Source organism: Hemiscyllium ocellatum, chromosome 29 (genome assembly GCF_020745735.1).
Source record: "Hemiscyllium ocellatum isolate sHemOce1 chromosome 29, sHemOce1.pat.X.cur, whole genome shotgun sequence".
Taxonomy (NCBI): domain Eukaryota; kingdom Metazoa; phylum Chordata; class Chondrichthyes; order Orectolobiformes; family Hemiscylliidae; genus Hemiscyllium; species Hemiscyllium ocellatum.
The window spans coordinates 31,171,786-31,243,874 of record NC_083429.1 but is presented as its reverse complement, the minus strand read 5'-3'; the positions used below and the strand labels follow the sequence as shown (position 1 = coordinate 31,243,874).

The following is a 72,089-nucleotide window of genomic DNA, read 5'->3' as shown; positions in this document are numbered from 1 at the left end:
CTGTGTCTGGACGCATGAGTCATTTTTGGGAACCAGGGCATAAACGCATCCCCATCCCTGCCCTGTGAAATAGCGTCGGTAATTACCAGGAATTAAATGGGTTTTCTTTTCCCTAGCTAGGGGACCTGGCCCCATGCCCAGCTGCACACACGTGCCATGGAGTCCCCATTTGTATTTTCCTATCTGCCCCTTACACGGTGCTCCCGAGGCGCCTACTGTCTACAGGTCACAAGAGGTCCAGACTGTGGTGGCCACAAATCGGGATTCCACTGATCGTGCCAGTGGGTAGCAGACAGTTCGGTTCCCATGCAAACTTAGGTGGATTTTATAGAAGAGGTTATCTTCAAATCCTGACATGCTCCTGACAATCGTAACACTTTAACACAGTAAGGTACATACAGTTATGTACATTTTGCGGTTAAAATAGTTATCGGTCAAAGTCTTTCGTCAGGAGGTGCAGTCACGCTTCTGTACGGTTTGTTCTGTTGGGTTTTCGGTACTCCCCCCAGGATGACCGCCATGTCCACCATCCCTGTCTGCACCTGAGGAATGGCCAATGACATTAGTTTGGTCACAGGAGTCTCTAAACGGTTTTAGTTGGGCCCAGTGCTTCCATGTGCCTTTTTCTTTAATATCTATGCAGGTCCAGGTGTCCCCACTTATTACCATGTCGTATGGCCCATTCCATGTTGGGGCAAAGCCTGGTTTGTCGGGCAGTGCTCGCACCAGGACGCGGCTTCCTGCTGCTGGGACCTCGGGGACGATTTCAAGTTTCCCTGCCTTGTCCTTTTTGTTCTGTTTATCAATTACAGATTTCTGCATCCCTTTCAATTGGGCACTTAGTTCTGTCATGTACAACCAAATTTTGTCTTTTAGTGGACCCACATCTGTGCCACCTGTGATTATTGACTCTGGCAATTGCATTGTTCACCTGGTCATTAATTCATATGGTGTTAGCCCAGTTGCCCGATTCGTGTTGGCTCTTAATTTCATTAGTATGGCTGGCAGCACTTCAGCCCATTTTCTGCCCGAGGTTTGCATAGTCGTTGCTAAAGTATTTTTGAGCATTCTGTTCATTCTGTGTACCATCCCTGAGCTCGGGGGGGGTGATAGAGAATGTGACATTTTTGTCTAATGCCGAGTAATTGGCAGACAGTCTTCTTGAACTTGCCTGTAAGATGTGTCCCTTTGTCGGAATCGATCTGGAGGGCTACTCCCCACCTCGGGATTACCTCCTCCGCTAACATTCTGACCATAGTAATAGTTGAGTAGCACCCAATGGGCCTTCTCCTGATACGGTGATCTTGGGTGATCACTGCGGAGTAAAATCCTCCCTTATTATTACAGTGGATGTGAAAATCCTTGCTGGGATCTGGCAGTCTTAGCCTGGGGGCCGATATGAGTCAAGTTTTAAGATTTAAGCTGATTGTATCCCTCCTCCTGTTCCGGCCCTCCGGTTGCAGGTTCCAAGGTGGGCTTGCTTCCTTTAATTAATCTCTGGATCGGTTCAGCTAATTTTGTGAACTTGGGTATAAAGCTCCGACTGTAGTTGAATAGCCCCATGTCCTTTCTGACTCCACTGACAGTGGCATCTGTTGGATTGCCTTCTTGCAGTCATTGGGCATTTCTTTGAGTCCCTGGGATACAAGGTGTCCCAGGGATAAGACTTGTGTTTAGCCAATTTGTGCCTTTGTGGGGCGAACATTTAACTCTGCTGTTGCCAATTCCTGTACTATTAGACATAAAGCTTAGTGGTGCCCTGACTCAGAGTCTGAAGCAAATAGGATACCATGTACAGATTGGAGGGCAGTGCTACCCTCTGGTAAATCTATTCTCTTCAGAGTGTTGCTCATCAACCTGTGAAAAATAGTGGGGCTGTTGTAGAACTCTTGTGGCAGGCTGGTCCACGTTACTGCCTGTCGCTTACTGTAAAAGCGAATTTATTCCGGGACAGAGGGTGTAATGGGATAGACCAGAACCCATTGGCTATGTCTAAAAAAGTGAAAATCTTCTGCAGGGTCCAAACCATTTAAAATGGTGAGGGGTCTGCTACAATGGGGGTGCAACTTGGGGGTGACCTTATTTAGTCCTGTATAATCAATAGTGAGCCTGTGGCTCCCATCAGGCTTTATTACTGGCCACGTCGGGGAACTAGTTGTACTTATGGTTGCTATCAGGATTCCCTGTTTTACTAGTCCTTTCTCTATGTCCACAACTGCTTTCTCTACTTCTGGTTTTATTGGGTATGGCGGCAGGGTTTATGCTCCGGTCCAGGAACCCTTTTCGGATCTATGTTAACTAGACCTGTATCTAACTTTGTTTCTGCCCATGCTCCAGGGATGGAGGCACAGATGGCTCTGAATCCCCATTTCGAGGTTCCAGTCCCTACTGGGGCTGTAGCCACTTTAATAGTTTCAAGGTGACTTGTAGGTTTCCCAATCTGTCTTTCGACCGTCCTGTCTGAGCCAATTCAATTGGAACATTACATTCTCTCATGAGACCATTGCACATTATGGTTATGATGGCATACACAGAATTTCATGGGGATATATATATATACATATATTTGTTTATTTCTATGAGGGTAGTTTTGCTAAGGTAAATTGTTTTTTTTATCCCCACCTCCCCAGTTAAGTGAATAGTTTTATTTGTGTGGGCTAAGGGTAAGTTTGTGATGGATACAGCTGCTCCTGTGTCTAATATAATTTCACATTTCCTCCGTCCTATTACTGCGGGCACGTAAATTCTCCCATCTCCCTTACCCTCATGAATGGGGGCAGTCGATTGTCAGCTCTGCTGACCTCGGGATTCCCGCGGTGTTCCGGGTGGTGTTTGGGGGTGTCCCATGCTTTTCCCAGCACACTGCTTCTATGTATCTATTCTGTCACAGTGGCTGCAGTATTTTACATTGTTCCCTGCCCTATTCCCTGTCGTGGGGCCCTACATTCTCTAGAAAGTCAGCCACAGTTGTGGCAGGATCGTTTTATTCCACCGTCACCTCTATTCCGGTAGGCTGCTTTGTCTTGCCTTTATCACAGGAGCTTCTGCCTTCTGCACCCTGCTAGCCCACTCAACAAGATCATCATAATCCTGGGACATTATTACTCCCATTTTCAGGATGCCTTGGTGTGCACTAGAGGGCCCATCTTTAAAAGTTTGGATGAATGCCCAGTTCCCCTGATCTGGGTTCGCTTGCCCTGAGCCTTCCTGATAGAACCTAAACAATGATTCAGAGGCTCCTTCCCCTTTAAGTTGCTTAGTAGTCATGATCTTGCTCCCATTCGTGGGAGCATTTCTGAGCGCCCACTGGATATTCACTTTAAATTGGCAAAGAGGGCCTGCGGGGCATCTATCTCAGCTGTAAGGCATATGTCCACCATCCTCCCCTAAAGTCTCGGGCTGCTGTGGCATCGGGCCCGCCAGTTACCTGTCTCTGCTTGTCCTGTCTGTTTAAAATGGTGAAGGGGTCTGCTACAATGGGGGTGCAATTTGGGGGTGGCCTTATTTAGTCCTGTATAATCAGTGGTGAGCCTGTAGCTCCCATCAGGCTTTATTACTGACCACGTCAGGGAATTAGTTGTACTTATGGTTGCTTTCAGGAGTCCCTGTTTTACTAGTTCTTTCACTATCTCCACAACTGCTTTTTCTGCTTCTGGTTTTATTGTGTATGGCGGCAGGACTAATGTTCTGGCTCAGGAACCCTTATCGGATCTATGTTAACTAGACCTGCATCTAACTTTGTTTCTGCCCATGCTTCAGGGCTGGAGGCGCAGATGGCTCTGAATCCCCCTTTTCATTTCAGGGTGACTTGTAGGTTTCTCAATCTCCGTCTTTCGACCATCCTGTCAGAGTCAAATCAATTAGAATATTATATTCTGTCATGAGATCATTGCCCAGTATGGTGCCCTCGTTATTATGGCATACATAGAATTTCATGGGGATATATATACATATATATTGTTTATTTCTATGAGGGTAGTTTTGCTAAGGTAAATTGTTTTTTTATCCCCACCTCCCCCAGTTAAGTGAATAGTTTTATTTGTGTGGGCTAAGGGTAAGTTTGTGATGGATACAGCTGCTCCTGTGTCTAATATAATTTCACATTTCCTCCTTCCTATTACTATGGGCACGTAAATTCTCCAATCTCCCTTACCCTTATGGATGGGGGCAGCCAGTTGTCAGCTCTGCTGACCTCGGGATTCCTGCGGTTCCACGGTGTTCTGGGTGGTGTTTGGGAGTGCCCCATGCTTTTCCCAGCACACTGCTTCTATGTGTCTATTCTGTCACAGTGGCTGCAGTATTTTACATTGTTCCCTGCCCTATTCCCTGCTCGTGGGGCCCTACATTCTCTAGAAAGTCCCTGTCAGCCACAGTTGTGGCAGGATCGTTTTATTCCACCGTCACCTCTATTCCGGTAGGCTGCTTTGTCGGATCTTGCCTTTATCGCGGGAGCTTCTGCCTTCTGCACCCTGCTCGCCCACTCAACTAGATCATCATAATCCTGGGACATTATAACTCCTATTTTCAGGATGGCTTGGTGTGCACTAGAGAGCCCATCTTTAAAAGTTTGGATGAATGCCCAGTCCCCCCGATCTGGGTTCGCCTGCCCTGAGCCTTCCTGATAGACCCTAAACAATGATTCCCCATGCTCAGAGGCTCCTTCCCCTTTATGTTGCTCAGTGGTTGTGATCTTGCTCCAGTTCGTGGGAGCATTTCCGAGCACCCTCTGGATATCCACTTTAAAATTGGTGAAGGGGGCGTGCTGGGCATCTATCTCAGCTGTAAGGGCAATGGCATATTCCACCATCCTCCCCATATGTCTCGGGCTGCTGTGACATCAGGTCTGTCAGTTACCTATCTCCACTTGTCCGCTGAGCAAACTGCCTGGACCAGTTGGTGTAATTGGTGCCTACGCATACACTGTCCAGCTCTTCCCAGAACCTGGTGTTTGCGCTCTGGGGCTGTAATTTGCCCAGGGAAGCCATAATTTGCTGTCTCTCCCCTGGGGTGGAGGGTTTATAATTTGCTTCGGGCTGTGAGTCTGTTCCTTCTCTTGTAATGGGCGCTAAATTATGCTCTTGCACGGTTCATCCAACAGAGGGAGCAATTGGTCCCTGCTGGATGATTTCGTAGGAGGGGAGAGAGTCAGTCTCCCTTTCCTTCTGCACTTTTTCTAATCTTTGTTCTCACTCCTTTGTCCTGTCCTCCAGCTCCTCAATTTGTTCTTCGCCTTTTCTCCACCTGCTAGTGGAGGCACCTACTTGTTCAATTAGACCTGCTAATTGGTGCACTAACATTACCCCTATCTTTTTAGGTTTATTTCGCTTTTGTTTATCTATCCACTCTCTCTGTTGTGCTAATGTCTGGGATGGATCCCAACCACTTTCCTTCCTTTGCTCTGTCTGCCTTGTATTTCTCAATAAGGAAAGCTGCAGTATTCTCTCTTAAAACTTTGATCTGCTATTTAGCAGATTGTGTACCCCCAGTAAAATATTCCTAACCAGTGGTGACTTCTCTACCGCCTGGCCAATAATACTGTTCCAGCACTATATGTACGCTGTCTACTGGTGGGACTTCTCTACCCTCCTGGCTACCATTACTAGTCGGTACCTACCAGTCGGCTGGGAATGCTGGCTCAATAGGGTGTGCTCTCGACCGGGATTCCTGTATCCTCCCGGCCACCTCTACTGACCCAACACCTCCTGGTAGGTCCAGAAACCTACCTCTAGCCCAGTGTGGTCTCCGCCGGTGGGACCCTTTCCCCTCCCACCGCCACCGCCACTATTTAAGCTCTGTCGTTTTCCTATGGACTGACAGGGTATCACAGTTACTCACAGTGTACACGCTCCTCACCTTGGTAATGTGCCCTCCACTGAGATTTGGCTCTTGGTCAGAGTGATCAGCTCCTCTTCCTCACCACATTGGAAATTACAAATGCAAACAGCACCCAACCTTTAACTTAAACTCTAACTGGACTCTGCGTTGTTCGCCCCTACAGAGTCCAATGTTACCTGACTTTGCCACTTGTGCTTCACAACTCCTATTGCCCTTGGCGCCTCAATTCCCACTTCAAATCCCACTTTCACATGGTGGGGCTACCCTTCTTAACAACCGGTTTAGGGCAGGGTTTTTGAGACAGGCACGACCTTGTCCTCTGGCTGTTTCAGCACGATCAGCTGGTTCTTATAACAGTTAATACAGTTAACACTTATTCTCCAGAGACATCCATTTACATTTTTTTAACTCAGTATTGTAGCAAGTTAGACATTACAATCGATATACCTTTTAAACTGTGTCTTTGGCCCAGTCTGACTCTTCCCATTTGCAGGTACAAATTGGTTCTTACCCTGGCCCCCAAATTGTGACCTTCGACCAGGGCACCAGTAATAAGAACCCTGCCCGCAGCGCCAGTTGTTGTGGGGAAAATCACCAGGCTCGAAGTCTGAGTCGAGGTTCAACGATTGAGTTTGTTGTACAAGGAAATACCGGAGCTCCGGGAAGAGAGAGACACCCACAGCACAATGGTCAGCTGCAATTATTCTCTCAGCCCTGAGCATATGTCAAGATACTTTTATACATTTTGTGATATAATAGGTCAGTGATGAAGTTATTGTCTCTGCAACATAGTTTGTTTGTTGTAAACATTGCAGAATCGTTGATAGTTTCGATGCAGTCATTGTCAGTTCCAGTGCAGCCTTTGTTAATTTCAGCAAGGTCATGTCAGTTTCAGTGCAGACATTGTCAGGTTTGACGTCTGCACGGAATTCAATGGCCGCTAATCACTCTTCCTGAGAAGGATGATTACTGCAGCCTGGCTATTAGCGCTTTGTATTGAGTCCTTATCAAACTGTTAGCATTTCTATCAAAGGTGTTGGGCAGTACATGCTACTCATGAGTCTTCCCTCCCCCACCCAAGTTAAATTAATCAACTCGGTTGTGAGTGCATTGTGCTGGTATTCTGGTGGGCCCAGGCAATATCTGTGTTTGCTGTGCTCTCTCTCTCTCTCTCTCTCTCTCTCTCTCTCCCCATATTGTGCTCCGATGGCCATCTTGTGTGTCAAGTGGCCAACTTATGTTTCAGCGGCCATGTGATGTATCCGTATGCCTAGTGTCACCCTGCCCCGTGCCATCTCCCACTTCAAACCACACCTCTAAAAATGCAGAATACTGATATCGATGCAGTGCTGTTCCAAGCTGGATTTTCATGTTGAAATCCTGAACTGGAAATTGAACACAGGATGTGAGTGTTTTGGTGGAGGGAAAGATTGGGAAGGCTGTCCAATAGTCCCTGTCCACGGGGTTCGCTGAAGGCGTTTCTTTCAGTTTTTTCAGTGTATGCTGCTCCTTGATTTCTCCTTCTCCAGTTACTTTCACTTACTTGTAAAAGGTACAGGGTGGACATTTCATCTTTAAGTATCGTTGGGTAATCAATTAAAAGCCACAGCTTGCAGTAACTGGAAAAGACAAAATAAGCTGGCTAGCTTCAAGCATGAGAAGCTTTTTACCACAGAGCAAAATTAGCTCTTTCTCCTCCAGAGGTCCAATGGTTTCTGCTAAAACATTCACAAAAACCTCCAAAAAAGATGAAAGAAGAATCTTCAGCAAATCATGTGAACAGGGACCATTGGACTACTTTCCTAATCTTTCCCTCCATCAAAACACTCATATCCTGTGTTCACCTCAGGCTGGTCACCTACATAGGAGCCAATCATATTGTTATTGGCAGGCAGAAGGCCTGTATCATCAAAAACTAAACTTGCACTACTGCTTGAACAAGCAGCTATGTAAACAGCACTTACAATGAGTGTCAGATCAGACGCTTTTAAAAAGTACAGCAATCTTTCATCAGTTTTGGTTTTGAAAACAGTTTTCTTTCCCCCATTTCAGTCCACAATCAAAAATAAAGTAAAAAGAATAGCTTTACAGAATGTAAATTTCATAAAGGAGCCTTCTCTTCTGGGAGTATATGATAGACATAATGGATATTCTCCTCATGATTCTCCATGCATTAAACAAAATACAGAAAGCATTGTGCCACATTGCTTTAACTAATCTCTACAAATACAAAGAGTTTAGTTCATTTTCAAATCATGTTCTTTAACACAACCTGGTACATTAATATATGTTTGCCTATTTTCCATGTGTCCTTTCTAGAACATAGAACACAGAACAATACAGTGCAGAACAGGCCCTTCGGCTCTCGATGTTGCGCCAACCTTGAACTGTTCTCTGCTCTTCCCCCTACACTATCCCCAAATCACCCATGTGCTTATCTAAGGATTGTTTAAATCTCCCTAATGTGACTGAGTTGACTGCATTAGCAGGCAGGGCATTCCATGCCCTTACCACTTTCTGCATAAAGAACCTCCCTCTGACATCTGTCTTAAATCTATCACCCCTCAATTTGTAGTTATGCCCCCTCATACACGTTGACATCATCATCCTAGGAAAAAGACTTTCACTGTCTACCCTATCTAATCCTCTGATCATCTTGTATGTCTCTATCAAATCCCCTCTTAGCCGCCTTCTTGCCAATGAGAACAGGTTCAAGTCTCTCAGCCTTTCCTCATAAGACAGGCTGGCAATATCCTGGTAAATCTCCTCTGTACCTTTTCCAATGCTTCCATATCCTTTGTGAAATATGGGGACCAGAACTGTACACAATATTCCAAGCGTGGCAGCCCCAGCGTTTTGTACAGTTGCAGCATGATATTGCAGCTCCAGAACTCAATCCCTCTACGATTGAAACCTAACACACCGTAAGCCTTCTTAACAGCACCATCCACCTGGGTGGCAACTTTCAGGGATCTATGTACATGGACTCCAAGATCCCTCTGCAGATCCACACTACCAAGAATCTTTCCATTGACCCAGTACTCTGCCTTCCTGTTATTCTTCCCAAAGTGCATCACCTCACATTTAGCTGCATTAAACTCCATTTGCCACCTCTCAGCTCAATTCTGCAGTTTATCTGTACCTGTAACATTCTTCCTCACTGTCCACTCCTCCATCAATGTTATTGTCATCTGCAAATTTACCAATCTATTCACCTATACCTGTGTCTAAGTCATTTATAAAAATGACAAACAGCAGTGGTCCCAAAACAGATCCTTGTGGCACACCACTAGTAACCGGACTCCAGGCTGAATATTTCCGATCAATCACCACTCGCTGCCTTCTTTCAGAAAGCCAGTTTCTAATCCAAACTGCTAAGTCACCCTCAATTCCATGCCTCTGCATTTTCTCCAACAGCCTACTATATGGAATCTTATCAAAGGCTTTACTGAAGTCCATGTATACCACGTCAACTGCTCTACCTTCATCTACATGCTTGGTCACCTTCTCAAAAAACTCAACGAGGTTTGTGAGACATGACCTGCCTTGACAAAACCATGTTGACTATCTGAAATCAAATTGTTGCTTGCTAGATGATTATAAATCTTATCTCTTATAATCCTTTCCAAAACCTTTCCTGAAGGGCTTATGCTCGAAACGTCGAATTCTCTATTCCTGAGATGCTGCCTAACCTGCTGTGCTTTGACCAGCAACACATTTGCAGCTGTGATCTCCAGCATCTGCAGACCTCATTTTTTACTACAATGGAAGTAAGGCTTACTGATCTATGATTACCTGGGTCATCTCTACTGCCCTTCTTGAACAAGGGCACAACATTTGCAATCCTCCAGTCCTCTGGTACCAAACCTGTAGACAATATCCAAGCCTGTAGACCTTTCTGTTGGATTAAAATTGTCCATCAGCGCTCAATCGGGGCAGTTTATGTTCTCGGACCTGCACCCTTGGATAGCCAGAATTAAATTTCTCAAAAAAGATATAATTCCATAGCTCACCATCAGATAAAACTCACATCTATTTGGAAAGGATTTGAACTCATTCCCTGGTCTGGGTATCAAAGCCACATTATGACTTTGAATATGAATTACCTTTTTAAACAATGTAAGTGCAAAAGCTGTGAATATTTTTCATTTTACTTTAGGATTTAAAATTATGTCATGTAAAATATGCAGCTTAAATAATTTAAGCAAATCTGTTCTTCCATAAATGCTTTGTATTGTCTCCAGTATTTATCTCATGAGGATGCCACAATACAGTTCAATACAATTAATGCCATCATAGTAAAAGGTTTGAACAAACACTTTTTGATAGAGCATTTTAAATCTTCTTAGAACAAACTTCATTATTAGAAATGTCTTACTATTTAAATCATTCTGTTCCAGCTGAAACAACATTTTAAAAATCATGTTAAAAATCTTTTGGAGTTTCTATTATGATAGTCCAACATGTTCCCAGTTATTGTACCATCTGCTTCTGATGTATTTTAAAAACATTGCAACTTATTCGAAAGTGTGTGGCTTAGTGTCCATATTGTTGCTAGGGAAATTGCATTATTAACTCGTGGTGTTAGGGGAACATAGAAAGATCAGAGCAAGGAGTTGAGCATTCATCCCAAGCCTGGGCTGACTATAATGATTATTGATGTGCACCTCAACTCCACTTGTCCGTGCTATCTCCATGTCATGTAATACACTTACCAAACAAAACTCTTTCCATCTCGGTCTTAACCGTTCCAACTCCACCCAGTACCTATTGCTTCACATGGCAGAGAATTGTGTGGAAAATGTTTACACTTAACGCTCTGTCATTAAGTGTAACATTATATCCCTTCATTATTTTGTACTCCCACCATAAGATTCTCTGTATCTATCATCTCACATCTCTTCTAACTCTTTAAATTATGAGGAAAGTAATGTGGGTATCTGTGAGTTTGTGTGAGACAGAGGCAGAATGTGTACTGTGCTTGGCTAATGCACCAGTTGTGAAAATGATTAATATAATCCACTTTCTTGACATCAATGGATGACCTTAATGCAATTCTTGGATTTGGACGAATGGCTTTGGAGGCAGGTATTCAATCCTAAGATAGCATTTTTACACTGGAAAGTAAACAGCAGCATTATAAAATGACTAATGTGATGATTGAATATGAATTGTTATTTTGTGAAGAATGTACAATATTTATGACTGTAACAGCCTATGTACTCTTAGAATTATATTCCACATCAAAACAATGTGTAGGTTAATTTGTAGATTTTGACTAAAACATATGATGCGCTATGAAGACAAGTGCAAAGTTATGAAGTCTGTTCCATGCTTAATGCATTTTCTGTAACTTTTTAAAGTTTGTACCACTGTCAAGTTTATTGCAATGAGAGTTGATGAAAATGTATTGTTAATCTGCTGTGGAGATCTAGTGAACCACTTACTGCCCTGTCATTCTGTAGGACTGATAGCTGAAGTACAGTTGTTGCACAATCAGAAATTGCTGCAAAAACTCAGCAGGTCTGATATCATCCATGGAGAGAGAACGGAGTTAATGTTTTGGGTTCAGTGAGTCCTTTTGAGAACCTGATGAAAGGCCTGAAAAAGGATCACTGGACCTAAAACATTAATGTGCTTTCTCTCCACAGATGCTGCAAGACCTGCTAAGTTTTTGCAGCAATTTCTGAATTTGTTTCTGATTTCCAGCATCTGTAGTTCATTTAAAAAAAAATTGTAAAATATCTATATGTTTTCTAAAACTATGCTTTGGTTAGTAGGATTTAACTGGAGATCACTTTAGTGTACAAAAGGGTGAACTTGCTCACAGTACTATTTTTTTCTTCTGAGTGCAAATCCTAATGTGAAAGTAGAGTGCAGTTGAGGAACTGAGTTAGGACTTTGGGAAGAGGTTTTGGATGGAGGTGGCCAATGCAGACCCTCTAAGTTCTGTTCAATTAAGGATGGTGGGCTAGGTCCTGAATTATAGGGTCAACAGTGGAGTGGTGGTGGTGGGGGGGGTGCGGGGGGTGGGGGGGGGGGGGAGGGTTTTGGGTTTGCATAACAGTCATGCCACTGAAGTAGTATTTTAAAGACCCAGGCTAATGAGCTGGAGACACAGTCTCACATTCTAACAAGGAAGTTAAGTCCAGTTAATGTGGACAGTGTACAGGAACATGGAGGTTTTCACTGGCCTGCAGTCTTACCTGGATAGCCTTATCCACCACAAATATTTGGATTAATCTTATTTTATGTTCAACACTTTGCCTCCTTCAGAATCCATGGAGACCAGAACATGTCCTGGAGTTTTTATGGCCCTTGAAAATTGGGCTATCTGTGTTCGCTAAAAGTATATTTTCAGCATTACCTTTTCACAAAAAACAAAGTTCTGGAAATACCTGTGTCTGAATCTGTCTGAATGATTGACAGTTTATTCTGAAAACTGAATCTTACCAAACAGGTCAAGCAGAAATGTCAGATATTTTGGAAGGTGGTGTAGTATGATCAGCTTCATAAATTTCTTATTGTAATTGAAGCTCATGCATACGTTACTAAAGGAAATTGTCATGGACCAAACTGACCCCCCTCAAAATGCAATAGACCCTAACATTTTCGTATTTGAAAGGTAAGTGTAAGACAATGCATTCCAGATGCAACTCATTTGGTCAAACTACCTGCTCTGAAGCAAAACACACTTTATTTTAGCTGTAGCGTAAAAATACAGACAAATTAAAAATAGTTGGTTTAACTATAATTCTATCAAAAAGCTTAAGAAAATAGCATATTAACTACTACTAATTAACTGTTCCAGGCCATAACATCCTATAAACACACCCCTGACTGAAACAAATTCTGTAAAATAAATTGATTCGCATGCAATTCTAGCTTTTAGAATCCCAGCTTTTAGCTGTAACAGAGAGAGGAATAAGAGCTTCCACACCCAGCTTCAAAACACCAGCAACTGCTGAAAGCAAAAACTAATAATCCTGGTTCTGTGGGAGATTGATTCCAACCGTTCAGGCTGCTTTTCTTTAGAAAAAAAAACACACCAAGGCTTCACAAGCTGTTTACTGGTTTAGGAGCACTCTGCTCTCTATCTCAAGCTTACTTCATTCAATAAGGGGACAAAATATTACTTAAAACCATAGTATCATCACAAAATTACGAATTATGTTCTGCACATGCCTCACCTTTCATCTTCAGAAGTTTTCTAATGCGGGGGGATTCAGCCGAAGAATGACCTTAACCTATTAAAGGCTAACGCTGTGCTGAGTTGGAAACAGAAGGATTTAAAGGGCGAGAAATTTGGTTTCAACTCCTGTGCGATATTGCTTTTGTTCTAATGACACAATCCTGTGTTCTTCCGTGGAATATTGACAACTAACACATCAGTGTATATGGAGTGGGGCACGATGTCTGCTTTATGGAGAATATTTCAGAGTATATATTATCCACGGTAAAACACATAGATTATCTTCAGGGTAGCATATGACTGCATATACTGTATATTGTATGAGAAATGCCCTGTGTGTTTATATATATTTGTGTGCGCGCGCACACATTACTTAAATTATATGCTATATTGTATAAGAAATGTCATCTGGTTTTAATTTTTTATCGAAGTATTAAAAATGTTCTGTTGCACAATTGTTAATGCAAATATACTGGAAATAACGTGCAGTGAAGTGTAAACTAGGTTGTATTGTTAAGAAGAAAAACTGTAGCGAAATACAAATTTGATAAACGCGCAATTCTGAAACCGCGTTCCTTCGGTGTAGATTCTGACTCGAATCCGCATCAACCGGTTGGTTTTACGTTTTCGGATCTTACTTGCAGATGTATATTTTGTTTTGAATCGGCGGGCAAAATCGGTTGAACACTTTGTAACAAAAACCAGCAAATCCAAATATTCAGGCTGTTGATGAATTGTCTGAAGCTTGCCATTGAAGTTGACAGCTAGATTTTGTCTTTTTTTTGCAAATGAATGTTTTATTGACACGAATATAATTTGAAATCATTGACAAAATGCAGACATTCTACAGTACAAGTGCTATAAAATGATCAAAAAAGACCTAACAGCTGTTAATATAGACAACATCAGGCATCATTGCAGCCGAATTTATTTGCAACAATAAACTGGAAATAAATATTAGATTTGCGTAAATTAACTATTTACAGAGAAGAACATCAGAATTGTAGACTACTTGAAGTGCATGTTTCAAGGCTTGCCATTTAGTTCAGTGTTATAACACCGCGTCCCCTCTCAAACCCAACAGTTTTAACACATTTCCTGGGAGACATAAAGTTCTTTGCCGTGTAGCATTTATTTCGGTGATCGTATATGTTTTAATTTTATTTTACATTATGTGATCGGCAGAACAAATATCATCATCTTCTATTATATCCACATCATCTTCACGGTCCTCCAACACAAAGGCGTTCTGGCTGCTTAAGGGCTTTATGTCTGAGGAAGTTTTCTGGTTTAACGCCGCCTCGTTGACGCTGGACTCCAGGCAACGCTCCCCGGCGGGAGAGCTTTTCTGACCATGATCATCCCGAGTCTTTCTTAGTTGTTTTTTATGTTTCATCCGTCGGTTCTGAAACCATGTTTTGACCTGGAAAATGCACCGAGAAAAAAAGCTCAGGGAATTTCTTTGGGAAAAGTGAAAACCGTTATCGATCCAGTGAGTTTACTTTATCTTCAGGTATGTCTGCGTGAGGCGGCATGTCTGCACGGATTGGATTGATTGATGGGCAGAAGCCTTTAACGAACGAGCTTGAGGAAAATTTCGAATGCAAGAGACATTGGGCGGATAGTTCGTACTGAAATGCCACTGGTAAAATTTGCACAATAAATCCAGTACTTTTAGAAATAGACTTATTTCTGCTAAAAGTATATAAAGATGAACACGCCGTTGTGTAGTCAATCTTTCAGCCTATATGTTGAGGAACGCATGGTGTGATCAATCACTGAAGGAGTTATCTAAGCTATTGATAAATTCAGGTAAAGGTTAAGGCAACACTTAACAGCATTTACTTTCGGTCTGGATTTGTGGAAATAAATGTATTATTAACTCATGGTCGGTTCAAAGAAGCAGCTGACCACTACCTTCTCAAGGGCAACTTGAGATGGGGCAATAAATGCTGGTTCAGCCAGCGATTCCCACATCCCGTAAATGAAACAAAACAATGCACTCCTCTATCTCAAAACCCGACCCTCCCGGCGTCAGAAATTACTCGAAGGATAGGAGTGTACGTTTGTCTAGTATTTAATTTCAAAAGTGGCAGTTTTAATTCCAAATGCAATTCTCCTTGAACTAACTTTGAACATTTGCAGCGTATTCCGATTAAGACAATCTCAAATATGAGCAATTGTCAGTCAGCGTTCACTGCAGCTTCTTTTATTTATCCACGTGAAACACTTCCTTTCTGTTTCTCTGTTGACGAGTTTGTATAGTTATAGATTCTAAGTTCACTATCATCTGGGAGGTCGTTTCAGACGCTACCGATGACATTTTTAAATGTTTGCATTCTAAGCACTGGATTGAGTTCCTTGTTCCGACACATTGTTGACGAGTGTAAAAGTGTGTGTGTTACTCTGCTATTTCGAATCAGGTTTCTTTCCGGGGGACAGGGAGTTTTTTTTCATATATACTCTGGTATCAGTCTGTACAGTGGGTGAAAGATGTGGAGCTGAATCAAACTGGGGAGGTGTTTGTGTTTTTCTCTGCCCCCAGCCTTGTGAAGGGGAAGAAGTTAATTGCGAGTTGTCAGAACTAAGTTCAGTCCTAAATCACGTCTTTCCTGGGCTCAGGACCGCGTGATCGATAGGGAGCCGCTATTCGATTTGGTTGAAACATCCAACCCCAAACTTGACCTGAAAATCGCTTTAAGCACACAGAAATATCCAAGCACTCAATCAATAACCAAGTGCTGACTTGTGAATGATCTAATTGCACAAAGAGCAAGACATCTTTACAACAATTTGTTCCCACTTTTATATCTCAGTTGATTTTCGTTTGAAAATCTCATTTCTCAATTTATCAATGGAGTAGTGTATTGCATGATTGTGTTTCAATGTATTAAGTCCGCTTATGCCAGACGAAGTATAATGCCCCTCCATGGATCACTGCTCTATTTCCTTTTATTCCGCCCCCATCCCAATCCCATCTCCCTCTCACTGCTTGCTTCCCGGCTATTCCCCGGCTATACCTGGGTCTCCGAGAGACTGAGTGCCGACGCCAGTTCCACCCTCTCTGGGGTTGACAGGTAACGCTGAATCTCGAACCGTTTCTCCAGGCCTGAGAGCTGTGAATCCGAGAAGACGGTCCTCGCTTTCCTCCGCCTGCAGTGTTTGCCTGGGAGCTCCGGGGGGTGTTGGAATAGAGCCGGCATATGCATACCTACTGATTACGAACGAGACAATACTCCCAACATGAATAACCTTCCCAAGCCACTAGTTTAAAAAAAATTGTGCAACTCTTTAACCCTGGTAAAATGAATTCACAATGCCGAAAATATTTGTTTGGAGGTTTTTGATAAGCTCTGTTCTGAAATTGGGCAGAACAAGTTAAAACACATATTCTGAAGATGTCCTATCGTATTCTTCAGTGCTTGAGCACAAATTCTGCACCTAACTTCTAATGGTGGGCAACAAAATAACGAAGCAGGTTTTTAAATCAAAGCAAACAATTGACTTGCCGCCGATAACGTGCACGGGGCAATTTTGATCCTCCTTTTAAAAATCGGCGTGAATACCTGATTATCACAATCGATTATAAACGTATCAGGTAGCATTCTACAACTTCATTTTTATTATTGCAAGTTATTCTATTAGAATCACTGCCACCGTTTTGTTTAAAGGATTGTCCGCCCAATTTCTGTAAAATCTTACAGACTCATTTTCGACAAATGCCGATTCATCGAACCAATTGGCCTTGAAGTGTCTGGTCTGGATACATTTAATGCAATCAAACATCTCGCTGTATCTGTAAGGCCTTTAGTATTAGAGCTGCAGAATAGGATTTTCCAGATATATTTGCATCTAGTTGGAATTATTTCGATGTATTTATTGAGTTTCATTCAAACCTTGAAACCAGGTGTGGTACAATGCATTGACCTTTGTGAGCAGTCACCCAGACAGCTTTCCACCTCGCCCACCCCACCCCTTCATCTGTAACACTTCAAGTTGAGAATAGTTTCCATAGACTGGTTTCGTGTCCATATAATAGCAGATCAGTTCATGTGTGACCAGATTCACATGAAACAGTGGCTACATTTCCATCACTAGTTATTTTCTGCCGTGTCACCCTTAGAATCGACCCGTTTGTTTGTAATTTAAAACAACTTTCATCTTAAAATAGGATGCGATTGGGAGCTGATTGCGATTAAACCCCTTGAAACATAACCTCGATTCTCGAGTATTCTAAACTCTGATTCCAGTCTTTTTAAGTCAAATAACGTTTGGTAGCCAATTGCCAATGTTCTTCTCGGTTATCCTCGCTCCCCGATTGGTTCCCGTGAGTTAGGGCGAAAATCTATTTGATTGCTAACTTTCTGAAAATTCCGCAAAAATCTGGGCTTTATTGCACTTCAGTTTGTTTTAACATACATCTATCAGTGTTTGCTCAGGATAAGCACACTCTCACGGACTGAGCTAGAGTTACGGCACAGTCTCCTCAATCTCCCTTTCAGTGTTTTGTTTCTTGATTTGACAGTTTAGGTTCAAAACATTCAGGAGCGATGAAAAAAAACTTATTAATTTTGTATGTGATATTTTAAGTAAAACGCTAACAGCACCATCTATGGCAGCTAAATCCATTTATTGTAGATTTTAAATTGATTTCCCCCATTTTCGACTGGTAATAATTTAACTATGATACCATTCAGTTGTGCTTCACATAGGTTTTATTTTCCATAAACACTTTACACAAAACCGAATAAGTTTCGTTTTGAGCCAAAAAGTTTTGGAAATTTATTTTATTTTAGTTTTATTTATTTTATTTTATTCACTTTTGGAAATTTATTTTATTTTCGTTTTATTTAGTTTTATTTATTTTATTTGATTTAGTTTTGGAAATTTATTTTATTTTAGTTTTATTTATTTTATTTAGTTTTGGAAAGTTATTTTGGATTTCACCTTGGCTGCCAAAGAATGCATTGTACTTTATCCAATGTCCATCTTACCCGAGTGTAACACGGTTGGAGTAACCGAAGGTTTAGCGAGCTCACGGTAGAAGTGAGGAGAACAGCGTTCCCTTAACTCTAAAACGAGACATCATTTTATATATCCCAGATGTTTAAAGTTGCCAAGGTATATAGGGACAGGGAGAAAACGAAACATGGCGTTAGGGTAGATGATCATTCATGATCGAATTGAATGGGAGATCTGTCCTGAGAGGTCCAATGGCCATTGCCTCCTCCTAATTCACATACTTCTAAAAGAGCCCATTTTGACCCAATGTTGGAATCCCAGTTTTACTGGAGTTTCAAGTGACAGAACTGTTTGAGAACAGCTTTAGAAACATCAATTTACAATCTAATTTTCCCTTCATTTGGGTTGAAATACATAATTAAAATAATTGTCGTAAATACTACAGAAACTAATATGTTCAGATTTCCTCACGAAAGAAGGGGGGAGGATTTCAAAAGATGCTAAAAATCTTGAAAACTTTTTAAAATATTCAACGTGAAGGATTGTTTCAATCGTCAATCGTTGGCTATCCCTTGGGTGTTGTATTGGTCGAGAATCGGATTACTTTCAAATTATAAAACAGTAACAAGCCATTGCAACAAATTCACTTCGAATTCGATGCCCTCTTCAAAAGAAAGATATTTTGTCACATAGCTTGAAAGAGAAAAAAAAGTCTAAATTACAATTTCCTGTTTTCTTACATCTTTTTCTGCACGCGTTTCCGCAGAAAGGAAGCGCAGCCTCAGTCAGTATAACACTGAGCCAGCAACTGCTCACTACCCCCGATTCTGAAACTCAGTATTGGAATCAATGGAATTCTTTTTGGTTTGTTTTTGGTACATGTTATTGAATGTTGCCTAAATTCCCTACCGTGGGGAAACAGGCCCTTCGGCCCAACAAGTCCACACCGACTCTCCGAAGAGTAACCCGCCCAGACCCATTCCCCTTTGACTAACGCACCTAACACTACGGGCAATTTAGCATGGCCAATTCACCTAAACTGTACATCTTTGGACTGTGTGAGGAAACCCATGCACACACGGGGAGAATGTGCAAACTCCACATAACAGACAGTTGCCCGAGGTTGGAATCGAACCTGGGACCCTGGTGCTGAGAGGCAGTAGTGTTAACCACTAGAGTCACCGTGATGAAATGGCGTTATCACCCAGATTCGTAAATGCTTCCCTAAATTGCGCGACTGTGTCGTTCGTTGTGTGCAAATGTTAACAGCGTCATGCATTCCATTAAACTTCGGATAACAAATTAGTTTCGAAGAAAAAAACTCTTTGGAAGTATGCGTGTCCCCGCTTAATGTGGCCTCCTCCTTCTACTCTGTGCCCAACCAGAGGAATGCTGTTGTGCTCACACAGAGTACCCTTATAGGAGTTAAACCTGTTTCAGCGCTCCGAACTATGTTCTATCACTCAGTTAGCAATGAGTGGCGAACAAGCAAGACTTACCAGGCGAAGTGAGAAAGTATGGGTGATGATGCTCCGGCTTGTGGAGTGGGTGGTGTGGATGAGGTGCCAGTATGGTCGGGGTTGGCACGATAGGGTATCCATACTCTAGCAAAGGGACGCGGGATGCCAAGGAACTGGCGAAGGAGACGGGAGGGGCTTCCCTCAATGGCTTGGGTTTGTGCAGTAAAATGTCTTCGATGAAGAAAGACGTTGGCCGTTGGACAGAAACTTGTTGAATCGGGGATGTGAAATTCAGATTCATTTCTCCACTAAGTTGGTTGCTGTCAGTCCAAGGGGGTAATCTTTCGGGTTTTTTTTAAGTGTGTGACTTCCGTTTGTTTTGTAGCGGGTCAACTCCTCTGACAAGCTCAGCTCCTGTTTTTATTGCCGAGACTCGGGCGAAATGCCTTGCTTGACATGCAACAGGTTTGCAGGAGGTTTGGAGCTTATTGACTGAAGTCGGACCTGCTCTTCACCGGGAGATAGGACTGCCCTCAGCCAATGGCGAAGCTGCAGGGCGGAGGATGGCAATTGGTCGTCATCCTTGCTGGGGACCTGAGCGCAGGGAGTGCTCATTCACAAGGAGCTAGCCTTGGTGCTGAAAGGGCCCGGCTCAGTCAAATCATCGTTTTAAGTATTTGAACGCTTTTACTGTATTCTGACAATTGTTTTCCCGAAGGAAAACGCGCCCGTCTTTAATTTGCCGAAATGATTCCAGTCCTCTATGTAAAATAGCTTCCCTTCTCTCTATTAAATTACCTCTGCGCCGCTAATAGGCTTCACATAAAACTTAACAGTGGTTGTGGATTGTATGAATCTTCTCGGCTGCTCGCCTCTCTATGATATATATATTCCATAAGAAATCATTTAATAAAACCTATTAAATTCAGTGATCACTTGAAATGCTGCAAAACTACAGGCGAAGTGCTGAAACTTTGGCTAGAATACTTATTTGCTTGATGAAGGATTGCCCGGAGCGCCTCTTTCTTTGACCGCAACCTTCCAAGGTAAAGAAGGCAATTGATTCACAGTATGAAAGCATTTAGCCCCCTCTCAGTCCAAGCTAATCGACCATCACCCCTTGTCCCACACACTCTCCCATGGTCCCTGTTCCACAGCGAGTGGAGGTTAGGCCAGAACACAAAGTCCTGGATCTACTCAGTGGATCATTCAGTATCTGTGGAGAGTGTGGACTGTCCTGGAGAAAGATATCTACTCAAAGCATTAACTGTCCATTTTTCGCTTAAGAACTTTGTGGAGTGGCGTCTGGATCTGAGTTAGGTTTTCCAGCATCAGCAATTATTTGCTTTTTGTCCGGTTCGGAGAGGTATTGGTCTTCATTTAAATACCTTTCAATTACATGCCTAGACTTTTAAAAATATTTTGCAACCCCAGTTGATATTTGGATGCATTTTATTAAACGATATATGGCCATAGCAGAATTTAATCCCTGACTGAACATCAGAATGTAGCAACAGTCACAAAATCATTATTTAAATTTACGGATTTAGCTGTTACTATTTGAACGCCAATTGCCTTCTGCATTTTTCAGAGAAAGGTATTGCTACTATTTGCAGGAATAACAGCAAACTTTTAAAAGCTGAATGGCGTTTTCCAAATGCTGTTCAATAATGTATTCAACTATTTACTTGTTAAATATCATGGTGCGGCAACTCTCTGAGAAAATGCTAAGTCAAACCTTGCCTCGTGATGAGTGGTTGGGATATGGAATACACCATCCGAGCGTGTGGCTGAGGCAGGTTCTATCAAGGCTATTTGTCAGTTATTTGAAAAAGAAGACTGGGGTAAGGCAGGAAAATGACACTAGCTAATTTGCTCTTTCCGAGAGCCAGCACAGACACGATCGGCCGAATAGTCTCCTCCTACCCTGCAAGAGTCCCGTGATTCTGTAATAAATAATCCAATGATTAAAGAGTGTTTAAGCAGGAATGATTGTAACTTGCCGCCTGATTGATGTGTGAGTGCCGAGGTGGAATCAGAACCAGATTCTCTAAGTTCCCATCTTCCGAGGTTCTTCTACTATCTGCAGGTCAAAGTTTCGAAGAACCCCTGTGTTCATCCAGCCCCGCCTGTCATGACAAAGCGTTTAAATCTGCGGGCCTTTTTTCTCTCTTCTTTTGTCCAGTTCATTCCCAATCAAACCAGGTGTTGGTACGAAAGATGGGAGAGAGTGTTCCATTCTCAGTGTCAAGTTAGTCCAATCGATTGGCTGTGGTCATGCATAGAAAGCAGACTTGTCCAAAGGCATATTGTGCCATGCGAAAGTCAATGAAATGGTCCCCGATCGGTGATTGCACATCTATGTTACTTATTTCCAAAAAAACATTCCCGTGGATTGATATCGCTTGCCTGGAGAATTTCAAAGAGATCATTTCCAGAGATTTATTTGCTTATTGACCGAGTTCTCCTCCTCTAATTGATTACTCTGTCAGTGGGACAGACAGCGGGGTGGGACCATGTCGGGGTTGTAATATGTGCCAAATGATGGTGTTCCAGGCATCACTGGCGAAAAGGTGGTGCCTCTATGGTCTAACCAGACCATGAGGCTGCTCACTCATTAGAGAGAGAGAGAACTGCTGGTGGTAGATTAGATTAGATTACTTACAGTGTGGAAACAGGCCCTTCGGCCCAACAAGTCCACACCGACCCGCCGAAGCGCAACCCACCCATACCCCTACATTTACCCCTTACCTACGGACAATTTAGCATGGCCAATTCACCTGACCCGCACATCTTTGGATTGTGGGAGGAAACCGGAGCACCCAGAGGAAACCCACGCAGACACGGGGAGAATGTGCAAACTCCACAAAGTTTGAACCCGTGTCTCTGGCGCTGCGAGGCAGCAGTGCTAACCACTGTGCCACCGTGCCGCCCACTAAGATAGTTCAACCTGAAGACCTGTACACCTCAGGCGGAAGGCTGAGATGGAGAGCCCTTCATGAACCGATGTGGTAGTTGAACCCACACTGTTGGCCTTGCTCTGTATTACAAACCGGCTCTCCAGCCAACGAAGCACCAACACAGCAGGCTTTGATGAATCAGCGAATTCTACTTTCGTGACCATAATATTCTTGGCGTTCGCACAGACCGCGGTTGTTGGAGACAACGACCTCACCCCACCACCCCCGCCCCATATATTTCGTAAATACAGAAAAGCAATAATTTGAAAGTCACTGAGTGACCACTAAACGATCCAATTCGATTACAAGTGACACTAAGAGATTTGAGTAGACAACTTCACTGTACTTAGACTTTAGATCGGGCAGCAGTAAATGCCAGTCTGTAGTCAATCTAAACTGCAGTCCAGCAGGTTGGTGAGCTATTTACACTCGAGTTAATTTAATATTAGAAGGAATCGTGCAGCAGTTTGTAATTTCGAGCAGCATGTAGAGAACTCGCGGAAGGAGTTTGTCACCCAATCTCGGTGCCTTGTGCATTATTAGTAGTGAGCTGGGGGTTTGTAGGTATATTGATGGGGTTTGGTTGGGGGGGGGGGGGTGATGAGGTGTTCATGGCGCTGGTGTGTGGCTGAGCCCTGGCAGCGAGGTGGAAGCAGATTATCGGCCTGATTTGTTCACATGTCTTTGCTCTCAGTGTGTCTCTGGAACTGTGCCGTGGCAACACGGCGGCTGTGATAAAGGCATTGGCCTGTCCGGAGAACTTTGAGTCTGAAAAATGTACAACTGAATAGGTTTCATCACATTTCACGTCGACATTATTGTATCTGGGTAAATTATCTCTGACCGTTTTCAATAACAATGCCTAATCCTCGAATGAGGCAAAATAATTCTGAAATATGGCCGAAGTTTTAAAAAAAACAAACCATTTTCCCAGTCCCCTGAGCTGTGTTAAATAGAATAGTTACTTGGGCAACAATTTTAAGAAATAAGTGGTTCATGGAAAAAAATACATTTTATATTTAAACTTTGCCTTCTTATTGCTGTTGCTGTTTGAATGGGACTCATTCACTGTCACCTCTGCACACAACAGATCGTATACCAGGATTCACGTTTACATTGTAATATCTGTACATTTAACTTGAAATACTTTAATCTTTTTCAATAATTCTTTCCCCCCTATCCTATTCATCTGACGTTGCTCCTTTTAATTTCTCGGAATATATGTTTCTCCTCGGTCTATTTAAATCAACTTTATCTTCATGTAATTATACACGATTTCCCTCGAAGCGATGAGAAAATTATGAATTGACATTTTCATTAAAAACTTAACCTTTAACCTCCCTGATTTATCCCCACCCCGTCCCCTCCCTCATGTCCCTTCTGTTCCTGTTCCCGATCTCCCTCCTGCGCTCTGTTTCCCTGCAACGCAGGGCTCAGTCGAATGACGGTTAATTTCAGCTCATTTCCCATCAAATTGGTGTAATTATTGACATTAAACTCGGGAAAATTACAAGAAGGTACTTCTGTTCCATCTCCCAGTGCCCGCACTAATTTGTTGAAATCGAGTTGCCATCACAGTTCCAATCATTTTTTTATTAATGCGGAAAGTGGTTGAACGGAGGCAGAATTCTCGCAGCCCCATGCTATTAGGTAATTAAGGAAGATGTTAGACTGGGAAGATGCTAATCCTTGGGCAACTGGACAGCCTTTCCATCCGATCAGGCAGGTAGAAGAAATTAATTTCTGGATTCAATTAGTCTTAAAAGAACATTACTTCACCAAGTGGAAGTCACGTCTTCCATATGTATGAGGGTGAAAAGATGAAGGTTTTAAGAGACCGCAGTGCTGGTAAACAAGGATATTTGAATAATTACACGTTGAATTGTCAGCCAGTAAAGCAACTTTTGGATGTTGGTTTAGATGAGAGGAATTTGGATTAGACCCTTGGTCTGAAAATCACGTGCGGCAGAATAAATGCATTATTGTTCCTGTCACATCTCATTTATTTTAATTTCAAACTCGCACATGCACAGGCACATGCACATATAGGTGTTTAATGTTTCTATCCGGTATGTGCACTGGCAGGCTTCAGCCTGCACACGGCATACGGTGAGGCTAATTAATAACACACACAAGACGGTAACAACTTGCTGTAAAGGCCAAATGGGAGTGTGAATGAATTAATGGTGATGAAATTGTCCTAATGTACAGCTTGTCAATGCCGTCAGAGTAGAGAATAAGAGGTAAGCTGCTTTATTGTCTATCTCATCAAGTGGAACGCCTGTTGTTGAGCTTTCGGAGCACAGCACCCTCCCCCTAACCTAACCCCCTTTCTCCCAAGCGACACAGACTTTGAAAGGAGCTTCTGCGATTAGTAACAACTGCTTATCTGGGCCTGTTGGTGAACTCCAGTGCAACAGGCAGCCGTAACGGTAGCTGATTCCTTTATTGTCACTGTGCTGACACTTCACACAGGTTTAAATACAACGGTTACAGGAGGAGCTCTTGAGGCACAGTGGTAGTGATCCTACCTCTGAGCCAGCAGACTTACACTCACAGTCCAATTGTTTACAGAAGTGTGCAATAACAACTCCGAACAGGTTGATCACACAGGATCTAGAATAGTTGCATTTTTTTTACTAAGCTTACATCATTGATAAAGATTACAGTTCAATGTTAAGGTATTTACCCAAACATCTAGATCTCAATTCGGGAGTTGCTATCAATACTCTGATCAAGACGCACTATTCTGAGTACCACAGATAAAACAGATTGTTCAATTAATCCGCTAGTTTCCTGTCACCTTCACAGCCCTAAAATATCCGGATCATTGATCCAGTGGATTTGTCTGCTCAGCGTTTTCTAAATGATGATCTGAACGTCTCGGGTCCACGTTTCCTTTTGGAAGGCAAGTTATTTAGGGAAGGCCACAAAATGCCTCTAAACAATCCAGTTCACGGTTTGGCAAAATATATGAGGCTTGTGAGGATTCAATTTCTTGAGTCCACACTTTGCACATCGATCTCAACGGGATTTTGTAACATCAAATCTCCAAAGCAACAATGGGACACCGCACGGCCTAGAGCTACCCGGGGAGAGATCGTTCCTCTAACTGGAACTTCTGAAAAGCTGAGGCGGAATTGCAAAAGAGGAGGCAAAGTAACGGCTTTTACACATTGAATGTGGAGTTTCACAGTGCTCCACTTAACCTCCAATGGGTGTGAAAGGTGAATTCTTCACTTGGGGTAAGCTGGGTGCTGTCAAGTGTCAAAAGGTCAGGATTAACTTATTTGCCAGAGTGTAAGCTAATTACTAATTGCTGAATGATACATCTGCTGTCGACTTGCATGGAAGCAGAATACAGCACGCCAGTGACAAACCATTGGAGCATTCCCAGGATTTGTTGAGTGTTTTCTGCAGAGGAAGCAGCTGGGGTTTTTCTTTTCGTTCACTCTGACCTAGAGTAGTACATTTGGAATCTTGTTGTTAAATGGGGACATTTATGTAACTAACGTGAACTTTGGCTATGTTCGTGAACACCTTCTGAAATGTAGCGGTTTTTTTTGGAATGGAGAAGTCAGCAACGCAATAGGAAATCGATACAATTCACACAATACAGCAGAAAGGAGCGAATCTTATTTCTGTCCTGCTCCAGTACCTGTCGGTATAATATAGATCCTTTTTTTATTTGTTAGTTAAAACCCAGCCAGTTGTAAAGCTGAATGCAGAATGCATTTTTTTTTCAGGAGAATAAAGACCAATCTTCCCCAATTTCTTGAAATCCGAAAACTCGAAAATCTTCAGGAACCGTTTTGGAAATGAATTCAGCAACAGGAGAGGAACAAACAGACAAAGAAGCAAGGGGGAGTACTAAGCGTGGTTTGAGGGTCCCTGTGGTGACTTTTCAAGTTTGGCTGCGACTCAGGCGTCGCTGCAAAACCCTCCAGCAATGCACCCAACTGCTTCGTCAAAGAGGCACCGAGCTCCATACCGACTGTGCTCAGAATGGGGTTTTGTTACAGTAGCACCTTAACTGGGAGGAAGGGGCAGAGCCAGGGGCATTGCATATAGATGGCCGGGCACCCGTCGGGGGAACATCAGGCGAAGGCGCCGAAATGATGAGGAAAGCTTAAATTAAAAATGGTTATTCTCTGAGATGTATAAATTGAGATTATTGAGCAACAACACATTACTGCGGAAACTCTCCCAGCACTCGGGCGGGTTTCACACGCGGACAAAAATGTAACTTGTTTCTGAATCGGAATACCGTGTATCAGAATTTCACAACAGCAAGGATACACAAAACAATGCAAATCCAAGGCAATACAAACTGTGCTTGGTGGTTTAGCCCTGGTCAGTAAGTGTCAGTGCCTTTGAAACGCAGCGATGTTGCAGGAAAACGATTCAAGATTGCAGATTAAACGAGGCAACAATGTGAAATTTTACCTTTAAAGTTGCTGCTCTTCAAAAACCGATCTTTTAAACCAATTTACCACGAAACAGCCCATTTTATTATAGTTTTTTTTGTTAAATAAACCACCTCTATCATTGTTGATTGACCTATCTTGTTATTTCCCCTGCACTATTTGATTCATATAATTGTCGGTCCTGTCTTGAATCGGGAAAAAGAACAAGCGATGTCGACATGAATGTTTGATTCTTTAATTTTCGACAATGAATACTTAAAATTCAGTTTAATGGTACGTTTCAATACTTTATCCGCTAGTAATCTCTCGTGCATCATTTTAAATGTTCCTTTAGGTGTGACAGCTGATCGACACTATTATCAAGGTGAAAAATACGAGTAATTCCCTTTACCTTGTTGGAATTCTACTTTGAACCGCCGGATTCTAGTTCAGGTGAAATACTTACGCATTGCAAACTTATTAGATGCTAACCACAGTCTGACCTCGTTGTGACGGCCAACTGTCTCAGCTTAAAATGGAGCATTTCAGTAAATATACGACTTTACTCAAACTCACTTCTTAGAATTTGAATTTCAGCAAGGACTTTAGGACAAGGAGTATTCCCAATCAGAGTGACCATCAGTAAGTCTTGTGTGTTGCGCCATGGTAGTAAACGTTTGTATTCTCCATATACTTGACCCCTCGCTTCAGCCACCACCCCCCTGCGCGCTCCCCCTCCCCGCTTCCCCCACGCTCAATCCCACCGGGCAGCCGTAGGCACATCATAAGAGGCACTGACACTTCTCAAGGTTTGAAAGAATGCTACAAATGTTGTAGCGAAGGAAAACCAGAAAGCACATTTTAAAACTTTAACGTTTTGTTGATGAGGTGGCCCTGTTAAAATGCCATAAATAAGGCAAAAAATGAGGGAAAAAAGTGAATTTAATTCATTGCAATAACCTCTGCAGTGAACTAGAGTGGGGTACAAGCCTGTGATACGAAGCATCTGAAGGTTGGGATGAATTTCACTTTTACAGATGTTGTCCCTGCAGAATGATAAAGGCAAAGTGTGAATGACAGACGTACAGTGAGTGGAAGAAGGTCCAATTTAGTAAATTGCATAATAATAACCCACCTTAAGTAATTTTGTTTGATAAAATCTGGAGTATATTTAAAAATCAATATAACCATGTATCAAAAAATCTGAACAGCAGATATTTTAAAATCAATGAAATTAAAGATTAGTGAAACTGTCAGTGAAACACTGTCTGGTTGCGCCTTAACAGTCACCTTTCCCACCAGCAAAATCTCTGTCCTCTTTTTCACTATTGTTTCTTTGGAACAAATATAGACTTAATTTTGTGCTTCATTTTTACTGAAGTTATTCTATAAAAGATATATATTTGATGCATCCCAAGTGGTTGGAGATCTGATGAACTATAATTGTTTTAAATTTGTATTTATTAGTAAAGGAATGCCAGGCAGAGGGCAAAATGTAGAAGTGCACACTATGAGGTTTAAATTATACAACACAATAAAATTGCTGGCTTGAACTAGATATTGCTTAACCATTTTCCATTACACTCCTCAGGACAACTGCAATAATTCAAACTTCAAATGATCCCAACATCCGTTCTCTAGGAGAAAAGAAGATTCTGATTAGGTTGGTCATATGGTTATTATTGCTCAAGCTATGGCAGTGGAGAATACAAATCAACACAAATATAGCAGGTAGACTTTTCAAAGTATAAAATACAAGAAGAAAGAACTTACATATACATGATTAGGATAATCATGAGCTAAATGTGTGTTCATGGGTTTGAGTTCCCCAAAAAATCAGTGAATATTGCAGTCCTCCTGTAATTCACACTCAAGGCTTTGGGGTTGTTTGAATGGCTCAACTGTTAAATTTTTAAACATGGGTAACTTAGACAATTCAATTTTCAATTTCTACTCAGGTTGGAGGTGTATTTACAATGCAGCAACTTTGCACTTATTAATGACAAGATTTGCTTGCACTGCAACAGCTGCACTTCAAAAGCACCTCATTATTGTGAAAATGATAAGATAAATAACAACAATGGCACTCCAGTATATGTCCACATATAATCTTTGTGCCATATTTACCAATAGATTGCAATTAATATAGTGGCAAGAATCAAGTATGAGAGCACCAGTGATCCATCCTCAGAATCCAATATACTGAGCTCAGATACCCTTCTGAATCTAAGGATAACTCAGACTTTATTCTATCCTACTAACAGGGCATAATTCAAACGGGGGCATTTGAAATGAGAAGGTAATATACTAACACATTGAATCTTGGCATCCCTTTTTTAAATAAAATTCAATAGGTCTTATTGTTGTGACAACAAGGCTCAGGTGTTAGACAAATGCTGTGGCAAGTCCAGTTCAGAAGAAGAGTTTTGCCAGAAACATTGATTTTCCTGCTCCTTAGATGCTGCCTGACTTGCTGTGCTTTTCCAGCAATACACTCTTGGCTCTAATCTCCAGCGTCTGCAGTGCTCACTTTCTCCGAGTTCAGTTTCTGGTCAATGGTATCTCCCCGGATATTGATAGTTGGGGATTCAATCACCTGGTAAGGCCATTAAATGTCTAGATACTGTCTTTTTGGAGATCATCGTTGAATTGTATTTGTGTAACGTGAATGCTACTTGCCATTTGTCAGCCAAAATCTGGAATTTGGCTGCATTTGGACATGGACAACTTCATTATCTGAGGCGTCACAAGTGTTACTGAATGTTGTGTAGTAATTAGCAAACATCCCCACTTCTGTCCTTTTGCTAAATGAAAGGTTATTGATGAAGCAGCTGAAAATGGTTAGGCCTAGGACACTGCCCTGAAGCACTCCAGAGCTGACATGACTGATCTACAACAACTGCACTCATTACCCTTTGTGCCAGGTATGAAATTAATCATGAGAATCGATTGCTCATGCCCGAAACATCGATTCTCCTGCTCCTTGAATGCTGCCTGACCTGTTGTGCTTTTCCAGCAACACATTTTCAGCTCTGATCTCCAGCATCTGCTGTACTCACTTTCTCCTAGATGACTTTAATCATGGAAAGTATTATCCTGGTTCCCATTGTTTCCAGTTTTGGTTGGGCTCCTTGATACCACTTGGTAAGAAATGGCCTTGATGTCAATGTCACCTCACCTCACCTTTGGAATTAAGCTCTTTTTATTTTGTTTTTGGATTAAGGCTGTTAATGAAGTTCAGAGTTGAGTGGCCCTGGCAGAATCCAAGCTTAGCATAAGTGGGAAGGTTATTGCTGAGCAGATGCTGTTGATAGAGCTGTCAATGTTCCCTTCCTTCACTTTTTACAGATGATCAGGAGTAAACTGATGGCATAGTAATTGGCTGGATCGAATTTCTCTTGCCTTTTGTTTCTAGGGTATACCAAGGCAATTTTTCATTGTCAGGTTGATACCATTGATGTCGCTGCATTGGAATGTCTTGGCCAGGGACACAGAAGCTTTTGGAGCACAGACTTTCAGTACTATTGCCAGAATGTGTAGGAGTTCACAGTTTTTTGGCATGTTTCTTGATATCACATCAAGGGGATTGAATTTGCTGAAGTTTGGCATCTGTGTTGCTGGACACCTCCAGAGGAAAGAGAGATGGAACATTTGCTTAGCACTTCTGGCTTAGATGATTGTATATGCTTGTGTGTTGGATTGAGGATGGGGCTATTTGTGGAGTCTCCTCCTCCAGTGAGCTGTTTAATTGTCCATCACCATTCACACCTGGATGTGGCAGGACTGCATAGCTTAGATCTAATCCTTTGATTGTGCAATCATTACCTATATCACTTGCTGCAAATGCTGTTTGGCACACAGGTCATCCTACACTGTACCTTCACCAAGTTGTCATCTCATTTTTTCATATGCCTGGTGCTGCTCCTTGCATGTCCTCTTGACTCCAAATTGATGATAGCGGTTGAGTGGAGGACATACTGGGCCATGAGACTCCTATATGTGTCTGAATGGTGCTCCTGATCGTCCACAGCCATTCAGCACTGTGATACTAGCACAAACACAATGGGAAATATTTTCAATTTGAAGCATTTGCAGTTTGGTCAAGATGACATCATGTATGGTTTTCCCTATTTTTGGTTCCCTTACTATCTAACACAGACTCTGACTAGCAACGATGTCCTTCAGGATTCAACCAGCTTGGTCAGTCTTCGCAATGGACAATGAGGTTCCCCCACCTAGAATACTTTCTATGCAATGACATGCTCCATGATTCCACCATATGATGCTCAACATGGAGCATATCGATTCATCAGTCACCCATGTTTGACATGATGCCATGAGATTTTATGGGGTCCACAGTCAATGTTGAAGAATTCTAGAGCAACTTTAAATTTAGAGATACGGACACTTTTCAGATTCAAAAGACTGCTAAAAGGTTGTAGTGAAGGAAAATCAGACAACACATTTTAAAACTTTAATATGTGCACTGTTGTATGTTTTGTTGGTGATTTGATACTGTAAAAAATGCAATAAATAAGGCAGAAAATGAGGGAAAAGATATTCATGCAATAAATCATGCAATAACCTCTGCATTGAGCCAGAGTGAGGTACAAGCCTATAATATGAAGCATCTGAATGTTGGGATGAGTTTCAGTTTTACAGAAGCTGTCACGGCAGATATCCTGTCCTCCTAACTGTAACTCTATACTGCTACTTTTGCTAGGCTTTTCTATAGGATCCCGACAATATGGAAATATACCCTTCAGCCCAACAGGTCCACACTGACGCTCTGAAGAGGAACCCACCCAGACCAATTCCCCTGCCTTATTACTCCACATTTACTCCTGACTAATGAACCTAATCTACACATCCCTGGACACTATGGACAACTTAGTATGGTCAATTCACCTAACCTACACATCTTTGGACTGTAGGAGGAAACTGCAGCACCCAGAGGAAACCCATGCAGACATGGGGAGAATGTGGAATTGACAGTTGCCCAAGACTGGAACCGAGCCCAGGTCCCTCGTGCTGTGAGGCAGCAGTGCTAACCACTGAGCCACTGTGCTGCCCCTTTTTTGCCAGCATTTCCCAAAGCCCATTCTCCTGGTACCATTAGAGGTAAATTTATATTCAGTTTTATGGTCTGATCCTTTGCGAATACAAGTAGGATAGCAGATTGAATGAGATTGGGGACTACAGGTAGGTTTTGAGACATGGCTATTTATGTGATGGACAAGGAGTGTATTTGCCATGTCGGCTGCTGGGGTCTGGTGCAGCTAGTGTTAAGTTGTCTTCTTGACTGTGTGTGTGTGTGTGTGTGTGTGTGTGTGTGTATGTTCCTCAGAATGAGGATAACTCTTGTTCATGGGCAGTTATGCTGCTACAACCATATGGTTATGAGTGACTTGCTCTTACTAGAAGAGAGTGAGGACTGTAGATCAGAATCAAAAACTGTGGCACTGGAAAACCAAAGCTGGTCAGGCAGCATCTGAGGAGCAGAAGAGTCAATGTTTTGAGCATAAGCTCTTCATCAGGAATGTGGGCTCACATTCTTGATAAAGAGCTTATGCTCAAAACGTCACTTCTCTCACTCTTACTGCCTGACATAGCCATACTGGAAAGATTTGCAGATTAATAATCAAAGGCTTGGCCCCATTATGATATAGCAGCTTCTCCAGTAACAGTTTATCCTAAGTTTTCTTGACACTTTGAAAACACTAAGTCAGATTTTAAGGCACTTGACCTTCTGTCATTTCTTACTAATAAGAACAAGATGGTGTGTGAGGAGAACCTTTATGGAACAGGATTCCATCTCTTGTTCCCTCTAGCTGTAAATTTCCACTTCAAGCACTCTCTTTCCTTCTTGAGTTGAATTCCAAATACAGCTCATGTTGTATTGCATTGTAATAGCACAATGATTGTGTTAGAGGGTGCTCCATTCCAGTTGGTGCAGTCAATTTGGAATGTTGACCTGTATGAGAATGCTAAATAAGCAAGGAATAACCATGAAATCTAATATTGAAGCAAGAATTACATGTGTTTTTGTAATTATCCTTACATATTTATATCGTATTAATCTATGTATATTTGTTAGCAGTGAGCTAAGAATGAATAGTTGTTTTGTTCATAATATTCCGCATTATTAGTGGTTATTGTTATCATTCTTTTCTGATTTCTCTGGCATTAACAGTGAATGTGAAAATTATAGAACAAGCGTCTGTTCAAAACGAATCCCACAGATGCTGGTTACTCAATATAAAGGAAAAGCAGGCTGACAATTCCAAATAGTTATCTGTGTTATCTTCAGAATCTCTTAGCTTCGCCTTTCATCAATTTATTGGAAAAATAGCTTGGGATTTATACTTGTGTATAGCTTTTCAGAAAAGATGCACTCTTAATTTCCTTTCAAATGTGTCAACTTGACTAATTCTATTCATTTGATAAAGCCCTATTATGTCAGAACAGCCATACAACTATCAATGGATGAAGTTCAGAGTATTTGAATCTGACAGCAGTTTCAAAAAATTGAGCTGAACATAATTTTAACCATTAATTTCTGTAACTACATTAATCCTACCACAGCTTAACTATCGTTAGGTCAGTGATTACACTCCATGTGTTAAAAATCAATAAAATGTAAATCATTGCAAGCACAGTAGTACATTTAATTGTAAGCAGCACAATATATTAGCATGAGCTGACCGTCACTTCATAACAGGAGACTGCTCAGTGTTTATGATGGCAGATATGTTTTAAACAATTGCTGCACAGAGTATATTGAAAGACAAATCTGCATTCAATGTTAAGCTGGCAAAGAAGTATACAGTAGTTCTCCCTAAGTAGCAGGTTAGTTTTGTTTTCCTCTGCAGTGGTCTGGGATATATCTGTGATCAGCTTCTTTGGTTTCCTTGATGTACACTCTTGTTGGCCTCAGCATTCTTGCAGTCTTATGTCTCAGTTATGTTGCACCAATATTGGGCACATTTCTGACATCATTGTCAATGGGCGGCCAGTACAATTAAAGCAAATTTAGGAAACAATTTGAATCTGCAATTTTTGTTGTAAAATCAGAGCTCAATCAATTGTTTGGACATGGTAAGATAAATTGCATAATAGAAATACATTCACAATAGATAACAGTGAGGAAATTAATTTTTTTGCCCTGAACATTGACATTTTGATCACAAGGGAACATTTTTTGCTTGCATCAGTATTCTGTATTCAAAGGAATTGGGAATTTTCTTTAGGTTGAGTAACTAAGGGTGGTTTAATCCACTGCAAATTTAGACTGTAAGAGTGAATATTGGGAGCCAAGGTCCCCCAGGATATCAATGTAATGACAATGGAATGGAAACAGTTAAACCTTTTGAAATTCAATGGATGACAGAAACTAAGGAAAATAATTTGGTGCACTGGATGTTGTTTTTAAATTAATGTGACATGAAGTAAATTCATATATAATTTGTACTAAAAAGCCTGTAATTTAAGATGTAGATTGTAGTTATCTCCATCATTATATCACATTGAAAGTAGCTCAGGTGAACATTGAAGAACATAAGGCAGTTGTCTGATTGCTTTGTTGTGTATCATATGTCTACAGTAATTATCTAGAGGACATGAGCACATTTCCCAAGAAAGTAGCTTGATAATTTGAATTCAGTTTTGAAAAATCGGATTTAAGACTAAAACGCGGGTATGGATAAAAGCGCCCTGCAGCTGTTGGATTGTTACTAAGACTGACTGGTTCCCTAATTTCTTTTGAAAATTAAGTCAGTCATTCATCTATATTTTAAGTGGACAGGTAGGAGGCTGGAAGAACACTGCAAGCCAGACATTATCAGGAGGTAGAGAAGTCGACCTTTCAGGTGGAACCCTTCTTCAGGACTGGGGGTGGGTGTAGGGGGAGCTGCAGATAAATGGGGTGGCAGGGGCAGGGTGGTGAAGTGGGGATAGATGAAGACAGGCAGAGAGTATTGTTGGCCAATGGGAGGAATGAATCTAGTAGGTGGCAGGTTGGAGAGGAAGGGAAGGGGAGAGGCTGGGAAGGGAGTTAGGGGGGTGGGGGGGGGGGAAGAGTGATTATTTGAAATTGGGGAACTCAATGCTGAGTCCTCCAAGATGTAGGCAGCCCAGGCGGAAGTTCTGGTGTTGTTCCTCCAATTTGTGATTTGCTGCCTGGCTTGATGTGTTTTTCCAGCCTCCTGCCTGTCGACTTTGGATTCCAACATCTGCAATTTTTTTTTGTCTCTATTCATCTCTATTTTGGCTGATATGTGACTCCACTCTTGCAGCACTGTGGTTCATGTTTTTCCCCCTTCTGAAGTGACCTAGAATATCATGCATTGTGTCAAATTTCTACACCATGTCCTTAGAGCAGCCAGGAATGGGCAATAAATGCCAACCTTGCCAATGTGCCTGCATCCTTTGAATGATTATACATAGATATAAAAGTTCACAAAAATGATTTATCAAGACTAAAGTAGAAGGTTATGTTTTCACAATATTAGTAGATGTTCAAGCAACTTTTATTAGGTGAAACAAAATGAGAGCAATTGAATTAATTTCAATGTTTGCCCACTTCAGCTATATTTAAAAAGTTAGTAAATAGATATATTTTGTGTGCAAGGCATTGAAAACTGGATAACCTTTCCTTGTGAGGAAATTCACACAACATCCTTGAAACTATGGCAGAATATATTCATGCCTTGATAAACTTTGAATTCTCAAAAGCTCTAATGAGAAAATCTACAGCCAAGTTCTGAAAGCATATTTGGAAGTTATTTTAATTTCTGTCTATATTTCACTAGATAGCATTCTGAGGAGAATGAAAAGAATACCACTTCATAGTATTGGGTCTCCTTGCATCATGATGGTCCAATACATAACTCAGTTTCGTGAGATGATTCGATTTTGGAGATTAGCGAGAATTTGAGCTTTGTGGGCTCTCATGCATACGATAGGCACACATGTAGAAGATACCTAGGAAAGAAGTGAAGAAATATACTTATGTTTTACCATCAGTTCAGTACAATAGAAAGTGTGAATATGAAATGATTTAAAAATAATCCAAAGTGGACTGTCTTCTCTTTCAAGTTTGGTAGTTAGACATATCGCTGTTCTGCCATTCTCACGAATCTTTACCATCCACCCAACCCCCAACTATAGCATAAATGCTGCCCCCTCCATGCTTCATTTCAGCTCTGATGTAGAGTCATTGAGACACGGAACATTAGATTACTCTCTGGCCATGGATACTGCCTGATCTGCTGTGATCTTCATCATTTGTTGTTTTCACTCATGCAATTGTGAAAGAATGATGGTGGTATATTGGTAATATTACTAATAATCCAGAGATCAGAGTCGTGTTCTGAAGCCATGAGTTCAGATCTGCTCAACAGAGCTCATGGTATTAAAGTCTGGAATTGAAAGCTAGTCTTAGTAAAGGTATTCACAAAACAATCACTGCTTGTTATAAATACCCTTTAGGGAAGGAATCTGCAATTCTTATCCTACATGTGTCTCCACTGCCACAGTAGTATGGGTGGATCTTAACTGCTAACTGAAAAGGAGAATGTGATATCTCCCTTTCCCATATAGTCAGCAGAAGGCAATGAGGTGCTCAGCAGCCAACTGATCCCTATAAGTTTCTAATTCAGTATGTGGATGTGCCTACTAGAGAAGGTGCAAAACTTGGGAAATAAGGCAGTGCAGGTAACTGAGGTGTCAGTGGGGGAGCATTTTGGGGCCAGCGACCATAATTCTATTGGATTTAAAATAATGATGGAACAGGATAGACCAGATCTAAAAGTTGATGTTTAAATTGGAGAAAGGTCAATTTTGATGACATTAGGCAAGAACTTTCGAAAGCTGATTGGGCACAGATGTTCGCAGGTAAAGGGAGGGCTGGAAGATTGGAAGCTTTCAGAAATGAGATAACGAGAATCCAGAGAAACTATGTTCATGTTAGGGTGAAAGGAAAGGCTGGTAGATATAGGGAATGCTGGATGACTAAAGAAATTGAGGGTTTGGTTAAGAAAAAGAAGGAAGCATATGTAAGGTATAGACTGGATAGATCGAGTGAATCCTTAGAGAAGTATAAGGGAAGTAGGAGTATATTTAAGAGGAAAATCAGGAGGGCAAAATGGGGACATGAGATAGTTTTGGCAAATAGAATTATGGAGAATCCAAAGTGCTTTTACAAACACATTGAGGACAAAAGGGTAACTAGGGAGAGAATAGGGCCCCTCAAAGATCAGTAAGGCGGCCTTTGTGTGGAGCCACAGAAAATGGGGGAGATACTAAATGAGTATTTTGCATCAGTATTTACTGTGGCAGAGCGAGTGCGCCGATTACCAGTGCAATGTCAGAGCGAATGGGCTGATGTCCGGTGCAGCAGAGCAGGCTGGCCGATTATTGGTGCAGCAGAACGAGTTGGCTGATTACTGGTGCGGTGGCAGAGCAAGCTGGCCGATTACCAGTGTGGCGGAGCAAGTGGGCCAATTACCGGTACGGCAGAGTGAATGAGCAGATTACTGGTGTGACGGCAGAGCGAGCGGCCTGAGGTATAATGGCATCCAAGCAAGTCCTGGACTGAGGGCCACGTGAGGCAGCATGGCCTTGTGCCCTGGGACCAGCAGGTACTGACTCATGTTGGGGAGAAACTGGAACTTAAGTACTTTATAGTCACTTCTATTCTCATTCTGGACCTCTAAACTCAGTTTGCATGCTCACCTTTTTAAAAATCCCTGTAATAACACTTAAAGTATCTGTAACTAGGTACTCTGTAACTAAAATGGCACAGAGAGGCAACATTACAAACTTCTGAGTGCATGTGACAATAAAGGCTATTCTATTCTGTTCTATTCAATTCCATTCTAGGCTGGACTAATATTCTCTGGAAGTTAGAAGAGTAAAAGGTGACTTGATTGAAACATTTGAAAGTCTCAAGACGACTGACAAGGAAGGTGGGGAGAGTTATTCGGGTTAAATATTTCCTTTGATGGGAGACTTTCCAATGAGGGGCCAATGTTTAAAAATTAGGAGTTGCTATTTAAAATAGAGACAGGCTGAAATCTTTTCTCTTTGAAAGACTGTTTGGGAATCTCTTTTTAAAAAAGAGGAAGAAGCAGAGTCTTTGAATTTTTGAAGGGTTGACAGTTTCTTGTGAAACAGGGGGCTGAAAGGTAATCAAGGCTAGGCAGGAATGTGGATTTGAGATTACAATCAAATCAGTCATGATGGTCTGATCAATGGAGCAGGCTTGAGAGGCTGAAATGCCAACTCCTATTCCTAAATTTTGTGTATTCATAATGTATCCATAAGTTCCATTGCCTCCTTGATCTATGCACTTACTGATCCCAGCTTCCCCACAGGAATTCACTGCTTCTCTCTAAGAGCGCATTGCCATTGAAATGCCTCTCACGAGTGCGGCAGACCCAGCAATGACTGCCCGTAGAGCTACTGAGTCGAGAGTGTGATGCTGGAAAAGCATAGCAGGTCAGGCAGCATCCGAGGAGCAGGAAAATCAGCATTTTGAGCATAAGCCCTGCATCAGGAAATCTCTCACTTCATTTCTGATGAAGGGCTTTTGTCCGAAACGTCAATTTTCCTGCTTCTTGGATGCTGCTTGACCTGCTGTGCTTTTCCAGCGCCACACTCTCAAGTCTAATCTCCAGCATTGGCAGTCCTCACGTTCGCCCAGTAATGCGACTGATGCTGAAGAGCCATCAGGCCTATGGCTGGTGCTGGCAGTGACAATATGATTCTAGTATTTTACCACCCAGGACTTTCTCCTGCTTGCAGCCTTGACTTCCAGATAAATGACAAAATTCAATCCAACAAACCTGAAAGTGACCAAGACATTACAAAGCAGCTGCAGTGTTGTGGAAAAAACCATTGTGTTTGTTAATACCCTTCAGAGAAACATGGAGCTTACAAAATGTATCAACACTGCTTGATTTAACCAACATTTGGAGTACTGGAGAAAGTGTGGAGACTGCAAAGTATTCTTGCAAAGGGACTTCTGTTAACAGGAAGGAAGCCAGAGATCCGAACTCAGCTATGATCATTCCAATCTTTTTTCTGGCTTTTCTTGGTTCTCCGGGTCAATCACAGCCTTCATACCAAATTTTCCAGTTCACAGTCTGTCACATTGAGGAAGGAAATCTCTCACTTCATTTCGGTTTGACTAAGGGAGTGAAGCGGACCTGAACATTTTTGGTTTTAACAGATTGGTTAAATCCATACTGATGGATCCATACCAACCTGCCAGTCCAGTTTACTAGCTCAGAAAGCAATACATTGCCATATCATGTCTTGTTATCCATCTTTATGTCATTGTTGGTGCCCTACTATTTTAGGAAGTAGCAAAAAGAAGAGGAAACTTTGGTGAGAATGATTTCTTTGTGTCTGTTGTTATTTAGAGATTTGATTCTAACAAGCCTTTTTCAAAAAAGTTCACTGTTGAAGCTCTCCCTATATATATCCAGTGTAGAATTGTGCCATTCACGTCAGAAAGTCTCCAATGTCCATTCTTTGTCAATTTAACTGATTTCAGCTGGTTGGCGTACCTCCATACTTTGGGAGGTAAGATCTAGTCAGAGCTGCTTCTCCTGGTGGTGATATTTTATCTACATAGACTGTTTGGTCAGATGAAGGGTAGATTTGGCTGTGGCATTCTTTTGCTGGTGAAAGAATATACCACACTCACACAGCTTAGCTCCTACATGAGAAAGAAGGAACAATAGAATGCAGTTTTAATGTGAAACATTAACCTTAATTCAAGGGTGATTTTGCTTTTGATAATCCATTGTAACACTATTCGCACAGAGAGGGAGAGAAGCTGCACAGATGGTTCAGAAGTTCTTCTCTTACAGAAGACAATGTCTTACCTGCAAAGAAGTTGAGCACCACAGCCACCCATCCAACGATATAAGACCAAGAGAAGCGCCAATGGCCATACCGTTTACCATAATAGTTCACGGTGACAGCTGTGTAAATGGCCATGGCTAGCAACACAAACAAACCTGCCACATAAAAAACAGGAGAGGCATAATGAGGCTAACAGTTAAGACATATTGAAGAAAATTAAATGGTTTCATGGGTCTATGATGCTTGAAATCATTCACAGTACTTACATGAAATAAAATACAATACACCTGCAGCGAACGTCTTATCAAATTTGTTGAAAGAAGAGTACTGCATAAATGCCATGATGCCAATAATGATGCCAATGATGCCCGCCAGGAGGGACAAGATCATAAATGCTCGTGTGGCATCCCAGTAAGCTGGAATAAACCAAGAAAGACAAAAGAAAGTGTTAGTTAATTATCATTATACATCAGAATAAAATCTATTTAAATACCATAACCATTAGTGGCAAAAGGCTGAAATAAACCAAAGATTTCATTGTCAGTTTACAGACCGGTTATTTACAAATCTATTGAAATGGATGGCTTTTGACCCCCATTAAACTATCAAGTGAATTAATGATAGTTCATGATAATGTTAGAAATTTTACCATGTTAATACAATTGCATGCCTCGACAGTTAGACAGTGCAAGCAAAACACCTCTGATAACACCAGAGCCTGAACATGCTTCAACTATTATAATAAAATGTTGAAAGATATTGATTTCAACAAGCAACATTCTCCAGAAAGTGATTGTTTCATCTGATTGTAAACTCTGGAAGGGTCGTCAGCCTGAAATTTAACTCTGTTTCTTTTCTCAGAAGCTGCCTGGCTTGCTGAGTATTTCTAGCTTTTTCTGTATTATCATTAATTTGGATAAATAGCAATTTACTGTGATCCATTAGTAAAAATAGGTCCACTTAATAATATAAAAAAATTAGAAACGCAAGTAAATTGTTATCCACTAGATGTATATTTGTAAGTTAAGCAGTGAATTTATTGTGCTTTAATTCCTCTATTCTTCTATTCTTTGCCAATTAAAACTGTTTCAATCCACAGTAGAATTATTTTATTGTGTTGAACTACAGGCACATATTCACACAACACTGAATGACTCCGATCTTCTGAGAAGTGACAATCATTGTTAGAATGCCGCACTATTTGGAAATTCCCCAGAGATAATGCATCTCAGCATTTCCTCCAGGACCTCCAAAGCTTGTTTTTTTCCAGAAATGTGGAGCACCTTCTCCATCTGGAAACAATGTTTTAGTGGAATAGAGTCTGGAAGAGTCAGGATATACCGCTTGCTGCAGGAATTGGTGCCATATTGTACATCCAAATGTCCAGTTCTTGAATATTAGTGAATAGATGAGTGAATGGGTAGGTGAGTGGGTAAGTTGGTAGGATGGCTGAGGTAGGTAGGAGGGTGTGATGAATGGATAGGTGGGTGAAAAAGGTAGGTGCTGAAATGGTGTGTGAGGTGAGTGAGGTGGCTTAATGGTTTGAGACAGTAGACAGATGAATACTTCGGTAAGGTGGTGGGCTGGGTTGGGAAGTTGGCTGTGCAGTCAGGGGGAGCACTTATTATGGGTTAATCATGGTGGGAGGTGGAGGTGGAGGTTGAGGTTCAGTAGGTGGAGGAGTAATTGTCTCAGGGAGTTACTAAGGATTACAGGGTTGTGTCAGGGTGGGTGTAATTGGGTAGATGGGGAAAGAATTGACAGGGATTTGTCCATTTGGGTCAACTAGGTAGCAGGCTGATGGGATGGAAGGTGTGATCATCAGGCCACTGTGACTGATCTGGATGTCAATTCTGGGGCTATCAAGAAGTTATACTTGATTATTTTCTGTCTAACATTTCATGGGTAAGTATTCAGATAAAAGCATTGGAACAATCTGAAGTCTCCGACTCTATGTCAGAACTGGAAATGTTTATAGAGGAGACTTCAGAGCAAGGCCGCAAAGATAATTGAAACTTCCCAGGCAATTCCCACACAGTTTTGCAAATGTCTAATACCTAACTTCAGAAATATGTCCAGTCTAGGAGACCTGAAGAATTGACCTATTAGTCAGACAGTTCTCAGCATTTTAACATAGACCTTTCTTTCAAAGAACATGGACTTCAAGCAAGGCATTCAACAAGGCTTGGCATGGTAGGCTGGTTAGTAAGGTTAAGCACAGTAAGGACCAGCATCTACGGTCCTTACTTTTTCCTGACTGGTAAGGTTTGACCACGTGAAATCTGAGAGGAGTTAGCCACTTGAATAAAAAATTGTCTTGACGGTAGGAGACAGAGGGTAGTGGTAGGAAATTGCTTTTCGGACTGGAGGCCTGTGATCAGTGGTGTAACACAAGCTGTGTCCGCTGCTTTTTGTCATTTATGTAAATGGTCTCAGTGTGAATATAAGAGACATGGTTAGTTTGCAGATGGTACTAAAATTGGACAGTGAAGCAGGTTACCTCAGAGTACAACGGGACCTTGATCAGATAGGCCAATGGGATGAGGAATGGCAGATGGAGCTTAATTTAGATAAATATGAGCTGTTATATTTTGACAAGGCAAACCAGGTCAGAATTTATATAGTTAAAGATAGGCCCTAAGGAGTATTGGTGAACAAAGAGACCTAAGGGTACAGGTACATAGTTCCTTGAAAGTGGAGTTGTAGGTAGACGGGATGACACGCTTGTCTTCATTAGACATTGCAATGACTGTAGTAATTCGGGCATCATGTTGCAGCTGTACAGGATGTTGGTGAGGCCACTTTTAGAATACTGCATTCAATTCTAACTTCCCTGCTATATGTAACATGTTGTTAAACTTGAAAGAGTTCAGAAAAGATTTACAAGGGTTTTGCCGGGACTGGATGGCTTGAGCTACAATGAGAGGTTGGAGCCTTTTTACTCTGGAGCATTGGAGGCTGCGATGTGACCTTATAGAAGTTTGTAAAATCATAAGGAACGTGAATAGTTTGAATAACCAAGGTCTTTTTCCCAGGATAGGTAGAGGGCAAAAGTTTAAGATGAGAGGGGAAAGATTTAAAAGGCACCTGAGCGGTAACCTTTTCAAGTAGAGAGTGGTGTGTGTATGGAATGAGCTATCAGAGGAATATTGGAGGCTGGTACAATGACAACACTTAAGTTATCTGGATGAATGTACGAATATGGAATATAAATATGGTTTAGAGGAATATGGGCCAAATGCTAGTAAATGGGACTAAGGCAGATTGGGATGTCTAATTGGCACAGATGAGTTGGACTGAAGGTTCTGGTTCCATGCTGTATAACTCTCTGACTCCCTAACTGATCAAATTCAAAGGCTGAGCTGAAAATCTAAATGGTCAGGGCTGTACAGATAATTTGATAGGGAAAAGAGAGAATGAAGTTCAAGCAATGTGATGTTGGCAAGTCAGTATTTGAACAGGAAAACTTTAATTTTGGATGTAATGCCTTTCTGATGAAGAGTCAAATGCAAAATATCACCTGACATGTATACACTATGATGTGTATCTGTGTAAATAATTTGCTGGTTGAACAAAGTGGGGACTGATTGTGATTTTCTGCAAATATCTATGTGTGCAAAATTGGATATTGGGAAATGGATAATAATGTACTTTAAGATATAAATATTGATTTCACTGATTAATGTATTGCAGCATTATATATAAGTTATGAAAAAATACTATGTTTAATGTTCATCTTGATGTCTTACCTTCATATTTTGAAATTGTTCTGTCTCTCCTAATCTTCTTTTGCATTGCACCCACTAGACGCCCCTTCTCTCTTTGTAAATCTCACATACTTTCTTTTCTTTCTCTGTGTCTATTTGCTTGTCTTCAATTATCTTTTTTTTAATGTGTTTTGCATCTCTACATAATTGTTGAATACAATTAAGTGATGACACCTTGACTGATACAGTGGGCTTGATAGACCAAGCATATCTCCAGTCCTGTTTGTACGTTCATCTCTGTGTGTTTTCTATCTCTTTTTAAATATGCATCCTACTCAGTGTGACTACCTTTGAAACAATTTTAAAGATATAACTCAAGTAGTATATTATTTGTGATCAGCACACTTTGAAACTGAAACTGGTACACGCTTTGGACTGTAGCCTTTATCAACCAGACCAGCAGGAATGCTGTAATTATGTTATATTGACTCACAAAACAATCACCTTCTAAAAATGTCCTGTCTTGTTTGAGAAGCTTAAAGTAACCTGAACACAAACTGCCATTCTTTATGTACAAACAAAATCTCAAATATCCATGAGTAGTATTCAATGACCCTTCTACTTCAGCACAAATCCTTGGTAGATTTAAGAAATGCATTTATGGCATTCCTAAGTTGGTGTATTCATTTGCTTTACTACAAACTTATTCTTGTCTGCTTTTGATCTCCTTACCAACGCTGTCAGTGTGCAGATAGCATTTTCCTGGCACACAATATCTCCATAATCCCTGGTGCATAAAACTGCCAGAATGGCGGTATTGCATCCAGTAATCCGTTGCTGTGGAAACAACTAGTAGGATATTGCCCACACCAGCACAGAACAAGCCTCCTCCCATGAAACTGTACATTTTTGTTTTGGAGATGCAACCTATGAGAGGAAGTAGAAAACAAAAGGTACAGTTTGTTATTAACTTTATATATTTTGGGTGATTTCAATTTCCACAAATGTCAGCAAGTTAATTGTGCATGTAGCAAATTCCTTTAGTGTGTTCAATACTTTGTTGCAATGAAAAATAGTATTTCTCTTGGTTTCATAGAATATTATCCACTTTTCCTAACCATTAGAGCTCTGAGCATATCAAGGGTAACCCTTTGTGTCCTGATTCCTTTCTGCAACTGTCAAAGTATATGCTGGCTTTGAAATATTGGGGTTTGCCCCCAAAGTATCACAAAGTCAAGGGCTGGAGTAATTATTGTTGTCAGTATAGACACATTACCTGGTATTGAAACCAGGCCTCGGGGATATTGCTGTCTGGCTACAAAATTGATGAGAGATGGGTGTTGCATCCTTTTTGGAAAGTGTCCCACAGGAATTTAAGTGACAGGCATGGAAATCCCATTAACAGAGACCTACCAGCAAATCTGTCAGCCGCGCACCACAGGAAATGCCACCCTGACCCCAATGTTAACTGAAGGTTATGCATTCAGCTAAGGACAAGAGATTGGATTTCCAAAGATTGCCTTGGTTTCTAATGCCAGGTCCCTCAAGCAAGCACAATGTGTCTTTGAATGAGGGATCCCCACCTCTATCCAGCACAACCATCTGGTTGCCTGTAAGCAATCCTACTAGGGCTCGCTGTTTGGCCTGGATGCAAGGTGATTGCCCTTCCTGCTGTCAGTTAAATACCAAAAGCGATAGGAAATGACTCTTAAATTGCCCATAAACTCCTTCTTTGAACCGTCAACCAAAGTGGTTGAGGTGGCCATGGGAACCCGATGGGTCTCAGCTATGCCTGCCCCTTTGTCAGCTACGTTGAAGAGTCTCTCTTCAGTACGTACACACGCATTGTGCCCCAACTCTTCCGACATTATGTCAATGACTGCATCGGTGCAAAGTTCTGTACTCAGGCTCAACTGGAGCAGTTCATTGGCTTTGCCCAGAACTTCCACCCCGCCCTCAAATTCATTTGGTTCATCTTGGCCACCTCCCTCCCCTTTCTTGACCTCTCCATTTGCATCTCCAGTGGCAGTCTCTAGATGGACGTTTTCTATAAACCCACAGACACCCATAATTACCTGGACTACACCTCCTCCCACCCAGTATTCTGCAAGAACACCATCCTGTTCTCCCAATTCTTCCACCTCAACTGCATCTGTTTGGACGAAGAGACATTTCCATTCCAGATGTCCACCTATTTTGAACAACTTTCCTCCCTCTGTTAACCAGATAGCCCTTCACCACACCACTTCCATTCCCCATTCCACTGCTCTAAACATCTCCTCCCTAATGCAATAAAGACAGAATCCCTCTTGTCCCTACCTACTACCCTACTAGTCTCCACATTCAAAACATCATCCTTAAACACTTCCGCCAACTCCAATTAGACCACACCACCAAGAACACCTGCCCCTCCCCACCCCTCTCGGCTTTTTGCAAGGACCATTCCGTTTGCCAGCCCTTGGTGTGTGCCACTTGCCCCCAATCTCCCGAATCCTCAGGTACCTTCCCCGGAACAGGAAAAGATGCAAAACCTATCGGTACCCCACCTCCCTCACCTCCATCCAGGGCCCTCAAACAGTCCTTCCAGGTGATACAGAGGTTCACCTGCCTCTCTTCCAACTTAATTTACTGCATCAGCCTCACCTGATGTGGTCTTCTTTACATTGGGGAGACCGAACCTAAACTTAGGGAGTAGTTCGCTCAGCATCTCAACGGGGCTTATAGGGGCCGACCGGACCTCCCACTTACCACCCATTTTAATTCCCCTTCCCACTCCCTTTCCGACATGACCATCCTTGGCCTCCTCCATTGCCACAATGAACCAACCATAAATTGGAGGAACAACACCTCATCTTCCTCCTGGCAGCCGACAGCACGGAGGACTCAATATTGAGTTCTCCAATTTCAAAAACCTCCCTTTCCATCCCCAGACTCCTTTCCCAGCTCCTGCCCCTCTCTTCCACTCCTCCCAGCCACCTACCGGATTCCTCCCATTGACCAACCAGGTCATACCCTCCACCTGTCTTCACCTATCCCCGCTTCACCACCCTCCCTCCATCTGCAACTCCTCCTACACCAACCCCCAGTCCTGAAGAACGGTTACACCTGAAATGTCGACTTCTCCACCTCCTGATGCTGCCTGGCTTGCTGTGTTCTTCCAGCCTCCTGCCTGCCTACTTTGGATTCCAGTATCTGCAGATAATGATTTTGAGAGTGGAAATGTGTACAGATACCGATGGCAGAGATGATGTGCATATTTTCAATGGCAATGACAACAGTATCTATGTGATATCCTGATCCATTGAACTTTAAGATATAAATATTGACCTTTGATCGAATAACACTGTGTTTCACAGAGACTGTTTAAAGTATGTTGTTGATTTAAAAGCAACTAATGTCTTGCAAATACAACATATTTTCATCAATATTTTATGAAGTGTATGGATCAGATTCAAAACTCAAAGGCAAATAATTGATTCAAATGATGAAAATATTCTGATCAATATAATTTCTACCTTATAATCTCATGCTTTAAATAACCTTTGACAGGACATTATCACATAAAATATTACTAGAGATTTACTCTGCAGCTACTGGTAATTGTAAATCGGATTATGGTTTTTATGATTTTGCTGCATTATATGGACAGAATTGATCTGCTTCTTTTTCACTTGGTTTTAAACATTACTTTAGAACCATTGAACTGTACAAGTATTACGACATAGAAAAAAAGCCACTCAACCCAATGTGTCTGTGGTGGCTGAATAAATGAGCAGCCCATTCCGATCCCACTTCCCAGGACCTGGTCCATAGCCTTGCACTTCAGGTGCTAATTTGGGTTCCTTTTAAATGATTTGAGTGTTTCCTCCTCAACCACCAAACCAGACAGTGAGTTATGTTTGGTGGATTGATCTGTAGTATTATAACAACATTCTGTTCCTTTATTGCTGTTGGCTATAGAGTTTACAACATAACATGGAAAATCACATCTTTTCAAAAGAAATCAAAGGTGGACATAATACTTTAATGAGCCTCAATGCATATTAAGAAATGACTGACCAATTTGAAAAATGGTCATGGGACGTAAGAAGGTAGTCATATCTATATTCTATAACTTTAAACATAATAAAGTAACCATGAAATTCAGAATAATGACTGAAGTACTACAATTAAAATAACTCTCTTTAAAATGATATTGTTCACTTTCATTCCTTTTTCAATCATAGTACAAAATATTTTTGTTAGTTACATAAAAGCACATAGGTATTCGTTTATCGGGGATGGACTGTGAAGACCAGGAGTTAGGGAATATGTTGAGTTATCTTAAATCCTTTTGTGCAGAAGAAGTTTTAATAATAGGGCAACTGAAACCTAATAAATAAATGGGCTTTCACAGGCTAACTACAAGAGTTGGGCTGATCAGTTTATAAGTCAGTCTTTATAAACTGTGGTGTCAATACAAACTTAGGAATTCATTTCTTCCTGTAGTCTACTGAGTGAAGCAAACTCCAAATAAGACAGAATCTGGACTAAAAAAAGGAAAACTGTTTACCGTTTAAAATTACTTCTGGAGTTAATAATATGATCAATATAATTGTTCATTTTATTATTCAAGTTGCAATTCAAGCTATTCTCGTATGTTTTATACATACCTTGCCTCAGTGCAACATTTGAACTTGTACTTTGTGCTGAATATACAAACAGAAAAAATGCTCCCTTATATTCTTTTCAATTATACCACATTCTCACTTTAAAACAATTCACTTTAGCTTAAATGATTGACCGTTAATGTAATTGAAAATTTTTAAAAACTCTTAAGTAAAAAGAGTTAAAATATTTTTATCTACTAATTTAATGAGAAAATGCATAAAATAACTTGTACCTTTCAAAGTGCTGTTTATGTTGATCCAGTCTCTGAAACAATTCTACAGCAGGCAGGCCATATCTCACAAAATCATAGTGGACAGATTTGCAGTGTTTGGTCAGCAGAGCTAACTACAAAACGTCAGAAATGTATCACATGAAACCATTGTGTTTCTTACAATGAGTTGCCACAAAAACAGGCGATTAGCAAAAGCTAAGTTTGTGAAGGCAGGAATTTGCTGAATATACATAGACATTGAGAATCTGAATCACGTGTGTTAAATAAATTGATGATGAGGTAGGTTTCTATTCATTGTCTATTTGCAGATAAAATTGGGTATACACTTTGCAAATAGTTCCCTCAGTGTCATTTTATAAAACCTCATGAAAACATTGTAATCAATATGTTTTGTTTAATTACTGAGTTAATTATAGAAAAAACCTATCATGGAAGGCCGAAATCCATTCACAGCCAATGAAGGATTTTTGAAGCGCTTCTATTGTAAAGTTGTAAAATGCAGCAGTCAACTTGTTACAAGCTCCGTAAAGAGTAATGTGACGAGGATCAGATAAACCGTTTGAGAGAGTTTTGTTGAGAGATAAATATTGGCCAGAATTCTGGAGAAGTCCCTGCTACTCTTCCTTTAAAGACCACCATGGGATCTTTTATGGTCATCTGAAAGAGACTTTAGAATTAATATCTTATCTAAATGCATACCAATAGTCCTTTTGAGTGTCTATTCAAGATGCAATGTACAACTGATATTCTTAGTATAATGGGCCCTGAAAAGATTTGCACAGAAGTAAATATATGATAGCCGATATATGTGATTTGTGACATATAACCATACTGTTTATATCTCCATGAAATGTTATCACAATTTTTCATTCTACTTCAACCATTAAGTACCGTTCTTGTGGTAATTTCAGCTTGTCAGCTGCTCATTAGATGTCCTGCCTCTCTTGTGACAGGTTGCGTGGATAAAAAAAATCCTCATTATTCACAATCTGCCTTTTTCTCAGCTGTGCTCTGCTGACCTCTCAGAGTGTTTCAATTATAGTTCGCTTTCCAGGGAATCAGTGAACAATATTCAGTCAGTTTGGCTTCCACACAGACATTATGTGATGTCTGAGTAAAAATATTCTCTGAAGCTTTGAAACAACACAAACTAATCATAGAGCACGGTCCTCAAAATATAATGAAGAACAAAATAGTGGCTGAAAGGACTCAGAAAATCAGTTTGTAATACCAGGAGCTTCATTTGGTTAAATTGCAGAAGGTCAGCCATGTTGTCCAATCCAAGCACATCCTAGGTATGTGGAAAATCAAAACTGACTTCATTTTTGCAGTCGTAGTGTCCCTGTATCTGAGCCAGAAACTCCTGGTTTGAATCCTACTTCAGAACATGTTGGCCATGGAAGGGGCATCTGTGATACGTGTCATTACCTTGGATGGGGAAATAAATGGTGACATCTTGAAAATGTTCATATTACTGAGGAGGAGGTGCTAGATGTCTTAAAACACATAAAGGTGAATAATTATGCAAGACCTGATCAGGTGGACCCTAGAACTCTGTGGGAAGCTCGGGAAGTGATTGCTGGGCCCCTTGCTGAGATATCTGGATCATCAATAGTCACACGTGAGGTGCTAGAAGACTGGAGGTTGGCAAACCTGATGCCACTATTTAAGAAAGATGGTAAGAAAAAGCCAGGGAACTATAGATCGGTGTGCCTGACATCAGTGATAGGCAAGTTGTTGGAGGGAATCCTGAGGGACAGGACTTATATGTATTTGGAAAGGCAAGGACTGATTAGGGATTGTCAACATGGCTTTGTGCGTGGGAAATCATGTCTCACTAACTTGAATGAATTTTATGAACAAGTAACAAAGAGGATTGATGAGGCCAGAGGGGTAGACATGATCTATTTGGACTTCAGTAAGGCATTCGACAAGGTTCCTCATGGTAGACTGGTTAGCAAGGTTAGATCACATAGAATACAGGGAGAACTAGCCATTTGGATACAAAACTGGCTCAAAGGTGGTGGTGGAGAGTTGCTTTATAGACTGGAGGCCTGTGACCAGTGATGCGCCACAAGGATCGGTGCTAGCTCCTTAAAAGTAGAGTCGCAGGTTGACAGGATAGTGAAGAAGGCATTTGGTGTGCTTTCTTTTATTGGTCAGAGCATTGAATATAGGAGTTGGGAGGTCATGTTGCAGCTGTACAGGACATTGGTTAGGCCATTTTGGAATATTGTGTGCAATTCTGGTCTCCTTCCTACTGGAACGATGTTGTGAAACTTGAAAGGGTTCAGGAAAGATTTACAAGCATGTTGCCAGTGTTGGACAGTTTGAGCTGTAGGGAGAGGCTGAATAGGTTGGGGCTGTGTTCCCTGGACCATTGGAGGCTGAGGGGTGACTTCATAGAGGTTTATAAAAATCATGAGGGGTATGGGTAGGACAAGTAAACAAGGTCTTTTTCCTGGGTCGGGGAGTCCAGAACTAGAGGGCATTAGTTTAAGGTGAGGGAGAAGGATTTAAAAGGGATCTAATGGGCAACCATTTCACTCAGAGGTTGGTGCATGTAAGGAATGAGCTGTCAGAGGAAGTGGTGAAGGTTGGTACAATTGCAGCATTTAAAAGACATCTAGATGGGTATATAAATAGGAAGGGTTTGGCGTGATATGGGTCAGGTGCTAGCGGAAGGTGGGAAATATATCATTTTGGATGGTGGAAAGCAAACATTTTCAAAAGCAAGACCTTGTTCTCTCTTTTTGTGGGAGTAAAAAGCTTTGGGCTCCATATAAAAATATTAGACATGGACCACATATTATTTGGTTATTTGTACCTGCATTCAGGCAGGTCATATTGGTAGGTAAAAGTCATCATCACAATTCTCATGAATTTTTACACGGCTCACATAAACACTTTGGTGTCTAAACTCCATGTTGTAACCATAGTAAGCAAAGTTCCAAAGAAGGATCACCAGACTTGAAACATAAACTCTGTTTCTTTGTTCACCAATACTGCCAGACCTGCTGAGTTTCTCCAGCAATTTCTGTTTTTGTGTGTAGTTGGTCCCTTGTCTGGCAGTTACTTACAAGCAATCTAAAAAGCAAAATTCTGAGATCTCAGTGAGGAACTGCAGAATAATAGCCAGGTACTGTCGATTAATCTGTACTTTTTAAAAATTCATAAACCACCTTTCACAACCTCAGGACATCAAAAATGATACCTTTACAGCAATGGCAAAGCAAGTTAAAATGTTGTAACTGTTGCCATAGAGTAATTGTGCACAACAAGCTCCTGGGAGCAGCAATGAGATCATAGCCCATAATAAACTGCGACAATGATGTAGGTTGAAGACTAACAACTGGGATGGTAATGGAGGGGTAATACTATTAATTTCCAAAATAGTGCCCTGAAAATTTTATGCCCACCTGAAAGTGTGGAGAGATTTTCAGTTTAATGTCTTAACTTAAAGATGGGACTTCCAACAGTACAGTTCCCACTCTGCATTGCATTGACTGCCTAGATATACAGTTCAAGTTTCAGAGCGATTAACTCCATAGCGTCAGTATTAAGAGTGCTTAAAAAGAGCAGATATGATGCAACTGAACCTTTACAGCTCGCAAATTTTAGTCGGGGCTGATTTCCAATACCTCAATCCTTTTTATTGTCAATCTATTTAAACTAATGAACTTGTCTTTTGTTTCAAAGATTTGTAGAATACATTCAGATATTTAGTACCCAATTACTCACTTGAGCTGTGAACTGATAACTGTTTATAGTGAAATAATAGATTCTAAACATCAAATTTACTGGGATTATTGAATCAAAATATTTTGTGATTTAAATATTGCCCTTTTAAGTGGAATTATTACTTCTGTTTCTCTGTATACTGTTTTAATAATGCTGTCAGGCAAATGCTGAATAATAATCGAAAAACAAAGTACTGCAGGTGCTGAAATAAAAACAGAAAGTGCTGGAGAAACTCAACAGGTCTGGCAAAATATGGGCAGAGAGAAATAAATTTAGCACTTCTAGTCCAATATGACTTTTCTTTCACAATCTTCTTCCCCTTGAAGTGCCTAATATAAGTTTCACATATTCATTTGACAAAATACAGTAGGCAAAATATTGATAGCGAATTTTAATTATAGTCTAGAAACTTACTTTGAGAACATTTTGGTAAAGATTTTGTAATGGTGTCTGCACAATGCAGTTTAATGGATAAAGTTTGATTTGTGTATATAAGGGGCATAAAGATCTGCATTAATACATAAACAAGCAGCAAGTTGGGCAAATTATGTGCACTTTGGCATGTTTTGATAACACCATCAGTAATTGGGCACAGATGTCCTTGTTTCTTATTTCAGTAAAGAGACAAATGGATAGTAATTGTTAGTTGAATAGGTATGCAGATGAGGCAGGAACAAGAGAAGCTGCATATATCAGAATCTGCACAAAAAGCCAAACACTGTTGATTCCTACTGAGGTTGCATTTCCCTAGAAAGGAGCCAGTATTTGACACCAGAAAACATTAATTACTATCAGACAAAGACAAAAAAGGTTTTGTAAACACTTTTTTGAAAAAAAAACACAGAAGCATATAATCTGTGTAACTCTCCATTATTCAACTCAATTTAATTGCCCATGTTAATTAAGTACAAAGAGTTGAAGGAAATGAACAACTACTTTTCATATTTATTTCAGTTCCAGGTACTGGGAGTGGACAACAGTGTTAGAACAACTCGACCAACAGTGAAAACACCTTGTATTTATATAGCACCTTTAACATAGCAACACTTTGTAAAATCCTGCATTAACATGAGCATCATCAAAAATATTTGACACCAGATTATATAAAAGTATTAGAGTCAATAATATATTAATTGCACTCTGATTCCTTTCGGAAACTATCTTAGCCTGAAACCTATGTTTTTGCTAATTAAATATGAATTGATGATGCTTAGGGTTCAATCTTGGAATGTGACTAGGCACAGAGTTGAAGATGTCGTCCTACTGTTTTACTCTAGGTACATCTTAGCACTTGTAACGACAGCTAAACATTTAAAATGTTGCAGTTATAAAGCTCTGGGGTTTAGATTAAGGTCAGGAACTGAAACATGAATTCTAATTGAAATATTCACACTCTGTTTATGTAGAATGGTAGGTACAACTCACCTGCCAGTAAATAGCAGAGTGAATATCAATGTGTTCACCCAATTTATGTTGCACTGTAAAATCAAATGATTGTAGATTGATGTTACATTGTGTAAGTACTGACATCAATGGAGAACCAATTTTACCATTAGAGCTGTACTGTTTTTAAAACTATGACACATTAATTCTTATCTTTTATGGAATCCAAGGAGTAGCACTCATAGGGAGGAGTGTGATCGCCTTCAGTGATTTGTTTCATTATGTTGTTGTTCTTCACAGTTTTTGAAGTCATTATGAATGCTGTCATTCACCGCAACCTTAACACTGGCACTGTCAACCAATTAACAAAATGAAAAGTAAAGCAATAGGTGGTGTCGTGCTAAGTGCATTGGTCTGTTGTCACTTTGTAATGGCAACCCCACAGTCTGAACTCAGGAAGTCAAAAAGAAAATTGGCTAGTTCCACAATCAATATTATGTTCAGTCTCCCACTCATTAAGACTGACCATGTTGTATTGCAATTCCAATATAGCAACAATACACAGAAAGCTTTAATTGAGCCCATGCTGTCTTTGTACTGTAGTTGTGTTGAGTGATAAGACAGAAGCATGTGATGTATACGTACTGGTGAAATGTTTTCAGCTGTTGAAGGCAGAAAACTAGCATTGAATATTCCTGGCACAGTGTTAGAACTAAATCTGTCAACCTCACTATGGATTTGTGAATAGGATGTTTTGTTTAGTCTGAGAGCTGCCCCAAATTAACTCTATTTCAGTTGATTGAGATACAAATTTTGAGAACTTCTGTATCAAGGTTGTTTGATTTTAAAGTATATTGCTAAGATTTCAACTGAAGTTTTGTGCCCTTTTACTGAAAGAACAATTTTGCTTTATGGCATTTTCACTGCTTTCACTCTGATCTTCTATTTTATTTCCTCTTATTCAGCTGTCCTCTTATTTAGCTATTCCCAACCATTAATGTTACAATAATACATTGCTTATTTACAATAACATTTCTACAATTACAACATCATGATGAAAGAAGAATCTTTAGCTTATTTACCAGAGCAAAGTCAACCACCTGAATCCCCCCAAAATGGTGCCTTTACCTATTTCATCCTCTCTGTAACCAGGCTTCTATCCAGTGCTGTCAGCTTAATATACTCTTATTGATTTTAGTTTATCACTCAATGGATGCCTCTGAATTCTCCAGCATCCCCATTGCCCCAACTTCTATCAAAGCCTGTTGTGCATCCAGACAAGCATTGTCAGTTCAGATATGTCCTGGACATGGCAGAACGGGGAAATCAGCACCGCACTGTCTGGGCAAGTACCTGGAGATTGTGTTGGATGGGCTGGTGCACAGCCTCCCTTTCTTTTCTCCCAGGACCAGCAGCGGAGTCCAAGGTCCAAGGCCGCCATCCAGGTTAGATGTCTTGAGGAGTTGATAGCACCAAGGGCAGAAGGTCAATGACCCCCTGCAATCCACTGGCATAAATATCACCATCTTCTCTCTGATAGCTCACACTCAATTTTTCTTTGACACTACACCCAGCTCCCATCAAGTGTCATCCTCTCCCACTCTCACTCTTACCTGCAACATCTTTCCTCATGCCCTCTTACTCACTCCAAATCCCGACACCACTAACCCTGCATGCCACCTGCACTCCCTACTCACTCACTCAGAACACTTCCTCACCTGCATCAAAAATAACAGCTGTGCCACCTACTTTCATCTTTCTTAATAGCTGCATCTCTCTCAGTCCATGTGGACATAGTCCCCAGTAAGACAGGAAGAGTCAAGACGGGTGGTGGGTTGCCCAGCATTCAGCTTCTCAGCTTTATTGTGAAGCACATACTGACTGACCACCCTAAGGGTTGGTTGACCATTTCCAAACCCCTGGACTGGTCTTGGAGCCTGCCCTCAAATTATAGTGTTGGACCGACTCAAATGAGAGACAATTGTTTGATTTGACTGAGGTCTGCTGACAACCATAACAAGCTTCCTACCTTTGTGTTTGTGCTGAATGGCAATGCAAGACAGAGAAACATGAAACTGGTTTCTGTGGCAGAGAAGGCAATGCAGAAAAAGGCAAGGCAAGTTAAGGCAAGGCAGGGGTGTGATGAACATCCTGGTAGGCTCAGCGTAAGTGTTTGCTCGGGCAGTAATGGAAGAACCCGGAGATGCAGCCTGGTCCAATCCATTAGCTAGTTATATATCCCTGGGTACATAGTGTCTTTGCTGCAGCATTGCAATGATAACTCCCGACATTGAATAACAACATTGAAGTGTACATCTGGAGAAGTGGTGAAGTGCCACAAGGATTCTTAGAAACTGACACGTAATATGTGCCATAGCAGTGGATGTGGGCTGCATGTGGCTGGTGTTCATAGAATGTGGCCTGAGAGGTTGCTGTCCAATGTGGAGATCATTTGGAGCAAACAGCAAACTGAATTTGCCAGATACCTGCTTTGGTTTCCATGTCGTTTCATGTTTAGCAAATTTGATAAGGTAGAACAATGAATTTTAATGAAGTGAGTTGGGCTGTCAATGAGGCATTTAACAGTCTTCAATCACTATCAATTGGCAACTGGCCACTGCCTCATGAGAATCTCGTCACATTACTCATAAAAAGTATAAAAGATGGAGCAAGGGATCTTGTGTTGTACTGTTAGTGTTCTTACCCCTGAGCCAGAGGCCTTTGATCACATCCCACCTGCTTCATAGCTGCATAATAACATGTCTGAACAGGTTGACTAAAGATTGAGTGAGATGTTCCGGATGATGAGACAGGTTCCATCCAAATTCTCAAAAGGATATCAAGGGATTTGCAGCAGAGTTGGAATAAAAGATCAGTCACTATCAAACTGAAAAGCAGAACAAACTCAAGGAAAGTGATTGCTGGGCCTCTTATCATCGATAGTCACAGATGAGGTACCAGAAGACTGGAGGTTGGCTAACATAGGGCCACTGTTTAAGAAAGGTGGTAAGGACAAGCCAGCAACTATAGACCAATGAACCTGAAGTCAGTGATGGCATGTTGTTGGAAGGAATCCTGAGGGACAGGATGTACATGTGTTTGGAAAGGCAAGGAGTAATTAGGGATCGTCAGATGGAGTTTAATTCAGACAAATGTGAGGTGCCGAATTTTGTGAAAGCAAATCTTAGCAAGACTTACACACTTAATGGTAAGGTCCTGGGGAGTGTTACTGAGCAAAGAGGTCTTGGAGTACAGGCTCATAGCTCCTTGAAAGTGGAGTTGCAGGTAGATAGGATCGTGAAGAAGGCATTTGATATGCTTTCCTTTATTGGTCAGAGTATTGGCAGGAGTTGGGAGGTCATATTGAGGCTGTACAGGACATTGGTTAAACCACTGTTAGAATATTGCGTGCAATTCTGGTCTCCTTCTTATTGGAAAGATATTGTGAAACTTGAAAGGGTTCAGTAAAGATTTACAAGGATGTCACCAGGGATGGATGATTTGAACTAGAGGGAAAGGTTGAATAGGCTAGGGCTGTTTTTCCTGGAGCACCGGAGGCTGAGGGGTGACCTTATAGAGGTTTACAAAATTATGAGGGCATGGATAGGGTAAGTAGACAAAGTCTTTTCCCTGGGGTGGGGGAGTCCAGAATTAGCAGGCATAGGTTTAGTGTTTAGAGTCAAAGAGTATTTGAGATGTACAGCATGGAAACAGACCCTTCAGTCCAACTCGTCCATGCTGACCAGATATCCCAATATAATCTAGTCCCACTTGCCAGCACCTGGCCCATATCCCTCCAAACCTTTAACTGTTCATATACCCATCCACATGCCTTTTAAATGTTGCAATTGCAACAGCCTCCACCACATTTTCTGGCAGCTCATTCCATACGCATACCACCCTCTGAGTGAAAAAGTTGCCCCTTAGGTCTCTTTTTTATCTTTCCCATCTCACCCTAAACACCGGGTTGGCCTCAACTAGAACTTTGCTTCCATTTCTGAGTACCATATTTTCGGAAGGATGTGAAGGAATTCGAAAGGTTGCAGAGAGAATTCACAAGAATGGTTCTAGAGATGAGGAACTTTGGTTACATTGATATGTTGGGGAAGTTGAGGCATTTCTCTTTGGAGAAATGAAGAGTTAGAAGGTATTTAAGAGAGGTATTTAAAATCATGGGATTCTGGACAGAGTGGATTGAGAGAAGCTGTCCTAATTGATGGAACAATTGAGAATGAGAGGGCACAAATTTCAGATAATTGGCCATTAAAACAATGGCAACATGAACAAAGAACGTTCTCACTCAGTGGTTAGAATGGGAATAGTTTATCTGAGATTGTGGTCATAGTAGGTCCAGTTTAGTCATTCATGAGAAAATCAGATTATTGGCTAAACATACAGAATTCTTAGGGTTAAAGAAAGAGGGCATGAAGTGCCACAAGGTGAATTGCTCCTTTTGAGAACCAGCACATACATAATGGACTGAATGATCTTCTGCGCTGTAACCATTCTATGGTTTGTCCTTAAAAAGGAATCACAATTGAGTTTCACCCTGTCCCCATCAATGTTCACATACGTGACATTCCACTTAAAGTTACTGCATGGTCAGAGCAACAGTCCCAGTCTCAGAATACAGAGGCCAATTATAACCTTCAATTTACTGCATCGATTAAGATGGTTAACATGGGGATTTGAACCTGGAACCTTCCAATGGAACTTGCAGTACTGACCAAGCCAAGCTTGCCGTTTATTGATTTATACTGTTGATTTGAGTCGGTTTTGACACATATTTGATAGTCGAGAGTGTGGTGCTGGAAAAGCACAACAGGTCAGGCAGCATCTGAAGAGTAGGACAATCGACATTTCAGGCATAAGCCCTTCATCAGGAATGCTTATTGGATGCTGCCTGACCTGCTGTGCTTTTCCAACACCACACTCTTGACTCTGATCGCCAGTATCTGCAGTCCACACTTTCTCCCACTTATATTTGATAGTTTATTACTTCAGGGCAGGCAAGATATTCTCGAGTTGAAAGAATGTATCAATGTTGTATGATAAAAATGAGTTTGATTATATATCATCTTATAAGTAGACAATGATTGATATTTACATTGCTTAAGTATCCAGCCTAAAGCTGTGTAGGATACATTATATAATGGAAAGCAGTTATTGCAGAACAGATGCAAACTGTAGAATCCAACTGCTGGCAAGTCTTTGTTGCTTGACAATTATTATTTATATGCTATCCAATGATGCCAGAATGCAGATGTCGTCCATTAATATAATCCAGTCAGAAAGCTTGTCTGCTGAGTGTTGCAAATTTTGTGTCCTTACTCATGACCACGTATCCTGGATAAATGCCAAATTTAAGCCAATGTTTTTATATTCTGGCAAAAATTGTATGAACTGCAGCAAAATGCTCACAGTAGTGACTAATTTGATATTTCTTTTTACTGAATAACATGCTTCCTTCTGGCATCAACTCCATAACAAAATCTAGCATCTTTTCAAAATGATGAACCTAGGGCTTTGTCTGAGAAATCTAGCTTATTTCTGCATCAAAGGCTGACAAGAGCCCTTGTCATCTCTCTCTCTCTCTCTGTAGTATCTTAGGCTTCAGGACAGTACAATGGGCTGCATCACTTATTAACCATCACATGTTGCACTATTTTATTGAACTAATTAGTGCCAACTTCTTTAGCCTTCAAAGGTGTATTGATAGGAGATGACTGAAAATAAAAGTAAATATAAAGCCTTTAATACATTAATTGCGTCTGTAAATTGAGTTATATGCACTAACATGCTTTTCAAGCATTGTTTCAAAGAGCAGAACAGAAAATACAACTTAAGTGACAAATTAGTCTCAAATGTTATGTATTTTATTCATGCAACCAAAATATTAAAAGTATAAGTATTCATTATTCCTGTTTATTTGCTTTCATGAACCAATTAAGATGCCACATTCAATAATCATGGAGCACGATCATCTCAGAGTGTGGCATCATTAAAACCTCTCCTGAGTGATAAAACAAACCCCAAAAAATATCCAGAGGGAAATGAAGCAGTCTATTGATTAACAGATGATAATGAACACCTGCAAGGGGGTTTCACGACAGTAATGAGGATGATGTTGGGATGATTACATGGTAGTCCAGATTTATGTGATCCCTCCAACCTTATAAACAGGAACAACTACCTTTCTCACCAATCTGTGATCGAACAGCAGAATATTGTGAATACTGGAAATCTGAAATAAAAACAGCAAATGCTGGAAACACTGCAGTATCTGTGGAGAGAGAAACAGAGTTAACCTGTCATCAGCTGACATATGCTTGATGACACATCAACCTTTTTCTCTGTCCACAGATGCTGCCTGACCTGTTGACTATTTCCATATTTCTGTTTTGATTTCAGATTTTACTCACACTGGATTTAACAGTAGGTGGGAAACTAAATTCTCAAGAAGTGACTTTGAACCTATGAGCATTCTTGTGGAGGATTACCACTAACTCGATAAACCTCTTGAGAAGTTTGGCTCAGTAGGATATGGTTTGATTAAGACATTTCTTACTGTAAGTTGTACCGTGTTGTAGTTAATTGTTCAAAGATTTAGTGCTTGTTTATGTGATTGGGAAACTACAGGAACAGTAGCAGCATAATTGAACTAGTAATTCAGAGAATGAGATAAATGATTTAGGGACCTGAGTTTGAATCCTCATAGGCAGCTGTAGAATTTAAATTCAGTTAATTTAATAAACCTGACTTAAAATGTTAGTAATACTGGCATAACTAATATTCTTGCTCTGAAGGACATTCGTGAAGTAGATTGGTTTTTATAACAGTTTGTCTCATGATTAAACTACTTTTGTTAAATCTCCTCTCCTTTCCAAATCTGTGGTCACTTGATGCTACTGTTACTTTTCTAATCAGAGACAGATTTGAGATGCTCATAATCTTAGTGTTTCAATCTAATGTCCTCTCCATCACTAAGACCACTGCTTTCACTTCTGCGACATCATCCATCAGAAATTTGGTTTCGCCCAGATCCTTGTCCATGCCTTTGTTAACTCCCAAACTCTTACTTTGATTATCCCAAGCTGTCTTTGCAACTTCCACTTTGCATAAACTTTAGCTCATCCAAAGTTGGCTGCCTGTATTTATATTTGCATCATCCCTTTCATTTACCATGCCTGCCCTTGTTAGCCTCCTTGAACCCCTTTATGTCTCACTATCTCTGTTATATATGGTCCTTAAACACACAATCCCCCGACATTCCAAATCTCTTCCATTATAATCTTGAATACCCCTTTCCTCCACTCAAAGCTGGATGATATTGCTTTTAACATCCTAAATCTCAAGAATCCCAGCCCTAAATCCCGTTGCCTTTCTAACTGTCTCTGTTACTTTGACACATCTATTTCACCGAAGTTCTGGTCAACCTACCAAATATTAGATTGCTTAATGTCTGTTTTTATTCTCAAAATTATGACTCCATGAAATTTTATTGTGAAAGTATATGTTATGAATATATAGAGCCTTCCTCCTATTTGATGGATCTAAAATCAAATTGAGCAAGAGTTTCAAGAGATTATCTACCTGACTTAAACCAATGTGTCTAACACTTGGGTACCTATTAACACATTTACAATGGTGATTTGGAGTTCTCTCTAATCTCAGGCAAGCTCTTACTCAGAGATGAACAGATTCCAACATTGTCAGGAAAAACAGGAAAAAATGATAAATTTGTTTCTAGATTATGGTCACCAAACTCAAGGCTGTTAATTAATTGGAATAGCTAATAAAAATATTTGACTGTTATGCAGAGTAATCTACATTTTTTGTGATACAGATTCCAATGCATCTCAATATTTTTATGGATGCATAAATGGTCCATTCATGACATGTTTTCAGAAAGGAGTTTTGTGCCTCTCCTCTTCGCAGCTGTGAAACTTTTGGTGACAAATATAGGCACTATTAACCATGGAAAGTTAGAGGGATTAAAACCTTCCCTAATGTTTGGCTAACTATGAAACTGATTTCCCTCTCCAAGCACTCAGACTGACTGCGTGTCCTCCAATAATCACTCACAATAACTTCACCTTCCAGTCCCTCACCCCACCATAACCAAACTCCATACCAAGCCAACAAATCTTCTCCAGACCCAAATCCACTCCCTCCTCTCCATGCTGTCGTCCGGCCTGATCAAACCCAGACTCAACAACACTCTAGCTCCTGCCTCTGGACTTGACCTGAAATGACTTGCCCCAAGAATCTCCAAAACTGGGACAGACACCAACTTCTAATCCCCTGGCTCAAACCACCCTCTGTCCTACACTAAGCACTCACCCTCTTAACTGCCATTTTAAACTCCTGCACACCTGGCACCCTGCCCTTTCACCCACTTAGTATCCCATTGCCCATACCCCACCTACTGTCACCCACCTGCCACCCTACCCCCACCAAGCTGGAATCTTAGCTCCTCCAGTAATCTGGCACTTCCATAACCCAGTTAGCTGGCACTGTAAAACCTCCCTTACTGCATACAATTGTATTTTCTCAACATCTGTCAAAGTGGATATTCGGGAGCTGTATATCTTGGAATATGGAAGCAAGTGCTACTTAATGAGGTATGGTTTCAGTGCTGGTGTGCTCCACTGCTGGTTGCATGCATTCCTGGTCTGGTCTTCACTGTTTCAGCTGGGAATATTCCTGGCCCTTAGAAAATGGGAACAGGAGTAGGCCACTCAGCCCTTTGAGCCTGTTCTGCTATTCAATATGATCATGGCTGATCGTTCAACTTAGCAGCCTTTTCGGATCCCTGGAGGTTCGATGCAGAACCCTCAAAAGCTGTGTATTTCCTCGTTTGATCGGAGTTGAAAGTATGGCTTCCAACTCTGATTGAATAGGATCTGGAAAATTATGATTTATTATTTCATAAAATAGTCACTGCAAAGGGGACTGAGTGGTAAATTAGAATAACACCTTTCATCATTCACAGCCTGATTGAAATGGTATTGATGGTGATAGAATGAAAGTCTTCATCTTCCTCTGACAATGAATATTCTGGATAGAGTGAAACCTAGAAAATCCTGCGGGTGATCATAGTAACTGGATGCTGCACCTGTTTAAATCACAATCCTCTCTCCTATTCTAAATGGTGGAGTTAATCTATTTAAAATGTACTAAATATTTCTGTATTATTGTCATTTAGAAATTCTAGCCTTCTGAAAACTTGATGAATTTTGCATAATTCATCCTACACATGGAGACATGCAAATATAGTTTTGTAGAACAATAAAAACCCAATACATATCCAATAGTTCCAACCTTATAATAGCAAGGTCGCTAAAAGTTAGGGTCAGGAGGAAATACTGTCAGTTTGTAAGCTTTATTAATATATTGAAGTTTGAATCTGATTATTATCAAGAGACTCAGGATGTTGTTGACATTCAACATTTTCTCTATCATAAAATTCCTCATTTTCTTTTAGGACAATAAGGAAATTTTTAAAAAATCAACATTTTATGCTGTTGGAGGTCCAAATTCATTGGCCATTTCTCATTTTTTAAAAAATTATACAAATTCTTATGTCTAATTACAGCTTACTTGCATGCTAACAAACATTAGTCTTTGTTATAATATGCATTCACAATGTACATCTGTAGGTTCAGATAGCTCTCAGTCATAATTTTATCAGAGAATTTGCCTTATTTGTACATAATTCCTGTGAGGGTTATTTTAGCAGGTTTGATAATCCATCTAAATTACATGGATTAATAAATGTATTAAACTAACCCCAGAGATATTTTAGAGGAATTTTGCAAATGCCATGATGGCATTCTCATCCCACAAAGACACACATAAAGTCAGTTCTATTCAGCTGCACATTGCTGGTTTCATTGCCCGTTCACTGTGTGATTACCAAATCACAGATCAAGTGGTGGCAGCAGACACTTGGATATAGTTGCTTCTCAGTTTGAACTAGAAAAATAAGTGGGCAATGAGGTTTCTTATCCACACACAAAGTATAAGAGATTCACAAATCGAATGTAAGCAGGCAATGGGTGCAACTAGCCATCCAAAATATCTTCACCAGTATTACTATCCATATCTACACTTGGTCATTATTAAGTGCTGGAATTTTGCCTTGTATTTTTGACTTTGTCTTACATGTTTAAGCTGCCTGAGACATCACACTGCCTGACTGCTTCACCTTTGAACTTTGAAAATAATATTTTCTCATGTATAATATTTCTACAATGGTGGCCAAAACTGGGAGAGATGTAAAATGTGCTGCTGACTTGCTATCACCCATTTTACACAATCTCAAAGCTAAGATCTATCCCAAGCTCACCTATAATCAAGAGGTCTTCAGCATATTGTGTAAGGTGTTTGTGATATAATGAGATTCATGTAAATCATGATGGCAACTGATCACATAGGTCTAATATCACAAAGAGGGAATTTTCCAATCTGCAGTCAAGAAAGAGGCTTTGAATTGTTCATTTGAGAGCTACGTTTGATAATCTAATATGTACAGATATGAAGAGAAGAGTATTATAGTATATAACGAGTTGAAGAGCCTTATCTAGTGATAAGGCGCAAGCAGCCTGAGGGACAGTGTACAGCAAATACTCATAGTTCAAGCTATTGCAAACTGGTATCTCTATGCAGGAAGCTGTATTGGCTTAAAGCACAAGATAAAACAATGATACTATACTATTACTTTACAGACATTATAAAGCAATTACAAAATAAAGCAATTTCAAGAAGAAGCTTGCAAATGATCAGATTTAACAAGATTTGAACTGAATTTCATGAAGTCAAAAGCACATCTCCAATGCACTGGACTATCCTATCCATGACAGGAATTGTTCTTTTATTACCTACATTGTAAAAATGCAAACATCAAAAATTTCTGGTGAAACTCAAAAGGTCTGGCAGCATCTGTGGGAAGAAAGCAGAGTTAACATTAAGCGAGATTATCTGATGAAGAGTCACTGGATTTGAAGTGTTAACTCTGCTTTCTGTTGTATAGATTTCTGACTACTTGACAGTCACCTCAAATCGTAGCGAGCCTCACATTGCAACATCTGGCTCATTCCAGTTTTTAATTGGGGATCACTTCAATTAGCTGTTTTGATATTAATTCCTCTTTGATTAGACACATACACCTTCAATTAACTAGCCTGCATTTTCTATAATGAAACAATGAACAGCAGATGCCGGAGATTTGAAACAAAAACAGAAATTGCTGGCAAAACACAGCAGGTCTTGCAGCATCTGTGGGAAGAAAGCAGAGGTAACACTGAGCAGAAATTATCTAATGAAGAGTCACTGGATTTGAAATGTTAACTCTGTCTTTGTTTCAGATCTCCAGTATCTGCTGTTCTTTGTTTCATTGTTAAAAAATGTGGGCTATATAGAAATCTATGTGTTTAAATCAGAAAGAAAAATGACAAGTTTGCTCCGTCAAATAACCAAGGAGCCCCTTCCTTCTTTCATACCTGTGTTATTGGGCCTTTATTTTTTGGCAATAGTAACAGTTCTGAAGATCAAAGTGAAGAAGTAAGTCCATTATAAGTATTTGACAAAGGTATAGAAACAAATCGAAGCCTGAAAAAAATGAACAAAAAGTAAACGTGAGGTCCAATGAGCACACTTGACTCCAATTATTTTATTTCTATTTTATTCTTTATTTTATTTACAGTTTAACTCATACTTCTCCCCAGATTTTAAATCGGATAGCCGGCATTTGCCAAATGTATCTTCAAATAATGTCTTTTAATCCAATATTACTCTGTAAAATCAAAAGACAAATCCTTCCTGTGTTTTTATTGCTATAACGTTAAGATAAAAGGCCAGCATCCTAGATTGTGTTATCAATGTACTTGCCAGGGCTGAGTACCTTTTGTGATACAGTAATATCATTTGATGTGGCATCAATTGAGTTTACCAAGTTGTAGTTTTCAAACTTGTTGATGTCAATGGTGAACCATGGACAAGCATTTAAATCAGGCTTCATCTGAAATTCACTAACAACATGCCTCACCATTTTTGCTTGAACGTAGAGTTATACAGTCATAGAGTAATACAGCATGGAAATAGGCCCTTCAGCCCAAACTGGTCCATGCTGACCATGATGCCCACTCAGCTAGCTCCGATTGCCTGCATTTGGTCCATATCCCTCTGAACCCTTCCCATCTATATTCCTATCCATATGTTTATAAAATATTGCTATTTTACCTGCCTCAACACTTTCTTTCGCAGCCCATTCCATATATGCACCACTCTTTGCATAAAGAAGTTGCCCATTAGGTCCTTCCTAAATCTTTCCTCTCTCATCTTAAACCTATGTCCTCCAGTTTTTAATTCGCTATCCTTGGGAAAAAAGATTACATGCGTTCATCTTATCTATGCCCCTCATGATTTTGTACACCTCAATAAGGTCACCTCTCATTCTTTTACATTCCAAGGAATAAAATCCAATCCTGGTCAACCTCTCCCTGTAAATCAGGCCTACTAGTTCTGGCAATATCCTCTTTGCACTCTTTCTAGTCTTTCTAATAACAGAGTGACCAAACTTGTGCACGATGCTCCAAGTGTGGCCTCACCAATGACCTATACAACTGTGACATAACATTCCAACTCCTATACTCACTGCCTTGACTGATGGAGGCCAGTGTGCAAAATGCTTTCTTCACCAATCTGTCTACCTGTGATGCCGCTTTCAATGAATTATGGGATTGTACTCCTAAGTCCCTTTGTTCCACAACACTCCTCAGCATTTATGTACAAGTCCTAATTGGTTTGACTTTCAAAATTGCAACACCTCACACTTATCTGTATTGAATTGCATTTGCCAATCCTCAGCCCACTTCTCCATCTGATCAAGATCCTTCTGTAATTTTTGATAACCTTCCACACCATGAGCCTAATCTCTAAATTTTGTATCACCCACAAACTTGCTAACTATTTCTTGTACATTCACATCCAAATCATTTATGTATATAACAAATAATAAAGGTTTCAGCACCGACCCCTGTGGCACAGCAATATTCACAGGCCTCCAATCTGAGAAATAACCTTCAACCAGCACTCTCCGTTTCCTACCATCGAGCCACTTTTGAATCCAATTAACTAGCTTTCCCTGGATCCTATGATGTCTAGCCTACCGTACGGGACCATGTCAAAGGACTAACTAAATTCCATATAGATAACATCCACTGCCCTACCCTCATCTAATCTCTTGGTTACCTCTTCAAAAAGCTCTAAAAGATTTGTCAGACATGACTTCCCATGCACAAATCTGTGCTGACTATCCCTTTATCAGACCTTTAATGATTTCAATGCTTTGACATATCTGGTCTCAGCTTTTTCACTGGGAAGAAGGATACGTTCACTCTACTGATATTTCTCAATGTTTCTATTTCTTTAGTTAAAAATCATTCAACACGAGGTTATAGTCCAACAGGTTTATTTGGAAGTACAAGCTTTAAGTGCATGATTGAATGTGTTGAAATTATGTTTGTTTTTCGGATTAGCATCAAAAGCAATGCATTGTGTTTTTGCAGTATTTCTAACACAGTAAAATTTACATGTGTCTTCATGGATGTTATAAAAACCAAGAAACAGGGAAAGTAGAAGCAGAAGCAGACTATTTGACCCTTCAAACTTACTCCATAGTTCAATATTAACATGACTGATCGTCCATCCCTGTTCCCACTTTCTCTATACCCTTTGAGGGCGGCACGGTGGCACAGTGGTTAGCACTGCTGCCTCACAGCACCAGGGACCTGGGTTCAATTCCCGCCTCAGGCGACTGACTGTGTGGAGTTTGCACGTTCTCCCCGTGTCTGCGTGGGTTTCCTCTGGGTGCTCCGGTTTCCTCCCACAGTCCAAAGATGTGCGGGTCAGGTGAATTGGCCATGCTAAATTGCCTGTAGTGTTAGGTAAGGGGTATATGTGGGTGGCGGGTCGGTGTGGACTTGTTGGGCCGAAGGGCCTGTTTCTACACTGTAAATAATCTAATCTAATCTTTGACCCCTTTCGTGCTAAGAACAACATTTGACTCTTACCATGTTCGGTATCAAATGCTTTCTATAACAGAGCTAATGGACTAAGGGCAGAAGAAAAGTGAAGGGAGTCATCAAAAATATGAATATCCCTTGGGAAACAAAATGAACATTTTTATTAAGCTTTCTCTCTTGTACTCGTCAGGAAAGTTATAATACTATCAACTCACTTTTATTTTTTCCTTTGAATTAGTATTCTTGCAAATTGTTCTGATGAGTGCAAATAATCTTTTATATGATTTTTTAAAAGTGACATTGAAATAGTCTAAATCAGAACATAATCAACAACCTGTATTTGTAAACCACTTTTAATGTAATGAAGCATCCCAACGTACTTCATGGGAGTTTCATCAAATAGCATTCTAAGCTATTTAAGGAGATATTAAAAGTTGTACGGTAGTAAAGAACATGAATATTGTTGAGAAAAGATACATCTTTTACCTTACCCTCATCAGGACAACTCACAGGGCTCTGGCCCGAAACGTCGAATTTCCTGTTCCTTGGATGCTGCCGGACCTGCTGTGCTTTGACCAGCAACACATTTTCAACTCACAAGAATATCAATTCAAGGAAAAAAACCCAATATTTTTACTGCACAAGAAGAGAGTTCTGATTAGTTGGCAAGTGGACTCTGATTGAAAGAGACATTGCCATGCAGAATGCACACAATAATTCTGAAATACAGTGAACTGTCAAGTTTTGTTTAAATATTCAACCAGATAGATTGACTCTGAATGGATAGACATATTAAGCCTGATGATTAAAGGCCTGGAGAAAGAGAAAGTTTTTAATACCATTATACATAAGAGTGGAAGTGGGCCACTTGATCCTTTAGGTCTGTTCTGTTGTTCAATGAGATCTTGGCTAGTCTGATATTCTTCAACTCCACATTCCTGCCTTATCCATTGATTCCCTTACTGATAAAAATCTCAGTCTTAACAATACTTGGCAGTTCAATCTCTCCAGCTTCTGTGCTAAAAATTCCACATATTTACTCTGCGTTGACAGAAGAAATTTCTCCTCATTGCTGTTTTAAATAAACAACCCCTATATTCTGAGATCATGCCTGATGGTCCTAGACTCTCCCACTTATGCAAACAACCTCTCCACTTCTACCTTATGAAGCTCCTTAAGAATCTTATGTTTCAATTAGGACTCCTTTCATTCTTCTAAACCTCAATGAGTGCATGCCTAACCTACTCAACCTTTCCAAATACGAAAATTCCTCTGTCCCCGGAATCAACATAACGGACCTTCACTGGACTGCCTCTAATGCCAATGTGTCTTTCCTTCGATAAATGAATCATAACTGTTTACAGTATTCTAGGTATGATCTGACTGGTGACTTGTGTATCTTTAACAAGACCTCTTATTTGTATACTCCATTCTCTAGGAGTATCTTAAAGGAGGAAAGCAATATTGAGAGATGGTGAGGTAGAGGGAGGAATCTGCAGAGATTTGAGGCCCATATAACTGAAGGCATGGCCACCAAAAGGTGAAGAGTTTTTCATTGGAAACACATAAAGGGCCAGATTTAGCAGGATATAGATATCTCAGAAGGTTGTAGATATGGTGGTGTTACAAGATAAGAAGAGGCAAGGCCATGGAGAGATTTGAAAAAGAATGAGGATTTTCAGATCATTTTTAAAATCAGAAGTCACCAGCTTCTTTGAAGAAGCAATGCCATGAGATAATTGCACCCTAAGTGTAGACAAGGTCTCGGCCTAAAGAAAGCACTTCTCATTACTGTGCTAAATAGTTGATCTGTACACAATTCTGCTGGAGGTGGGAATTGAAACAATAGCCTTCAGACCTAGTGGTGAGAATGCTACTAACTGAACATGACGTGTAAGCAAAACATAATAATAATCCATAAAAATCTTGTGGGAGGGATGATTTTGAACACTAACCAAAGTGAGTCATGTGCTGTGCCTGACTGATAACTACATCAAGTGGTCCAATCACTTGGACCAATTTGTGGGCAGCACAGTGGTTAGCACTGCTGCCTCACAGCGCCAGAGACCGGGTTTCAATTCCCGCTTCAGGCGACTGTGTGGAGTTTGTACATTCGCCCCGTGTCTGTGTGGGTTTACTCCAGGTGCTCCAGTTTCCTCCCACAAAATGTGCAGGTTAAGTGAATTGGCCATGCTAAATTGCCTGTAGTGTTAGGTGAAGGGGTAAATGTAGGAGAATGGGTCTGGGTGGGTTACGCTTCGGCGGGTCGGTGTGGACTTGTTGGGCCGAAGGGCCTGTTTCCACAGTGTAAGTAATCTAAAAAAAATCAGTGTTGGTCATTCGGCTACATTTTCATACCCCTTCACATTTCAAGCTGCTTGCCAATTCAGAGGCACAGAATCCCAAGTCAATGAAAGAGAGAGGAGACGGTCTCAGGAACAAACGCAATGGGTCAAGTGTACATTCATCACCTTTAAGAACCTCAAAGCTTCATTCGTGTTCCTTCTAAGTTGAGAAAAATCACTTTTATCTCTGGAGGTCACATTTGTTTTTGAACAATAAGTTAACACAGTAACAGCAGCAACATCTACTCCCCATCTTTGATTGCTCTATAGCCTACAGCCTAGCAAGAAGGGGGCTGGGTAAGGTGGGGAGTGGGGGTGGGGGCGGGGTGAGGTGGTTTGGTGGGGGGGGTGGGGTTGGTGGGTGGCTGTGGTGACAATGTTCTTTTCCAGAATGACATTATTAAGTAAATTCAGTTCCAATAACAATCTGGCAGATTTAATGATTTTTTTTAGTTGTATCTATAGATTTATTGTTTTGTTTATTTTTCATTTTTTATTTTTGTTAATTTATTTTTTATTTTATTTACTTTAGTTTCACAACTTGCCAGCGTGATTTGGAACTAAACAACTTCTGGATTCCATTTTCAGTAGATTGCGATGGCATTGTGGCTCAGTGGTTAGCACGACAGTCTCATAGTGCCAGGATCTCAGGTTCAATTCCAGCCTCAGATAACTGTCTGTATGGAGTTTGCATATTCTCCTTGTGTCTGTGTGGGTTTCCTCCTACAGTCTGAAGATGGTGCAGGCCAGGTGAATTGGCCATGCTAAAATAGTGTTTGGTGTATTAGTCAGAGGGAAATGGGTCTGGGTGTTACTCTTTGGAGGGTTGGGCTAAAGGGCCTGTTTCCACACTGAAGGAAATCTAATCAATGATGAGACATTAATTTGTCAAGGTTTGGATAATATTTAGTTTAGATCATCTCCTGGGCAGACTTTGAGAGCCTGAAGGAGTTGGACAGAAATTTTTTGGAATTCGACCTTAGGTTCTTTTATTTTTCCCCTCTCTCACAAAATGCCCTATTTCAGGGAAGGAATGGTGTTTTAGGGATAGAAGATGGAGTTGGGCTGTTGGGAAAAATGTTTAGTTGTGATATTTCAAACAATATTGCCTGTGGGGCAGGCTTGATAGACCAGTTGGTCTTTACTAGATGTCAGTTCTGTATGTCTTTATGGAAGAACTATGGATGTCCATGGGAGGTATTATTTAAGGATGGGGAAGTTTAAGTTCTTTAGTTGTTTTGCTTTTTGTAGCAATCAAAACTTAAACTGAAATAAAAGCAGGAAATCTTAAAAATGCTCGACAGCTTTTTTTCAATATCCATGATGAGAACGTCCACGTTCATGTTTCCTAAGAAGACCCTTTACTAGAACTGGAAACTGGTGGATAGGTTGAAAAAATGTGGCTGATAATTACATAATCACGCATACTGATCTTGGAAAAGACACTAAAAACATGTGAAGAAGTCTTAAGTCACTTCTGCAAATCAAAGCAAAGGCAATGTGTGGACGGCAAGTCCAGAAATAACTGCAAATCACCATGGGAGCCAGGTAGGATCACGGGAGGACAGGCTCCATATGTCCTGGAACTTGGTGACAGAGCTATATAAGATGCTAGAGTGGAACCTGAGGGCTGCAGGAATGGGAGGCTGTCCTCTCCCAGTGGCTGTGAAGGTGACAACTGTGTGGAACTTCAAAGCGTATTGCTCCTTCCAGAAAACAATGGGTGACTAATGTGGGATCTCTCAGCTGTTCATCCACAAATGCTTCAGGACAGTGACTAACGCCATCTATGCAATATCACATTGGATCGTTTTGATTTCCTAAGACGAGGGCAGTACTACAGTTGGAACAGTACCACTTGGATGTATACCTGGCTTCTCCCACATGCAGAATGCCACCAATGATACTGACAGGACCTTAACACAATGCTGTGAAATTCATCAATTGAAAGCGGTTCTATTCCATTCATGCCTCGGTAATCTGTGAGCACCGTTACAACTTCCTGGAGATGGCTGTCCACTCTTCTGGTAGCTGCCATGACTCCTACGTTCTGGAGACCTCTCAGCAGTTTGCTGAGGACTCAGGAGCTTTACAAGATTAGTTATTGGGGTCAAGAAGCACCCAGTACAACCAGGGCCACTAACACTTGCTCAAACCCATGAATATCACTGAGCATAGATATAATTCCACTCATACTTTGACCAAGGCTATGTTGGAGCAGGCAGAGGAGCTGCTGAAGATGTGGTTCTGTTGCTTGGACTAGTCTATGTTGGGCAAGCGGGAATTCACAATCTATTTGAGACAGAGTGTGCTGCA

The 72,089-nt window shown here is 40.7% G+C and overlaps 2 protein-coding genes across 2 annotated transcripts; both read right to left on the bottom strand.

Moving 5' to 3' along the window:
* Window positions 1–14,192: 14,192 nt before the first annotated feature.
* Window positions 14,193–19,750, bottom strand: bsx (brain-specific homeobox). The gene is made up of 3 exons (XM_060847035.1): window positions 19,489–19,750; window positions 16,048–16,238; window positions 14,193–14,450 (listed from the first exon to the last, which is right to left on the bottom strand). The coding sequence occupies exons 1-3, from the start codon at window positions 19,748–19,750 to the stop codon at window positions 14,193–14,195; spliced, it is 711 nt and encodes a 236-aa protein (XP_060703018.1).
* Window positions 19,751–35,735: 15,985 nt separating this feature from the next.
* On the bottom strand, window positions 35,736–44,302 carry lim2.1 (lens intrinsic membrane protein 2.1). The gene is made up of 4 exons (XM_060846947.1): window positions 44,128–44,302; window positions 39,955–40,104; window positions 39,709–39,843; window positions 35,736–35,797 (listed from the first exon to the last, which is right to left on the bottom strand). The coding sequence occupies exons 1-4, from the start codon at window positions 44,300–44,302 to the stop codon at window positions 35,736–35,738; spliced, it is 522 nt and encodes a 173-aa protein (XP_060702930.1).
* Window positions 44,303–72,089: the final 27,787 nt, after the last annotated feature.

Bases quoted from the DNA above. Each gene is read 5' to 3' on its own strand.
- bsx (XM_060847035.1), bottom strand. From the start codon at position 19,750: ATGAATCTGAATTTCACATCCCCGATTCAACAAGTTTCTGTCCAACGG. The intron at 16,239-19,488 runs GTAAGTCTTGCT...CGTAATCAGTAG, and splicing joins ATACTTTCTCACTTCGCCTG to GTATGCATATGCCGGCTCTA. The intron at 14,451-16,047 runs GTATAGCCGGGG...TGCATTTTCCAG, and splicing joins TCAGTCTCTCGGAGACCCAG to GTCAAAACATGGTTTCAGAA.
- lim2.1 (XM_060846947.1), bottom strand. From the start codon at position 44,302: ATGTACAGTTTCATGGGAGGAGGCTTGTTCTGTGCTGGTGTGGGCAAT. The intron at 40,105-44,127 runs GTAAGGAGATCA...GGTTTATTCCAG, and splicing joins TCTGCACACTGACAGCGTTG to CTTACTGGGATGCCACACGA. The intron at 39,844-39,954 runs GTAAGTACTGTG...TTTATGTGGCAG, and splicing joins TGTATTGTATTTTATTTCAT to GTTTGTTTGTGTTGCTAGCC.